We start from the raw sequence: 72,089 nt of genomic DNA on the forward strand, positions 1-72,089 counted from the left end.
TTCAAAACTGTAAGAACTATGATCAATACAAAGGCACTTGAGGACTCCTGAGGACCCATAGCATCCATCACAGAGGAGGTGCAGAATAAGATGTTTATTTTTGTCTTCAGCCATTAGAGGAATTAGTTTTATTTACTCTGCATATTTGCTACAAGAAATTTGGTTTTTTCGTTGATTTCCCCAATGGTATGTGGAATGGGAATCAGAGAAAATAGATTTATGTTCATTTTTTAAAAATAGGTTGGGGAATGCTGCAGATATAAAATGTTGATGCACTTTGGGATGAGGTCGCTATGTTATTAGTTTTACCTTCTTGTTTTACTTTGTTAGTAGTGCTTTCCCTTGAAGTGGGAGAAATCTGTGAATGTACGTAATATAAAAATAAAACATCAATAAAACTGAAAGTGACAAAAAAAAAAAAAAGGACAGAGGTGATGCCAAAGATACATTTTGCCCATTTCACATTTTTTGCCTGGGCCACACCTGCTCCATTAATTCCGTAAGAGCATAACTACTGGTTTAGTTACTGGTTTAATTTATGATAGGTCAAAGAAAGCAGACTATTTAATAAAATGGATCAAAGTAATGGTTCAAAGAGTTCTTGAGTTGCTGACCTGATTTTTTAAAACCTTTTTGTGGGGGAAAAAAAAGATATTGATGTAGTTTGGAAAAAAGGGGGGGGGGGCAGGCTGTAATTTATTGCTAGGGAAGCTAAGGTGAAGGACATGAGACTTTAGTTCATCTTTCCTTCTGATTTCACACTGTGATTTCACAGTTCTTGTGATTTACATAGAACTGAGAATGATGGTAGGAAAAAGGACCAGGATGATGAAAACAAGTTTCCTTACCACAGTTCCACCTAGCTCCTTTTATATTTGGGGAAGTAGAGTCTTGGGAATATTTACTTCATCTGGGGAGGTCTGATCAGAACTGAAATGAAAACTGAACTGAGAGGAAACAGCGTAAGGGAAAAGAGTTCAAAAAGCCAGTGTAATCTTGTAACTGTAAAAGCCTGGGCATTTGCTGCTTTCTATGAGCATCTTGGGTAAAGGGAAGAACTTAATAGCTGTTGGGTGGAAAACTTGACTGAGAACTTTAGCTGTCACCATCAGAAAAGATGTTTACTAATCATAACAAGTGAAACAAGACAGAATTGGAGGTTGACCAAGCAATACCCTGGAAGACCTATATCCCAAGAGACCAAAAAAAAGAGGGAAAGAACCCATATATACAAAAATATTATAGCAGTTCTTTCTCTGTGGTGGCAAAGAAATGGGAGATAAAGGGGTGCTCATCAACTGAGGAATAGCTGAACAAATTATGGTATAGGAATGTGATGAAATGCTTTTAATCTCTAAGAAATGAAGAAAGAATCAGTTTCAGAGAAACCTGGGAGAGGTGAGCAGAACCAAGATAATGTATATAACAACAGCAACATTGCAAAGACAAATGACTTTGAGAGACTTGTGAATGCTGATCATTCTGTGACCTGCTGCAATTTCAGAGGACTCCTGATGGAACATGCTGCCCACCTTTTGACAGAGAGGTGATGTACACAGGGTACAGTTTGAGAAATACATGTTTTTTGGACTTGGCCAGTATAGGAATTTGTTTTGCTTTACTATGCATATTTGGTACAAGGGTTCTTTTTTCTTTCTGGGGAGAAGAAGGGAGGGAGAAAAGGTAGATTTTCATTAACTAAAAAAATTTAAAAAAGAGGCAGGGGGAAGCCCTAAAGATAGAAAAGCCACTCCAGCTGAGGACTATAGTGTGTGGGGCATGGCAGGGGGTGGGGAAGTTCCCTGTTGCCTTTATAATCAAATATAAATTCTGTTTGGCATTTAAAGTTCTTCACAAACTAGTTCCTTCTTACTTTTCTAGTCTAATTACATATTACTGCCCTCCATGTATTTTCTGTTCCAGCCATATTGGCCTGCTCATTGTTCTTCACACAGGACTCTCCATCTCCCATCTCCATGTCTTTATATTGGCCATCTCTTGTCCCTGGAACATACTTCCTTCTTACCTCTGCCTCTTGGAATCTCTGGTGCTCAGGTGCCATCTTCTCCAAGAAACATTTGTTGATTTCCTCCCTAGTCACTAGTGCCCTTCCTCCCAAAACTACTTTGTGTTCAATTGTATATACAGCAAAATATGTAGCTGGTCTAAAGAGGCTGCAGAGTACTCTTTGCTACTAAGGAGCTCTTGAGCTTCTGGGATGAAATTAAGCCTTATTCAGGGGTGGGGAACACATGTGGCCTTCTAGGTCCTTGATTGAGGCCTTTTGACTGAGTCCAAGTTTTGCAGAATAAATCTTTTTATCAAGGGGATTTGTTCTGTGAAGTTTGAATTCAGTCAAAGGGCTGTACTTGAGGGCCTAGAGGGCTACATGTGGCCTCTAGGCCACAGGTTCCCCACCCCTGTCCTAAGAGAACCTGGCTTCTAGAGATTGGAGTCAAGCTCTTTATCAGTCAACAGGCATTTAGCACTACCATGTGCCAGACATATTCTAAAATAGGACACAAAGAAAGGCAAAAAATATAATCTTTACTCTTAAGTTCACATCATGGGGAAGATAATATTCAAATAACTATTTATATACAAGATATATATGATGAAAATGGAAGGTCTTCTGCAGAGGAAAGAGACTAAGGGAGATGAAATAGGGAGAGGAATAGAAAAGGCCTCTTGCAGAAGGCAGCATCTGAGCTGAGTCTTAAAGGAAGCCAGGGGGCAGCTATGTGGAGGATGGCTTACAGTGGGGAGAGACTGGAAGCAAGGAGACTAAAGAGCAGGCTGTTATTGTAGTCCAGGGGTGAGGTGTTGAAGATGGCTCCATGCCTGAGTGGAGAGGAGACTGGGAAATGTGGTGAAGATAGAAACAAGATTTGAAAATAGATTGGATTTGTGGGATGAGCATTACTGAAAGTGAGAATGAGACCAAGGTTGTGAGCTTAGTTGATTAGGATAGTCATGCCCTCCAAGGTAATAGGAAAATTGGGGAGAAGGCAGTGGAAGGTATGGATGTGTTGAATTTCAGATGATCGTGGAACATTGAATTCAGTATATTCAAAAAAGTAGTTCATGTGAAACTGTATGTATCAGTAAGGCAAGATTTGTGACCTTGAGAAGGACTATGAACATGCCTATATGATTCAGAATTGCGAAGTATGAAAAACTCTCTAGGTTGAAGTCAGAGGAAGTATAACATTTATTTAGACACCAGAATATCAAATCCAAAGACCAATAACACCAATTCATTATAGCAGTAATTATATTCCAAAACAAGTAATCCCACCTCAATGTAGCAACAAGGAAATTATAATACAATATTATAGCAAGGAACCAAGTCCTTCCCCACTGCTAGGGCCTTCACTCACAATCACTCACAAATCCTGTCTGCTTACCTGTGTCCCCTCCCAAAGTTCTGAAAGCCCCTGCAGTTGTCAGAGCCCTTGCAGTCTCCTAGATTCTCTGGATTCTCAGTTCTCCAATCTCTCAATGCTGTAGATTCTCAGCTCTTTGATCTCTGCAACTCTCTGGTCTCCACTCTCCACTCTGCAGTCTCTCTCTCAACGCTGGCTCTCTCAACATCTGCTCTCCAACACCCTCTTAATGTCTGCTGCTTCAATGTCTTCGTGGTGTCTGCTTCTGAATTCTGCCTCTTTCACACTCTGGGCTCCCCTTATATACAGTTCTAGAAAGCATCTGATTGCCTAGAACTCAGGTGTCTGATTGGCTGAATTCATGCACATCTGATTGGCTAAAACTCAGTGCACATACAATTGGCTCTGGTCTTAGCACCTCTCCTTAGGGCCCTGAGGGCTTCACACCTCTAATGACCTTGTTAGCAAAAGGGTGTGGGCCTGGGGCCTCATACCTAGTAAGTAAAAGCTGTAAGTAAAGGCCCTATTGAATGGTCTGGGAAGATCTTTAATCACATTAACACCACAGTTCAGGAGAAAGATTTGGGGGGAGAAAAGATGTGTGTGTGTGTGGGGGGGGGGTGTTTGCACACGCGTGCGTGCACGCACTCGTGTTCATGCTTCATCTGCATGGAGATTATAATCGAACCCATGGAAGCTGATGCGATCACGCAGTGAGATAGTATAGAGTGAAGAGGACCCAGGAGAAAACCTTAGAGAGCACCCAGTCAATGCATGTGACATGACTAAGGTCCAACAAAGGAGACTGAGTGTCAAGTAGGAGAACTAGAATAGTGTTGAAGAAAAAAATATCAATATCATACTCCGGGCACGAGTATCCCAGAAATATTTTTTTTTAATTATCATATACTAAATCTAAGCATTTCTAGTTTTTAGTGATAGGAATGTCAAGACAAGAATGTCAACTTCCAAGGTGGGGTAGAGCCAAGATGGCGGCTGGAAAGCTGGGACTTGCTTAAGCTCTCCCCCAGTCACTCCAAACACCTGTAAAAAATGGCTCTGAACAAATTCTAGAGCTGTGGAACCCATGAAATAGAAGAGGGAAGCAGGTCTCCAGGCCTGGATGGCCGCTGGGAAGGGTCTATCGCACAGTGCTGGGAGTGGAGCGGAGCACAGCCCAGCGTGGGCTGCACCAGGACAGACTAGAGCGGGAGCCAGGCAGAACAGGCAGTAGGGCCCTGAATCATTGAGCTATGGCAGTTACCAGACCTCAACCTGCAAACGCCAAAGACCATGGAGCCGGTTAGTGGGTAAACTGCTAGATGGGGTTAGAGAGTGGTCTGGCCCCAGCCCTGGGGGGTGGCAGAGGTGGTGTGGTGGTGGAGCTCCAACATCAGCTGTTTCCAGAGTCCCTGGCCCACACAGTAGGAGGAATCAAGCGGCAGACCAGAGCAGGAGTGCAAGGCTTGCTTTGCCCTGCTTGGATCTGGGTCGCAGTCCTGGTTGGTGGTTCTTGGGGGAGGAGGAGCACTGCTGTGGCAGAGCTTGCCATGACAGTGGAGTAGAAGTAGTTCTGAAAACAATAGCACAGCCTCTAAAGCTTGGGACAGAGTACTCTTTACAAGCTGTCATACCCTGATAAAAAGCTCAGAGGTCAAGTAGTTGGCTAGGAACATGTCCAGGCAGCGAAAAAGGATGCAGACTCAGACTCGGACTGTAGAATCTTTTTTTGGTGACAAAGAAGATCAAAACATACAGCCAGAAGAAGTCAACAAAGTCAAAGAGCCTACATCAAAAGGTTCCAAGAAAAATATGAATTGGTCTCAGGCCATGGAAGAGCTCAAAAAGGATTTGGAAAAGCAAGTAAGAGAAGTAGAGGAAAAATTGGGAAGAGAAATGAGAGTGACGCAAGAAAACCATGAAAAACAAGTCAATGACTTGCTAAAGGAGACCCAAAAAACCAATGAAGAAACTAATGCCTTAAAAATAGACGAACCCAAATGGCAAAAGAGCACCAAAAAGCCAATGAGGAGAAGAATGCATTAAAAGCCGGAATTACCCAAATGGAAAAGGAGGTCCAAAAGACCATAAAAATTAGACTGGAGCAAGTGGAAGCTAGTGACTTTATGAGAAATCAAGATATTATAAAACAGAACCAAAGGAATGAAAAAATGGAAGACAATGTGAAATATCTCATTGGAAAAACCACTGACCTGGAGAATAGATCCAGGAGAAATCATTTAAAAATTACTGGACTACCTGAAAGCCACGATCAAAAAAAGAGCCTAGACATCATCTTTCAAGAAATTATCATGGAAAACTTCCCTGATATTCGAGAGCGAAAGGGTAAAATAGAAATTGAAAGAATCCACTGATAATCTCCTGAAAAAGATCCCAAAAAGAAAACTCCTAGGAATATTGTTGCTAAATTCCAGAGTTCCCAGCTCAAGGAGAAAATACTGCAAGCAGCCAGAAAGAAACAATTTGAGTATTGTGGAAACACAATCAGGATAACACAAGATCTAGCAGCTTCTACATTAAGGGATGGAAGGGCTTGGAATATGATATTCCAGAGGTCAGAGGAGCTAGCATTAAAACCAAGAATCACCCAGCAAAACAGAGTATAATGTTCCAAGGCAAAATATGGACTTTCAATAAAATAGAGGCCTTTCATCAAGCTTTCTCAGTGAAAGGACCAGAGCTGAATAGAAAATTTGACTTTCAAACACAAGAATCAAAACAAGCATGAAAAAGTAAACAAGAAAGAGAATTCATAAGGGACTTACTAAAGTTGAACTGTTTTGTTTACATTCCTACATGGAAAGATGATGTGTGTAATTCATGAGACCATTCTCAGTATTAGGGTGGTTGAAGGGAATATACACATATATAGACAGAGGGGACAGGGTGAGTTCAATATGAAGGGATGATATCTAAAAGAATAAAATAAAATTAAGGAATGTGAAAGGAATATGTTGAGAGAGGGAGAAAAGGAGAGATAGAATGGCGTAAATTATCTCATAAAAGTGGCAAGAAAAAGCAGTTCTATTGGAAGGGAAGAGGGGGCAGGTGAGGGAATGAGTGAGTCTTGCTCTCATCAGATTTGACTTGAGGAGGGAATAATATGCATACTCAATTGGGTATCTTACCCCACATGAAAGTAGGGGGAAGGGGATAAGAAAGGGAGAATGATAGAAGGGAAGGCAGATGGGGGAAGAGGTAATCAAAAGCAAACACTTTTGAAAAGGGACAGGGTCAAGGGAAAAAATTGAATAAAGGGGGACAGGATAGGATGGAGGGAAATATAATTAGTCTTTCACATGAGTATTGTGGAAGTGTTTTATATAATGATACATGTGTGGCCTATGTTGAATTGCTTGCCTTCTTAGGGAGGATGGGTGGGAAGGGGAGAGGGAAGAGAATTTGGAACTCAAAGTTTTAAAAGCAGATGCTCAAAAAAAAAAAGTTGGTTTTGCATGCAGCTGAGAAATAAGATATATAGGGAATGGGGCACAGAAATCTATCCCACCCTACAAGAAAGTAAGGGAAAGGGGGATGGGGGAGCGGGAGTAGGGTGACAGAAGACAGGGCTGACTGGGAAATGGGGCAATCAGAATATTTGCCATCTTGGAGTGGGGGGGAGGATAGAAATGGGGAGAAAATTTGTAACCCAAAATCTTGTGGAAATCGATGTTGAAAACTAAATACTAAATAATAAAATAATTAAGATAAAAAATAAAAATAAAAATAAAATAAAAAAATAAAAAATAAATAAAAAATAATGTCAACTTCCTCCAAATTTCCAGAAACCTCTTTTAACAAGACAATTTGAAATAACATTATAGAAATTTTGAACAAGTTTAAAGATCACAAGCTGATAAAGCACAGTTTTGGGCTAATGTCTACTCCATCTAATAGGATATTAGTCACTTATTCTTCTTAAAATTACTTCCTCCCTAGAGGATTTCCCTCTAGTGTTCTCCTGGAGTAATCAAAAGGTTGTTCTTGTTGTTCAGTCGTGTCCTATTCTTTGTGACCCTGAGGACCATAGGACTCCAGTACTGTCCATGAGGTTTTCTTGGCAAAGATAATGGAGTGGTCTTCTATTTCCTTCTCCCGTAGATTAAGGCAAACAGGTTAAGTGACTTCCCCAGGGTCATACAGCTAGGAAGTGTCTGAAGTTGGATTTGAACTTGTTTCTTCCTGATTCTAGGCCCAGTGCTGCATCCACCAAGCCATCTAGCTGTCAAAAAGACCTCCTCGTATCAGAGAAGGTATAGCTGTTAAGCCTTTCATAAATAATGCCATCAGTTTAGGGAGGGCAATGATCTTAATTAGATAAAAAGTATTTCTTCTTCTAAATGTGATTACCACCTTTAATACATTTTCCTAGAGTCTTGGCTTTTGTTCTGCATGGTTTATACACCTCCTACTAGGGAAAGTCTGGAAAGGACTTTAGACTAAAGAAATATTTATTTCTCAGTATTTTCCATTTTAAAAAGTTTTTAACGTGCTTGTACAACATCATGAAAATCTAGAGAGCATAGAGTATTTACGACTAAGTTAATAAATAGTGTCAATAGCTGCAGAGGGGTCAAGATAGAGGTGGATTAAGAAAAAGCCATTAGGTTTGGCAGTTAAGAGATCATTGGTAGCTTTGGAGAGAGCCTTTTCAATCAGTTGGTAAATGTATAGTAAGTGCCTAATATGTTGTGCCAGGCGCTGTGCTAAGCACTGTTAGGTAATACAAAGAAAGGCAAATGACATTCCCAGCTCTCAAGGAACTTGCACTCTAATGGAGGGAACATGCAAACAGTTATATACAAAATAGCTGTATACAGGATAAATTGAAAAATAATCCATAGAAGGAAAGCACTGGAATAAAGAAAGTGCTCCTGTGGAAAGGGGTATTTTAGCTGGAATTTAAAAAGAAGCCAGGGAATCCAGGAGGCAGAAGTGAGGAGGTAGAAAATTTCTAGGCATAGGGTACAGCCAGTGAAAATAAAGAGTTGGAGATGCAATGTCTTGTAGGACAAACAGCAAGGAAGCTAGAGTCAGTAGATTGTAGAGTATGTGAAAAGGAAAGTAAGGTATAAGAAGACTGGAAAAGTAAGAATGGGCAGATTATGAAAGACTTTAAAAGTCAAACAGGATGTTATAGCTGACCCTAGAGACAATAGAGAACCATTGCACACTGTCTCTCTCTCTCTCTCTCTTTCTCTCTCCTCCCCCTCTCCCTCTTTCCCTCTCTCCTTCTCTCTTCCTGTCCCCCCTTTCTCTCCCCCTCTCCCTCTCTCTCCCCTTTCACCAAACCTTAAACCCAGTTCACTCTGAAGCTCATAGATTGGACCACTATAGGTCCCTACCCAAGCTCTGCTTAATGGCTATACTTAGGGCCCTCCTGGCTTACAGTGAATGTCAATGGTAACTGTTTCTCTTTGGAACAGCAACCCAGAGGGTCTTCCCCTCCCAGCTTGATTTTTTTTTCTTTTTTCTAATTAAAGGGGCCATCCCTTGACTCACTGCTTTAAAGAGGCCTGTTTACTGAATAGGCATTACTTCACTCTAAGTGAGTACATAAAATGAATACATGAAAAAGCCTTAGACCATTTGGACCAGGGTCTCCCATTGCATCCTAGGCCATCTCCAGTCATCCTGATGAGTATCTGGTCACTGGACCCAGATGGCTCTGGAGGAGAAAGTGAGGCTGGTGATGTCATGGTCCTTTTTGCAAACGAAGGACAAACAATCCTGCATCAGAAGATCATTTCCATAACCTAGTGGAGGATGGACTACAGCAGGAGCTAGAGGGGACAATCTGCTGTAGAAGATGGGGATTGAGATCAAGGGTGTGTGTAGAGGGATTTTTCTTCACAAAGATAAGGGTCATTTCTTTATAAGACAGGTAAAGGAGGAAAAGTGGGGGAAAAGATGTCTGAGTGACATGAGAATCTGAAATAGATTTTTAAGGATTCTATTCTAAACTTTCTTTGAGAACAGGGACTGCTTCTGTGTTTTTGCTTTGTGTAGTACCATTTCCTGCTACCATGCCTTCCCGCATAGTAGGCCCTTAATAAAAAGGTTGCATTGGGTGAGTCTTTCTCCCAGTTGTTTTTGCTCTTGCCTTGAGGTCTGGCCCCAGTTGGAGTTTAATAGACTTAGATATCTTTCTCTTACTTGACTACCAAATCTAGGAGGCCTAGATGAGTTCACCTTCATAAAGAATCTAACAAAGGACTTTTAAATTCCTATGCTTGAATGAGAGGCTCTTAATTCTTTAGAGAACCTCTCAGGAAACTGTCAAGTATATGGTAAAGAACACCTAGTGCTTAAAAATAGAAATTCTGGCCCCAGGGAAAGCAACACAAAAGTCTCTATGGAAAAATAAGAGGAAGTACTTAATACAATTTGCTGTAAATTCAGAGTGAATTATTGTACAGTCTCGCAGATAAATGTTAATGCCTGTGCCCCATCCCACTCCAATTTTTATATATTTAACCCAAGGAGATCAAAGACAGAAAGTCAGTTACATATACACCAAAATATTTATAGCTGCACTTTTTAACAGTAAAGAAGTGGAAACAAAGCAGATGCTTATTGGTTGGGAATTGGCTAAGTAACCTGTAATACAGTATTATTGCGGTAATAGTATTTAACACATACAGCACTTTAAGGTATGCAAAGTATTTACCTATAAAACCTCATTTGATAAGAATTGAATATGAAGAATGCAGATAAGTATAGGAAGATTTCTATGATTTGATGGGAAGTAAGCAAATCTTGACAAACAGTCATCCCCCTATATACCTTAGCTATTTTAACCTTGTTATGTAGGGTTGCATGTGTTAAATTTTTTTTTTTTAGTCTCTAAATTTCAGTATCACAAAGCATATGATTACCTTACCTAGTTAACTTAAGGTATTCCATTACTAATAGTAGGGCAACTAGTTGGCAGAGTGGATAGAATTACCAGACCTGGAGTCGAGAAGACCTGAGTTCATATCCAGCCTCAGACACGTTCAGATTGTGTGGGCCAGTCACTTAACCCTGTTTGCTTCAGTCTCTTCGTCTTTAAAATGAACTGAAGAAGGAAATGGCAAATCACTCCAATATCTTTGCCAAGAAAACCCCAGATGGGGTCACTAAGAGTCAGAAACTGCTGAACAACAGAACAACTACTCTACACCCTGCATCACAAGTTCGTAATCTTTGTGTTCTTAATTTCAGTCATGAGAATGAACCCCAAAATTTGAAATCGTTTTAGAAGGATATTTATTAGGCCATTTGGCAGAGGAGATCCAGGCTGCCTTTCCTCCAGGCTCTGGAAGGTTTACATTATATAGGATTTAGACCCATACATACAGAGAGAGCAGCTTGAAAGTAAGGATGATTGAAATGGATATCAGTATATCTAAACACTTATTAAAATTTGGGTGACAATCAAAACCCAAGGGGAACCCAAAATACAAGCTTGGATGGACCTAAAACAAAACCTTAATAAGTGGACCCAAAACGTAAATGTTTTAGGTGAACCCAGGACCTGGGGGGAAACTCAGAATTCTTTGTAGCCATCTCTGGCGTTCCTGGAGAGTTACTGGACACTTTCCTTATTAACTTTTGGCAGTCTGATAAAGCCTATGGACTCTTTCACAGAATGTTTTTAAGGGTATAAAAGAAAATGCACAAGATTACAAAAATTGCATAAGATTACAGTTCTATTAAAATACAATAAACAAAGTATGTTTTAAAATAAAAAGTTTGCCATTTCCAGGTTAAGAACCTCTACCAATGCTTTATGAGTTGCTGTGGCCAAAAACACAAACAAAAAAAATCATTCCTACTAGCCAGCCATCTGGAAATCAGTATCTGTTTAGCTAAAGGTGACTGACCTTCAGACAACAGACAGTACAGTTTGGATTCTATAGTTGAAGCCTTGCCAGCTTAGCAGGACCTGTCAGCTCATTTTCCCCTAGCAAAGCCTTTGATTACCAAAGGTCAACTCTGTTTTGACCCCAATGAAATATCAAGGTAGGATTTTAGTTGAACATTAACCATCAAGCTTTGTTGATTGTCCATGCAAGTCATGTTCAAAGTACAGATTTTATAGCTATGTTCAAAGTACAGATTTTATAACTAACATTTGAGAATAGGAGTAGGATTCAGGATTCCCATACTAGTTCTACTGCCAAGTGCTCATGAGATTTCTTTTCTGGGCCACAATTTTATTTGCAATAAGGCAGTTTTCCCAGGTGGTCTCTAAGGTTCTTTGCAGGTTTAAAGCCCTACAACCAAAGAAAACCTGAAGCTTTCTTCGAGAAGGGAAATTTTAGTTTTCAAATGCCCATGTTTAAAAACCATCTTGGTTTAAATAGTTTCCTAATTCCTTTTTCAATGGCCAGTCTAGCCACCAACTCAGGTTTTTCTGTTCTGTTAGAATGTGAGATCCTTGAAAGTAGAGACTATTTCTTTTTCTGAACTTGTATATTCAGCACCTAGCATAGCTCCCGGCACATAGTAGTATGGTGCTTAATAAATCCTTGCTAATTAATTCATAGGCCAAAGTTTAGATTTCACCTTCTCAGAATTTGAAAAATCCATTTGTGTGGGCTCTATACAAGTAAACTGATACAATCTGGATAATTTAAAAGTGAATGAACTCCCCATGCCCACTTGGATCCTTTTAATAACTTCAGGTGGTGACCTTACTGGGTGTTCCTTAGAAGTGCTTGTGGAGATCTGTTTTGGCCCTACAGAGCCAAACCAAATTCTAATATGGAGCAAAAATGAGATGCTGATCTATAGTATACTCAACCACCACATTTTCACCAGCCTCACTTTCTCCTCCAGAGCCATCTGGGTCCAGTGGCCTGATATTCACCAGGACGACTGGAGATGGCACAAGATGCATTGAGAGACCCTGGACCTTTTAGGCTAAGTGAAGTAATGCCCTCCCTCACTCAAATCAAAGTCAACTACAAGTAATGTCATCATTTCCCTGATGTCATGGTCCTCTTCGAAAACAAGGAGGATCAAAACCTGTGAGTAGCCTCTTCCTCTCCCTCCTCTGCGCAAAGGTACATTTCAATGGCTGAAAGTTGCCTCCTTAACTTTGGGTTTACTGGCTAGATTTTTTTCTCAAAAACCAAACCTTAAATCCAATTCACTCTGGAGCTCATGGATTGGACAGTAGGTCCCTGCCCTTCTAGCAGAGTGAATGTAAAGACTAAATAGTAACTGTTTCTCTTTTGGCCAGGAACCCTGAGGGTCTTCCTATCCCAGTTTGTTTTGAGTTTTGATTAATGGGGCCATCCCTTGATTGCCAACTGTACCAGCTAGGGCAAAGAAACTACTATATATAGAACAGAGACAATCCAAAAGATTATATAAAGCTTTTGAAATTGATTCATTCCTGATAAAGTAGATTCTTCCTGACCTGCTAATTTAGTTTCTCATTCATGGTAGTGCCCAGATTGAAGGGGAAAGCAGATAACATATGATAACATAATTTTTAAGTATGATGCTGCTGATGAGGTTCACTGGGCAAAGCACTTCACCTTTTGGTGCTCTGAGAGCACCTTGGTAGGACAAGGTGCAAAGGTGAGGACGACCATCAGTTTCTTCATCCAGCAGTTCCCTTACACCAACAAAATCAAAAGTCCAGGAGGCCCAGTCCTATCTCCATCCCCCATACAGATATAATACTAAATGTTTACGAAATACTGTGTTCACAACAATGAGGGAGGCAATTCAAATATTATCCGCATTTTCGAGGTAAATAAACTGAGACTCAAGGACACTTTATTGCCTAGCACAGCACGTGGCACATAGGAGGTGCTTAGTGTTGGTTGATTGATTCGTTCATTGGAGGCTGACTACTCAAGATAGCACCACAGGCAAATGGCAATCAGTTATGTTAAACGACTCATGTGAATGCTGGGATAGTTGTGGCAAGTCAGGCACACTAATAAACTGTTGGAGGAACCATGAATTTGGTCTGACCATTCTGGAAAGCGTTCCGTAATTATGCTAAGAATGTGACTAAAACGTCTGATATCCTTTGACCTAGACATGCCCATGCTAGGCAGACATCCCAAGGATAGAAAGGAAAATCCTGTGTACACAAATATACTTAGAGGAGCTCTTTTTGTGGTAGCAAAGAAATGAAATAGATGTTCACTGAAGAGTGTGTTAACACAATTGTTTGTGAATGGAATGTTTCTAAGAAATGATGAATACAAGGAGGGATTGGAAGATTTAAATAAATTGATGCAAAATATATTAAGTAGAGCCAAGAAAACAATATTCCCAGTTGACTACGATAATGGAAATGAAAAGACCAAAAATGAAAAATGAATGTTGTAAAATTACAATAACCATGCATGGCCCAGATAAGAAAATAGGAGAATCCCTTCATTACAGATGTTGGGGACTATGAAAATAGGAAACAAAATACTGGCAAACTTGATTACTCTATCGGTTAGTTTTGCTCAACTGCTTTTTTCCCCCCTATTTTTTCTTCTTTAAGATTCTTCCTTTCCCAACTTGCTAATTTAGTTTGTGGTTCATGGTAGTGTCTCCTGACAGATGAAGAGAGGGGGATAGACTGGCAGGTTAAGGTGGAAGGGGGAAAAAGAAACAGTTCAAGTGAAAAGAACCCAGGAGTTGTAGTGAGCTGTAAATTCAATTATTCAACTGATACTGCAGCCAAAAATGACATATACACCAAAGCTCTGTGATTTACACCGTCACATGTCATTAATAATAGCTAACATCTGCATAGTGCCTACTATGTGCCAGGCGCTGTGAAGCATTTTACAAATATTATCTTGTCCTCACAACAACACAAGCTAGGTGCTATTATCATCATCAATTTTATATGAAGAAGCTGAAGCAAACGGAGGTTAAGTGGCTTGCCCAGGGTCACAATTAGTTAAGTGTCTGCTACAGGATTTTAACTCAGATCACCTAGTCATCCCTCCAGTTCTCCATAAATATTCTTCATGAGTTATGTCCAAAAAATTTCATTGCGTGGTGGCTTCATAAGCCTCTGCAAATATAAGCTCATCCTGATAGCCAGGATACTTCATCATCCCTACCCACAAAATTTACTATAGCCTTTGAAAAGCCATCGTGTTTTAAGATATCCTGATCGTAGCACATAGGATGGACATTGATAAGCCAAGGCATTACTGCTCAAACCTTGCGCCCCAAACCCTTAGTTGCCTCCACCATCCACCTTCCCTGCTTCTTTTCATATTACTGAATGTTGCTGCATGACCTATCCTCGTACAAAAGTTTGCTTTTACATCATCTTAATTTCTGAATACATTTCTCCCTACCCAGTGAGGAAATAAATTGTAACAAAAAAGAGGAAATAAAAGTATCACCAAACTTAGCATGTCAATGAAATCTGACAGTTTATGCAATGTTCCACAACCATAGTAATCTCCCACACCTCTGCAAAGGTAGGAAATACTTATTTTCTCTTCATTTTTCTAGTGCCACCTTGGTCATAATTTTAAGGCATTATGTTTTTTCACTGCATTTGTTTTCACTGTTGTGCTTACTTCATTCTGAGTCTATTTAAGCCCATGTCATGATCTGCTCTGTAAGAGCACTAAATCTGGAGTCAGACAAGCTGGGTTTAAACCCTAGCTCTTCCACTTATTAGATTGAACCTTTCTGCCTTGCGTGAGTGATCACTCCTGAGGTTGCTATCTTCCTTTTTACATGTTCACAAACCATAGCTTAAATAAAAGGACTATGCTGTATTAGGCAAGAGAAAAAGGAAACCAAGTACTGGACAGTGGCACCCATAGGATCACAGATTTAGAGATGAAAGTTACCTTGGAGGTCAACCCTCTTCATTTAATAAATGAAGAAACTGAGGCCCAGAAGGTTAAGCAACTGGCTCAGGATTAAAAGTGGTAGAATCAAGTATTGAACCTGGGTCTTCGAAGCCCAAGTTCAGCACTCTTCCCATCCTGCCATTTGGTTTCTTCAGGTGTGCTTCTGCACACTGGGAATTGGGAAGAGGTCATAGTTTTGGAAGGAACAATCATTTCTATCATTGACTTGATTTTCAGGTGTTACTGGGGTACTGACTACAATTAAACATTAAAAGTCACTGAGAAGTATTGAACATTGATAGGGCCATGGAGATTCCAGAGGCACTCCACTAGAGACTTCCCCTAGGTTGAGATCCATTCATTAATGAGTACTCTGTAGATCTGATCATTCAACCAATTCTGAGTGAATCTCGTGCTTTAACTATCCCTCTTCTCAATATTTTCCACAGAAGTATCTTGAGATGTTTTTCTGAGATCTACTTATGTTGTCAATATCAGTCCCCTCTTTTACCAAGTTGCCTATCTGGCCAAGCTCTAGTGTGCAGGACTTTTATACAGCCCACAAGAATTACATGACAAGCCCTACCTCCCCATGCCAATGTCTGTAAGGAAATTTTTGTAGGTAGGGATGGTGCAGTTCTACCCAAATCCATAAAGAGGCAGCACTAGCTCATGTCAATTTTGCAATAGCGAACCTATAGGTATAGGCAAATACCCAAAAGGGAGAGAACATTTGTCCCTAAACAGAGAGACCTCCCTGCTTTTATTGCTGCTTTCCCTTATTTCTGGGATAAGGAAGCCCCCACTGTCTGTTGAAATTCCTCCCAACCTTTTAAGTTCCAGCCCAAATACTTCCTCCTCTATTACAGATCTCCCCACTCCAATAACCCTCAGAGTATATCCTTTTCAACTGCTTATCATTATGATTCCAGAGACCACACCCCTTTCCCCAAATCAGTGGTGTTGGAACTGAAGACTAGGAAGGACTGGGACTTAAGTGTTCCCCTAATCCAGCCCTGATATTTTGCAGATAAGGAAACTGAGGCCCATTATAAGTGACTTACCCAAGTTACAAATGCCTGTTAACCTATGAGTATTATTTTGATCTATTATTTACATAGGCATCTCAGATGATTAGAATATAGTGCAAAGTACAGGACGAAGTCGAATACTTGTACTTCAATGGAAAGGGAGAATATGGCATACCAAATGCATTAGATCAAGAATAAATTTCTAGCTCTTCTTAAAAACCTAAGCCTTCAGACTCTAAAAAGTCATTTAATGAGGTTATAATTGCTAGTATTCACTTAAGACAAGCTAATTAAAACACTACGCAGTTTTCAAAAGGGTAGGATTTACATTTTATTGTCATTTACAGTCAAACGTTATTTGGATACATACTCTTGTTACACTTGATCTTTTTTGGAAATAGAAAAAAATTATAAGCTATATAATTTAGACAGCTGACAGATGTTCATACTGTTCACAGGATCCACAATTACTTCAATTGATTAATGGTTAATTCGAGCTTTTCCTTATTGGCTCCAGAAAATTCACCCACCTGTTGAGTTAAAAATTCCCATTAAAACAAAACTTTTTTTTTTTTTAACCATACTTGTGAATTTAGGAGACTGTCAAGACAGCTTTTGAATTAAAGACTTGGAATGAATTCTTCTAAAATCCTCTGCTGAAGACAGTTGTTGCAAAACATATAATAATTTCAAAAGGTGATACAGCATATAGCACAGGGCTCTGGCTTTGTGTTCTTAGCATTTAAAAGCTCAGAGCGGCTGAATCAGGGAAGCTGGTCAGAAAAGGAGAACTGCTCAAAATAAAACACTGCATAACTTATTTTATGAAAATGAAACTTAAGGAAAAAAAAAACAAAAACTCAAACAGGAATGACAGAAGATTTAAGCTTAAAAGGACACAACTAATTTTAAATAAATTTACTCATGCATAATTTGGCTCCTTTAGTCTAAGCTTTTCAGAAGCCTTTCAAAGCCTTTCATGAGCTATAAACGACAAGCAGCAAACTTCCAGTACCTCTGCATGATACATGTTTACTGCCTATGCTCTGATCTCTATTTGAGTCATCTCATATAGGACTTTGCTAACTCAGCAAAGAACCCCTTATTTTTGGTGTTAATCTACGCCATCTTTTGCTTATTCTTTTCCCCTTCACCCACTAGAAACTGGCAAAATTAGCAAGAGGATCTGATCTTCCTTGAAGATGAGATGACCTACCTTTTTTCCATTTTTGTAGAACTGAAATGTTGGCATGCATTTCACTTCACACTCTGCAGCAACATCCTGCAAACAGAAAGCCTTGAGTAAATTCAAGTCTAGAATCTCACTTAAACCCCATTGGCACTATCTCAGTACACAAAATTTAAATTTCCACTGTTAGGTACAAGTTTGCCACCTTGAATTAGATGGGTATAAAAATGGTATTGCCATCTATAATTCTAGAACTTAACTAACCATCCTTGAATCCAGAAGCACTTCCTATGTGTCACCTTTATATAAAGTATGTACATTAACATAACCTCTATTAAATTTGCCTTGGACTCAAGAGCATTACTGACTAGAAATATCAAATGTTTAGTATTTAGGAAAAAGAATTCTCCTTCCCTTTTAAAAAGTTTCTAATTTACCTTTTCTTGTTTGCTAAAGGAGAGCAATTATGTGACAAGAGTCCATGTAGACTTCGAAAGACCAGTAACCACTGAAGGAAATGCTAAACTTTCCTGGCATTGTTCTTAGCAGATAATATAAAAGATGGATCCATTCCACAATGCTCTAGCCAGAAGATGACAGGGTAAACTACTGATACCCCCTCTTTATTTGGTCCCTAATCAGATATTTCTGAGCAGTGAAAAAGGATGACTATGGCTTTCTTGCTCTAATCCAACATGGGGTCTTTGCCATTACTTCTGAATATTAACTCTTAATCAGGAGCCACCTGGGTATGAATTATAATAACTTTCCAGCATGTATGTTCCCAAAAAAACAAACAAATCCTTTCATTTAGGTGATACCTTAAGACAAGCCAATACCAGGCTTACCTATGATAAGTTAAAGGAAAAAAAGGAGGAAGCAGCTCAAATCTTCGGTTTAGATGGTTACTACATAATTATCAAGTCTGTATATATACCCATACCATGAAAGCAACCCTAACACTTATTTCTTAAACTGGAAACATAATAATCATAGACAAGAGCTGAAAGGTGTCTTAGAGATCATCTCTTCCAAATCCTTTATTTTTCCCCATTAGATATGAGCTTTTTGAGGGCAGGGACTGTTTTTGCCTTTCTTTGTGTCTCCAATGTCTGGCACATAGTAGGCCTTAATAAATGCTGGTGTTGATTGACTACAGGTGAAGAAACCAATGACACTGACACATGTTAAAAAGTGGCAGCTAGAATTTGAATCCAGGTTCTCTGACTCAAAACCCAGCATCCTCTTGCCAACAGGACATGCAACAACCCTTCCGCCACTATCCTCCATCTCTTCTACTCTCCTTATGTATAATAATAATCTTTTCTAGGCTACACTGCTTCTCCCTGCCATTTTCCCTCACCCCACTACAAATACACGTACTTTTGCTCATTTTAAAGCAATACCACTTTCTACATGGGAACTTCCCATTATTTCATAGAGCAAGTTATGAAAAGAACATAACTTATGCAATCTCTCCCACTAACTTGCTTTCCTTGCTCTATGCAGGATATTAAATGGACTTTTTAATAGGCAACGCATGCAGTATCAACCTTACTCAATAAAATGAGATGTTTTGGAATAGCTTCTCAAGACAAACTACAAAAGGATTAAAGACTACTAATTTGCCCATGGGAGAGAGAGCTTTACAAAAAAAAATTCTCAATGTTATCCTACCTATAAATTTGTATTTCCCACCCATGTCTACCAATACGTTCCCCTCCGCTACCCCTTCCAGCTTTCTTCTATCACTTTAGACAAGGGAGAGGAAAAATAACCAAAGTACCACACAAAGCCCGGTAAATTCCCTTTGAACTAGTTGATAGGTATTCCCAGAAATAACGTTAGAGCTTACTTAAAACCTAGACATGGACTTGTCAATGATGAGATTCAAGCTATCAAAGAAGCAAAAGACTTTAAAAGAAGAAATTGTCCCTCTAACTACATCTTGCTGTATGCTTTTACTGATTCAGGTTGCTAGGGCCCGCTCCGCACCACCCATGCTGGGTTCTGCTCTGTTCCCAGCTCCGTGCGGGATAGACCTCACCCAGAGACCATCCAGGCTGTCCTGGGCTGGAGCCCTGCTTCCCTCTGCTATTTTCTGGGTTCTGCAGTTCTGGAATTGGTTCAGAGCCATTTTTTATAGGTTTTTGGAGGGGCTCGGCGGGGAGCTCATGCTAGTCCCTGCTTTCCAGTTGCCATCTTGGCTCCGCCCCACCCTGCCCCCGTATGCAGCCTTACAATTCTAAGTCCCTGCTTCTTGCTACAGAGAAGTAGTGAGTGGTAGAGCAGAAAATCTCCCAGAAAACCCTGATGACCTAGCATACTATATAGAAAGAAGGTACTTAATAAATATTTGCTAAACTGAATCATGGAGGATTAAAGGACCCATGTCACAATGGCTTTTACTCCAAGCTGCCTAGGCACAAGTGGTTGAAGTACAATGGAGAATGGAGTACATAGGGGCTGAGATGGTTGATGAAATAATTGGGAGAACATACTAAAAGGTAGTCATCGTGAAGACTGTAGTCAACAAGGATGAGCAGGGTGGTGACAAAGACTGAGCAAGTATACTGGAGGTGGACAGACGATTGCAAAGAGTATATGGGGGCACTTATTAATATTATGGTATGAACTTCAAAGGAAAAAAGGTTCCTATATGATGGTGAGGAACAAGGAGTATACAGATTTGTCTTCTTTACCCCATGAATCATGGCACTGAGATAAACAACAGCCAACACTTCAGAGGAAGAAAAGGGGCATGGAATCTTTTTAAGAGAAAACCAGGTTTCATTTTGCACCAAGTTAGAAAGGAATGTTAAGACAAAAATGAAGATATTCTGAATATGGCAAATTCCAAAGGACAGAGTTGAAGGCATGAGCTCAGGAGAATAGAGATTGGAAACAGAGCAGGGATGAAAACTGAACAAAGAAAAAAGAATGATGGACTGTTTTTAGTATCTCTAATTTCTAATCAAGTTTTGTCTTCCAGAGGAACATATGGTATGCTTCACTTGGAATTATTAAAATTGGGTTTACTCTCCAGACCTGTTATTTACAGAAGGACAGGGATGTGACTGCTAAACTTGTACGACATTGAGCTAGATGGTCTCCGAGATGATCTTTCTAGTTTATTCTGGTCAGCATTTTGGCAGATAGTAAGCCCAAAAAAGTACCCTGGTCATTTATAACTAGATTAGAGACAACTTGGGATAAAATTCCCATGTTCTCTTCACAGCTTTACATTTTATAGTTTTATTAGGCGTCTAGGTAGTTGAGTAGATAAGAATACTAGACCTGATATCAGGACAAAGCTCAAATTTTATCACAGCCATTTACTAGCTGTGTATGTGATTGAGCAAATTACTTAATCTTTCTAAGCTTCCCGTAAAATAGGACAATAAGAACACCTACATCACAGTTATGGGGGTGGGGGGAGTGGAAGGCATGGGTCAACTGAGATTATGTGCTATGAAAATCTTAAAATGGTGTATAAATATTAGCTTATCATTTTATTCTAGTTTTCAGTAAGGTGCTTCTTGTAAAGTCTAAATCTTCTATGAACTAAGAAATTTAAAAAAAAAAAAAGCTACACCTACATCTTGGCCAAGAGAATGTGAGGATGAAGAGGAAGCAGCTGTGATTTAACAGAAAAAGCATCAGGAGTCAAAAAAGCCTTTGGAGTCAACAACATGATCTCTTTCTCAGCTCGCTACTCAGCCTAGTCTGCATCCCATGCATGAGCAACTGCTTGTTTCAGCATTCTGGCAGTTCTCTGATATGTTGTGGAATCAAAGGAATGACAAATAGAATGTTAACTTAAAACAGAGGAGACATTGTTATAAAGGCTTACAAATCACTTTTATGATTCTTAAGACACCTTAATAGCTAGCTATTCACTTGGTGTGCATTTCAAGATGAGAACCTTAAAACCTGCACTGACTTCCTCTTACACTTGATGTTCTTTATAGGCCACTTCTTTATTACTGTGGCCTGGGGACCCTCCCACTAAAAATAAGCATCTTCTAAATTTCTAGCATATGAAACTAGAACAGTTGCTTTGCCAAATGTCACTTCTTGCCCCAAAAGGCCTTGAGATTTAATCAGAACAAGTTTAGCATAACCTAGCCAGAAGTGACTTGAGATCCACAGTGACAGTTCAACTCTTGTGAATAGCTATACTTATTCTTTCTTCCCTTCCCAATTCTCCCTTTTCCCTGCAATGAATTTTTCCCATGTAATACAACTAAATAAAACAACTTACACTGGCATCATCTGAATATTACACCTATAACAAGAGGTAGAAGGATATGTGAAGATTTGTTTTTCCAAAGGACTTGGCTGCACACGTAAAATTTAAAGATAATTCAGTCTTTTGTGATGGAGTATTCCTAGGGTACCTGGCATAATACCATTCATGATATTTCTTGTCAAGCTGAATAATTTTGCAATGACCAGGTCAAAGAGCAAGATAGTATCAAGATTACATTTATCTTCTTTTTAAATTTTATCTTATTAACAGTGGTACATTTGAACTAAAAAAAAAAACATTAGGGGAGGCATCTGATGACAGACAATTATCTGAAAAATATCCGTGTTTTCAGTAGACTACAAGCTCCACATGTCAACAGTAATGCATCAGGTCAGATTAACATGAGCCAATCAACAAGCATTCATTTATTAATGCCAGGCATTATACAAGGCAACGGTAATAGAAAGACAAAAAAGACACTGAGTATAACCAGAAAGAATCCAGGACGACCAGAATAGTTGGAGAGCCTCAAGCTCACTGAGGAGAGGGTGAAGGAACTATGACTGTCTTAAACTAGAAGGACTCAAGGGAATATATGATAGCAATCTCTGAATTATTTACAGTGCTGTCATTTGTTCTGATTGATTTAGAGGGCAGAACTAGAAACAATGGGATGAAACTGAGAAAAAATTCTTTATCCTTAGAATTGTTACAGACTAGAATGGATTACCTTGGAAGGCAGTGGGTTTTCCCTCTTATTAAAGGTCTTCCACAATAAGTTTCATAACTACCTGTCAGGTACAGATTGTACTTGACAGCTACTGAAGTTTAAATTCTGTGATTAGCAGAGATAATTAATATACTTTCTTTCTGGTTTCTCAGTGTCTTTCCTAATGTAGAATGTAAGCTCCTTGAGGATAAAGGGCTATTTCATTTTTGTCTCCTATTAACCAGGTCCATAGCTGGTGTGTACTCAGTCACCATACCCTATCCTTTAGCTACTTACCTGACAGTCATCTACATCCACTTCTACGAAGACCACATCTGGGTACTTTTCACCAAGTGACTGTTAAATGAAAATAGTAAGAATGAAAATAGTAAGAATAGTAAGAACAGCAAGCTAACTGAAGGTAATAGTTAAGAAACAACTAAAATCTCAATAAAGTAGAGAACAAGTTAAGCATTCTCCAGTAACCCCATTAAGATTCATGCTAGGTCCAAGTAATTAAAAATTTCCTTCAAATCAGTTTCTAACCAGAGGGGCAAAATGGTGGCTGGATTCTAAATTATGGTCTAAGTTTCAAGCTTTAAAAGCAAGTTAATTTAGGAAAATATTAACTTCTAAAAGCAATCACAAATAAGGTACATCCTAATTCTCAGATTTAATTTCAGACTATATAAATTTTGTTAGACCAAAAGCTGTTTTTTAGGCCTTTAGAAGAGCCTGTAGCCAGAGGCAATTATATTTTGATATTTATCACTTAGGCATCAAAATCTTTTCTTCTCAACTTGTCTTTCCTAGCTACATTATACTGATCTGTGTCAGCCATTTTATTTCAAAGGTCCCATTAAGAAATTTCAGGAAACAAGATTTATTCAATTAATATGGGGTACATACAGTGGCAGGTCAAACACTAACATGGACAGTTAATATTTCTCTTTTAAATAGAAGTGCTTAATACTCACATGAAAGAAAGGCTTGATCATCTTGCATGGTCCGCACCATGTGGCCGAGAAGTCAACTACTACCAATTTTCCTCCAGCATTTCTCAATTCTGAGTCAAAGTTTTCCTTTGGAAGGAGGAAAAAAAAAACCTCACCATTCTGTGTAAAGAAGCAGTTTCCTTACATATTCTATTTAGGAAGAATGAAAATCTAGATAAAGATCAACTTAAACACTAGTCTTAAGCACAACTCACATAAATCTACAAGTTGGAGCTTAGCAGGGACTATCACTACCACTAGTAGTTGTGCAAACAGAATTTGGGGTGGGGGTCTGGGCTGTGATTTCATGGGTATACACAACTCTCCACAAATACAGAAATTTCTTCATTAACCTTGCTCATAAAATATCATTTCTACTTGTGTTCAGCTTCAGTAGGCCCTCTTCTCCCCCAATTCTCCAAAGGAGAAATAAATATTAGAACTTCTGCAATGGGCCCCCTTTATGCTCTCTGTAGATAAACTCTTCCCAGTTCATATTTTGTACTTCACCTGGAATTCATCGAGATCACCAGCTTTAAAAGTGAATGCCCAGACCAATCATTTTATCTGTCTTAGCCAACAACAGTACTTCTAAAAACAATTCATGTGTTACACTGTACTCCAAATGTTTAGTTTATCTAGTTGTGTTTCTTCGTTTTACCCAAGTGTTTTACACATAGTAGAGGCTTAATAAATTTACTGAACATCAGTTGAAGTTGCTTCAGGCTTCTGAAGTCATCTGCGATTACTGACTAGTATCATTACAGTATCCCTTACTACATAGTATAAACAAACCTTCCAAAGGGAAAAAAATAAAATTCACCTAATGAGTTTTCCAGAACTGTTATTACACCACCCACAACTTACATTTAAACTGCAGATGTTTTAAAAGGCAACATTTAACAGTTTATACTAGAATAAATGCTGCAAATGAGACCCACTATTTCTCTTAACTTCTGACCCAATTCTAATTCTCTTTTAGACTAAAATTTTAATGAGAGAGATGCAGTCTTACTTTTAAAGTTTATCTCAAGTTTCAGCCTTGACTAAACTGCATATTGGTACAATACTGTTTCTGTATACTATTGTTTTGTTTTTTACACATTATACTGACCTCTCTTAAGGAAGTATTTCCTTGGATGTTTTTTAACAGGGCATGAAGCTAAAGGCAACACTTTACCAAGAAGTCTCCCAACAACTAATCCTGTTAATTATTTACTGATGGCCACTGACACTATAGCCATGGAAAGAAAATAACAAAACTGAACATGACCTTCTTGGTCCTCAGTTTCTTCATTTGTAAGATAAGGAGAATTGAACTGGAGGGCCTCTGGGATCCTGTCTAGCTCTAGATTTATGATCCATAATACTGACTCTGACTCTATAATCTAGTAAGATTTGTGTAAAGTTGGTTGTATATTGTCTCCTATTAGATTACAAGCTTCCTGAAGAAGGGCAGGTTGTTTTTGCCTTTCTCTTTTTTCTCACTAACACTTAGCCCAGTGCCTGGCATATGTAGTAGATGCTTAATAAATATTGTTGACTAAACGTTTTAAAAAAAGTCTTTGAATGCAATTACCAGGGAAATAAAACACTTATTGTAGGAAAATCAATACCTAATTACCTAGCATGAGTCCCCATGCAATAAGATTACCTCTCTCAATTTTGAGCATCTACAGGGACACTTAAAAAAAACCCACTACATTGCATAGCTAAGGTTTGAGAAAGTAAAAGAAAGAATAGTTGATTATCCTTGCACATATGAAGACAATGAAATACTGTCCCATGCTGCAATACTATGAACCTTCTTCATGTCTCTCTAGGATATAGTGGACTATTCTGCCCTTGCATTAAAAAGACCCTGAAATTGCCATGTTCTTTGGGTTCTTTTATCTGCTTTTTAGTTTTTCCGGGTCCTCCCCTTGCTGTCAGGTGTCACTTAATTGTGCCTTTGTCATGTCTCTTTTCTATAATTTTACTATTGACTTGGAAACTATAATCAAATTTATTGACTGCACAGAAGCCTTTTTTGTTGATTTCTGGCTTCTCCACTGGTTCAATTCCTCATAAATTAAGCACCTACTTATTAATGTACAAGGCATTGAGGATACAAAGACAAAAACCTCAAGAAACTTATTTTTTACTGGTGGATACAGTATATTCTGAATGAAGTTCCCTAAGTGAAGGGTTAATAAATATATCTAGTGTTGCCCTGGGTAATCCCCAAATTTAGGTATCCTGACCACTATAGTGATATGGTATGCTATATTATGCTATGTCTCCAGCAGAGTTCTCACAGTACCCAAGTATCCTGATTTCCAACATTTACCTCCACCTCATAACTGAGTAAGAGGTAATACAACACATCTAGAGCTAGAAGAACCTTAGAGACTGTATGTCCAACCCCCCCTATTTTAGAGGTGAGGAAACTGAGGCCCAAGTAGGTTAAAGTAACTTGGCCAAGGTCACACAGGCAGTAAAGTAAACAAAGGCAGGATCTGATCCTAAGTCCTGACTCTAGAGTAGGGTTTCTTGAACCAGGGTCTCTGAATTTTAAATATGTTTATGTATGTATATGAGAGAGAGAGAGAGTGTGTGTGTGTGTACACAAAAATTATATTTCAATATAATTGGTTTTCTCTGTAATCCTATTTTATTCATTAAAAAACATTCTGAGGAGTCCACTGGCTTCAGACTGCCAAATGACCCAAAAAAGTTTAAGAACCTCAGAGCCAATATCTTTCTTCTGTCCTACAGAGGTAAATAATCCATTCAAATTTTATATCTAACTGGTGGGAAATCTTGATTTACATAAATTGAACCAACACCTGCCTCTCTACAACTTCCCACCACTGTTCCTCATTCTATTCTCTGGAGCCAAGAAGTGGAAGTCTAATCCTAATACAGCAGAATTTGAATCTGCATCATTATCCTGGTCACCTTCCTTTGTTAAAGTTCAAGCCTGTCTATATATTCGTAAAATGTTACACCCAGAACTAAGCACTCTACTATACAAGGAGTGACCTAGACAGAATGCAACAATGTTTATTAGGCACCCACTGTTTACAGAGAATTGTACTCTATGAAGTGGAGAAGTCAGAAAGTTTAAATATGACACAGTCCCCCCCACATAGACCCACACAGCTCACTCAGCATGATACTCAATATCATCCAAGCACACAAGGTTACAAAACTAAACTGTTACATGTGGTCTGAGCAGAAACCTCTTTACAGCATCTGCTGTGGAGGTGATCATGGAAGACTTCTGGGAAGGGGTGATGTTTGAGTTTGGCTTTAAAGGGCAGAAAGGCCTTCAGAGGGCAAAAAGAAGTAGGAAGAAAATTCCAAGGATATAAAATACAAGGGGAAATGCACAGTCCATGTTCAAGCAGAAGAATAGTTCAAATTTCCTTAAGTGTTGAGTAATTTGAGAAGGCAACTAGGTGGGACAGTGGATAGTGCACCAGGCCTGATGTCAGGAAAACTCATCTTCCTGAGTTCAAATCTGGCCTCGGATACTTACTAGCTGTCCCTGGGCAAGCCACTTGACCCTGTTTGCTTCAGTTTCCTCATCTATAAAATGAGTTGGAGAAGGAAATGGCAAAGCATTCCAGGACCTTGTGCAAGGAAAACCCCAAATAGCATCACAAAGAGTAAGACTCAAATGAAGAACAATATGAGATAAATGGAAAAGAGAAGACTGAAAGCCTTGAATACCAAAGAATTTGAATTTCTAAGCATTTTGAGCAAGAGGTCCTAGACCAAAACTACACATAGGAAAGATTATTCCAGCAAGGAGTTATCTCCTCCCTCATTTTGAATCTCTAACACAACTTAAAGGCACATTAGCTTTTTTGGCTTCTATGTGCTGATTCATACTGAACTTTTAATCCATAATTTAACAAAAATAATTCAGGTGGTCTTTTTATTTTTTTTTATTTCTATTTTTAGTTTGCAGAGGTGGTCTTTTAAAATAATTTATAGGTACAGAGATTTTCTCCCTGTCTTGTACTTGGACTTTTTAAACCTAAGTGTAGGACTTTATATTTATGCCCAATGAACTCTGTCTTATTATATTGGCTCACCATCCTGTCAGATCTTTTTGAATCACTATTCTATTACCTAACTTGTTAGCTATTCTTCCAAATTAACTAGTAATCTGAAAATTTGGTTGCATGATATTTCTGACACCATCCAAATAACCTCTAAAACATTCAACAACATGAAGTACTAAGGATTGATTTCTAAGAAACTCTACAAGAGACTTTTACAGCTTGGGTAAAATATTCGGTGAAAATATATATTTATGTCGACATAGAAATAGATATTTGGGGGGAGGGGGGTGGTCCTGGTAACTCAACTAGATGAATACACCTATCATTCTAGCCAACATTTCAGAACTCAGTCAACGCCTTGCTGAAATCTAGAAATGTTACTCATGTCTAAAGCTACCTACCATTTATAATCCTGTCAAGAAGGTAATGAGGCTTATAAAAATTAAAAGGAATTTTCTTAAGACTTTAAACTTTTTACATATGCAAAGGCATTTGCTATTCACAAATAGGTGAAGTGGAGGTAAAGCCTTACTTTATAAATCAGGAAGCAGAGGCTCAGTGGTGAAATGACATCACACAACTCATAAGGGGCAAGGCCTGGACTCAAAACCAGTACTCTTTCCAATACATCAGGCTTCCTTCTCAGGCCATACCATCTCAGAATGGTTAAGCTCCCCTAAATAAGTATTTGTCTACTTTAGCACCTTCTCTGCCTATCTCCCTAATCACACTGATACACCAGTCTTTTGGGCTCTCATTACCTTTAGAATAAACTGTTATAATTACCTCCTAATTGGGCCTCCATGCTCTTTAACCATTCAATTCATCTTTCACACTGCTGTTAAAAAACCTAATTTTTCTAATAACTAAATCAGTCTTGCAAAAAAAAAAAAAGTAGATCCCTATTTATCCATGAAAGTGATGAGACAGGTGGTACAGCAGAATAGAATCATATTTAGTCAGAGGAGAGTGGGTTCAAATCTTGCCTCTGCCACAATCAATTACCTAGACCCTCAGTTACTTCATCTATAAAATGAGGGTATTTGGACTAGGTCCCTCTCAATTTTAAATCTATGATCCAGTTCCAGTCATCATTATAGTATGTAGGTAACCCTGGGTTCTGGAAAGTTATGCCAGCATAACACAAGTTCTGGAAGAGTCTACCAAGTTAGAAAGTCTTTCCATCAACTGTTTACCAAAAAACATCATAGTTTGGGTACAGAAATTCACCACGAGTGAACTGGTCACTCTGATGACTTTTTTTTTTGTCCACAGCTATCCATATAACATATAAGATAATAAGACAAGCTGCAGTGCTGTGATTCCCATGGTAACTGTGGCAGTAATGGTCAAAGGGGCAGAGCATAAGACTCATCTGGTTTTTAGGTTGACAAACATTAGTTACACTCCAGAAGTGTTCTTTGTCCAGTAAATGAAGTGATATGCAATTGAAGGGAATTAATTACATTCATATTAACATTCTGGCTATAAGTGAAACCAAAAGCTTTTTTTTTTTAAAGTTGTAGCTAAATGGAAAAACAACTTTCAGGTCGTCCTTGAAGAGGCAAAGAAATCTACTGGCAGAGATTGATACGTGTGCCTAAACAAGAACATTCAGTGGACATTCTATTTTCTGCCCTTCAATGCTTATGGATACAAAGAAGTAAACATTTCACCATGAAGATAAGTGGTACTTATGCATCAAAATCTGCTGCGGTTTATGAACAACTTGACAAGATCTTCATATACCTTGATACTTAGTGCCTTCAATGTAAGTTTGGCTTAGGAGAGATGATCAAAAAATTTCATTGGAAAATATGGTTCTTGATCATCAAATCTATAAGACCTATGGGCTTATACAAGTCTCAGGTCTGTATGTCATGAACAGGAGACAGAAAATGGTAGGTGTGGGAAACACAACATCCCTGCTCTCCACCCCCAAATGAAACTGAATACATTAACAGTAATCAGGTGGTTACTAACACGGAAATCATTTCAGAATCAGTTATCTGCATGTGTATCAGCAGGTTAGAGCCAAGACCAAAATCAATACCAAATAAGAAAGATGAAGAGAAGACCACAGGTCCAACCCAACCTCCTCAAAGAAGCTGTCAATGCTAAAACATGGGAATGGGACAAAAGGTCATTGAATTTCACCATTTCTTATTGGAGTGTAAATGATGTGAAACTATTACTACAATGATGCAGCAGAAACATTCCCAGAAACTCCCTCACCACCAAAACATTGTCTCCTTATAGATGGGAAAAAAAAAAAACACTGGATTTGTAGAAAGAGCCATGTTTATGTCCAGATTCTGCTATTTAGCATCCGTGTGACTGCAAACAGGGCCTCCTCTGGACCTCAGTTTTGTCTAACGAAGTATAGGCACACCTCATTTTTATTAAGCTTAGCTTTACTGCACTTGGTAGATGTGGTTTTGTTTTTTTTTTCTTCCCCCACAAATTGGAAGGTTTATGGCAACTATGACTTGAGCAAATCTAATGGTGCCATTTTTCCAACAGCTTGTGCTTGTATCAACATCACTGTCTTATATTTTGGTAATTCTCACAATCTTTCAAACTTTTTCATTACTGTTATATCTGTTATGGTGATCTGTGACTATAACCATTTTAATTGTCAAATTGCCACAAACCACTACCATATAAAGATAGTGAACTTAATTGATAAATCTCATGTGTGTTCTAATTGCTCCATGGACAAACCAACAGGTTATTCCTGTCTCTTTCCTTCTCCTTGGGTCGCCCTATTCCCTGAGACACAACAATATTGAAATTAGGCCAGTCAACAACCCTACAAAGGTTTTTAAGTGTTTGAGTGAAAGGAAGAGTCACTCAATGGGGCAAAACGTCATTGTTTTAAGAAACTGCCACAGCTAACACAACCTTCAGCAACCACCACCCTGATCCGAAATCAACATCAAGGCAAGACCCTCCACTAGCAAAAAAATTACAACTCCCAAAAGGCTCAAATGATGGTTAACATTTTTTAGCAATAAGTTTTGGGTTTTTTTAATTAAGGTAGTTATATTCTTTTTTTAGGCATAATGCTATTGCACACTTAATAGGCTACAGTATAGTGTAAACATAACTTTTATATGAAGCAGGAAACAATTAGTGTGACTTGCAATAAATTGCAATATTGGCTTTACCGCAGTGGTCTAGAACTGAACCTGCAATAATCTCTAGAGATGTGCCTATAGTTGGAATAGATCATCTTGAAAATCCATGAAGATCTAGCTCTAAAGCCTATGATAAGTAATGGGTAACATCTATTTAGATTATAATCCAATTTGCAAAGCACCACTGAGGAAGGGGATTTGCCTGACAAAACAGCTTACAGAGGATTTGAGGAGGAAGTAAACCTGCAGACACCCAGCTAATCCAGAACTTCCAGATATCATTTCCAGCTTAAACTCAAAGGGCAACATCAATGGGTATTTAAGATGAAACTGGAAAAAGTAACAATACATGACCAAATATAAAATATTCCCCAGGTAAGTTACTAGAAATAATTTTTTTTTTGAGAGGGGAAGGCAGGGCAATTGGGGTTAAGTCACTTGCCCAAGGTCACACAGCTAAATAAGTGTGTCAAGTGTCTGAGGCCACATTTGAACTCAGGTCCTCCTGACTCCAGGGCAGATACTCTACTCATTGAGCCACCTAGCTGAAACAACATAATTTTAATGGCATTTACAAACTGATTTTTAAGATCTTGAAGAGAGAAAGATTTCCAAAGAATAGATCATTGACAGTACCAGTAAAGATCATTGCTAGTATCAGTAAAGGTGACCAAGAAGGTAGAAGCAACATATATTGCTTCTTTTCTTCTCTCAATGAAATTTATGAGACTAGTTTAAGCATTTATTTTGGGTACCCTTCATGAAAATGAGAAACAAAGAAGGGCTTTCAGTTCCAAGAGGCATATATCATTTATTTTAAAAGTATAACTTTAACTCTATTTAATAAAGTGCATCCTTAAAGAAAAGTTATTTAAATAAAGTTGTCTCTAAAGGACATGTTCATTTCATACAAGATTCCATGATGAATCTAACCAGAGACAACTTGGTTCATTCATATACTGAGCATCAACATAAAACATAGCATCATACTAGGAGATGGATGATCAAAAGTTCACCATTGCCATGATTTCCTAAACAAAATCCTACAGGATTCTCTATAAACAACGACCTAGTCCAAATACTTTTGTTTGTGGATGATGTATGATAGCATAAAGCCCCAATCAGAGATAACTAGGTGGCCCAGTAGATAGAGTACTGGGACTAGAGTCAAATCCGGCCTCAGATACATATTAGCTGTGTGACAAATCACTTAATCTGTCTGCCTCAATTTCCTCGACTCTAAAATGGAGATCGTAACCGCACCTACATCAGTACTGTTTGAAGGATCAAATGTGATATTATTCATGAAGAGTTTAGCACAGTGCCTGATATGTTTATTATGGTTGCTCAGTAGTTTTCAGTTGTGCCCAGCCAAGTCTTTCTGACCCCATCTGAGGTTTTCTTGACAAAGATACCAGAATGGTCAAAGGATATCAACAAGCAGTTTTCAGATGAAGAAATCAAAGCTATCTATAGTCATATGAAAAAATGCTCTAAATCACTATTGATTAAAGAAATGCAAATTAAAACAACTGAGATACTACCTCACATCAATCAGATTGGCTAATATGACAAAAGGAAAATAATAAATGTTAATAAATGTTGGAGGGGATGTGAGAGAATTGGAAACCTATTCCACTGTTGGTGGACTTGTGAACTGATCCAACTATTCTGGAGAGCAATTTGGAACTATGCCTAAAGGGCTATAAAACTGCATGCCTTTTGATTAAGCAATACCACTAAGTCTGTACCCCGAAGAGATTTTTTAAAAAGGAGAAAAAAGGACCTATTACACAAAAATACTTAAAGCAGCTCTTTTTGTAGTGGCAAAGAATTGGAAATTGAGGGACTGCCCATCAAGTGGGGAATGGCCAAACAAGTTGTGGTATGATAGTAATGGAATACTATAGCGCTATTCAGAAAAACCTAGATAGACTTATACGAACTGATGCAAAGTGAATAGAACAGCAATACTGTACAATGATCAGCTGTGAATGACTCAGTAGCTATTCTCAGGAAATACAATCATCCAAGACAATTTCAAAGGACAAGTAATGAAAAATGGTATCCACCTCCTGAGAAAGAACTGATGGGGGTCTGAATGCAAATAGAAGCATACTGTTGTTCTCACTTTATTTTTTTTCCCATAGGGTCTGTGTGTTCTTTGACAACATGACTAATTTGGTAATGTTTTGCATGATTGAACATGTATAACCTATATAACATTGCTTTTCTCAGGCGGAGGGAGGAGGGGGAGGTGAGGGAGAAAATCTGGAACTCAATTTAAAAAAAATGTTAAAAAATTTGTCTTTACATATAATTGGGGGAAAAATAAAATATTTAATTTTTTTAAAAAGATACTGGAGTAGTTTACTATCTCCTTCTCCAGCTCATTTTACAGATGAGAGAACTGAGGCAAACAGGATTAAGTGATTTGCTATGGGTCACATAGCTAGTAAGTGTCTGAGATCAAATTTGAACTCCCAAAGATGAATGAGTATTCCTGAGTCCAGGCCCAGCACTCTATCCACTGCACCATCTAGCTGCCCCAACTGGTATACAGTAGGTGCTTAATGAATGTCCTCTCCCTTCCAAAATACTACCAGGACTCCTTGGTGAAATTCCTTATTATGAATAAGATCTGACTATCCATTAGCACAGGGAAAAAAGAACCAAAGTGGATGAAGAATGAATGTTGCTTAGATTGCAGTAGGTAGCTCAGTCAGCTTGCTGTATGTGTGTATCTGTCTTGTCTGTCCATACTTGGCCAAGTTCTAAAGCCCATGAACTGGACCTAGAATTATGTAAGAAGAAAACAGGCTGGATCACACCTGGACACCTTTCAAAGGTCCCAACTGGCTTTTTAAAAAACATTATTCTGTTGGTATATGTGGCTATGACTAAGGGAAAAACACGATCTCGTAAGAATAAAAATTACAGGTGATCCAAGAGCAACAGAAATGTGAGGTAGGTGCAGTTAGACCACAGGACATTATAACTGATGTCATGCCATGAAGTGACAAACAACAGAGCATCATGACCAGGTATGGCTGTTGTGTGCTGGAACCAGCTCATACAGGCTCAAGAGAGCTGATTAAAAAAAAATCTCAGTGTATTTTCACCTAGGAAATCAATAAATGTTACAATGGAGGGACTGGTTTGAAGGAGATGTTAATAATGCAGATTACAGTTTAAAATTGTCTTTACCTGTAATTGGAGAAAAATAAAATATTAATTTTTTTAGAAGTAATGCAGATTAAACTTAAAAGTGTGTTGTGGTTAAACATCCACCAATATACGGTTGGATATGAGCCAAAAATGTAGCTTGTGCTCTAGCAATAGCCAGATATAAAGATTTCCAGAGTACTGCACAAAATATTAAAGAGGTAGGACTCCAGCACATTAACAGAATCTTTTAAAGAGGGCTGAAGGAGGGAGGCCTAGGTGGCGCACTGGCCCTGGAGTCAAGAGAACCTGAGTTCAAATCCGACCTCAGACATTTGGCGCAGTTACTAGCTGTGTGACCTTGGGCAAGTCAGTTAACCCCAATTTCTCACAGGATTAGGTTACCTTTTACAAAGGTGGAAGACGTTTCCATACAAAAGTTGACTTCAGAGCTCTCCTCTGCCTATAGGACACAACAGAAACTCTTGGCATTTATTCAATCAAAGCTCTCTAATTTTGTTCTATTTCTAGCCTTATTTTACTGTATTCTCCTTCAATCACTGTCTTTAAGAGACACTATTACTAGCTATTCTCTATTCACTTCTATTTTCTCCTCCAACCTCCAGGCCTGCAATGCAGTCCCACCTTGTCTGCTTGTTTTAATACTCTGGTGCTCCAAGGCCCACCTCTGAAGCTACCACTTCTATAAAACCTTCTCTGACCCCCTCCTTCCTTTGCTGAAAGTGATCTCTCCTTCAGATCTTTACATAGCATTTTTCCTGTGTTCTATTTCACGCTTGTCACCCAGTATCGTGCTTATCATATTTTATTTCCCTATTCAACTGTAAGCCTTTTGGGCAAAAGCATTATATTGTTTTCCCACTTGGTTCATAAGAAACCCTTAAACAAATACTTGTTGAACTGAGCTGAATTCTCTCCTGTCTTTCATCAGTGACTACCCCAGATAATGCCCTGGGCTCCATTTTGGCGATGTCTGACCCAGTGTCATTAAAGATCTTTTCATATTGTCTGCCTGCATAGTCTCCCAAAATGTCCAAAAACATTTTTAACACGTCTATGGAAATGAACAGAATTAAGAAAGGAAACAAATGTCACACTGTGATAAGTGTCAGGAAACGAATATTGCCAACAGATGGCAAGAGAATCACTATCCTGAGTATCCTAAAACCCTACAGGGTATAGCAAGAAATGAGGGAGACAGAGGAAGGCGCAAACCAGTCAGGTGTTAATCCCAACCGAGTCATCGGCTTCCCTCCTTTCTGCAGACTAGCTTCAGAGAGCAGGAGAAAGCCTGATGTCCTGATTACTCCGGGTGCCTGCAAGGCCCTGGTGGCAACATCAGGGGTAGCTGGTCTTACTGGTGACCGCTCCCACGCCCTTAGCACCACTGGGTCCTTACTTGGGGTCACCCGCCCGGTCGCCCAAACCAGGGGAAGAAGGGAAGTTCTTAATCGCAGACCCCGGGCCGGGGAGAACCACACCTGCGCAACAGAGCAGGAACGGAGGGGGTGAGTAGGGGTGGACAAAGTGCCCCAAAGGCAGGAACAGAGGCCTCCTGAGCCAGGACCCGCCCTCGGTGGCGCCAGGGCCCGCCCAGACGTTCCCTCGCGGCTGCAGACCGCCTGGGCCACAGGGAAATGACCACCACCCAAGCAGGCTCAGAATACAGGAGGCGAGAGGGGTAGGGGGTGGGAAGACTAAAGCAAATCAATAAACACTAAGTGCCAGGCTCTGGGCTAAGCTTTGGCCACGATGCACCCCTAACCTAGGAGACTGCCCCTCTCCGGCCCGCCAGGTGGTGGGGGAGCCGGATCCAGAGTACACACGGCTCTAGGCGGGGGTAGGGATGTGGGGGGGAGGGATCTCCTCCGCTCCCGCGTTCGCAGCTCGGGGCCCACGCTTGTTGGGCAGGGGCACCCCGATTTCTTACCTTGCTGTCGATCTGTCTCACCATCTTTTCCGACGGCTCGGGAGGAGCGAGCTGCTTGGGAGGTGCGGGCGGCTTGGGAGGCTCAGGCGGCTCGGGAGGTTCGGGAGGCGAAGGCGGCTCGGGAAGCTCAGGAGGGGCGGGCGGCTCGGGAGGAGAAGGCGGCTCGGGAAGCTCAGGAGGGGCGGGCGGCTCGGGAGGAGCTAGCTGCTTGGGAGGTTCGGGAGGAGAAGGCGGCTCGGGAGGAGCTAGCTGCTTGGGAGGTTCGGGAGGAGAAGGCGGCTCGGGAAGCTCAGGAGGGGCGGGCGGCTCGGGAGGAGAAGGCGGCTCGGGAAGCTCAGGAGGGGCGGGCGGCTCGGGAGGAGCTAGCTGCTTGGGAGGTTCGGGAGGAGAAGGCGGCTCGGGAAGCTCAGGAGGGGCGGGCGGCTCGGGAGGAGCTAGCTGCTTGGGAGGTTCGGGAGGCGAAGGCGGTTCGGGAAGCTCAGGAGGGGCGGGCGGCTCGGGAGGAGCGGGAGGCGAGGGCGGCTCGGGAGGAGCGGGAGGCGAGGGCGGCTCAGGAGGAGCGGACGGCTCGGGAAGCGTGAGCGACTCGAGAAGAGCGGACGGCCTCGGAGGCTTGGGAGAAGGGAGACGCTTGCGAGGAGCGGAAGGCGAGGGCGACGTCCAAGGCGGAGGCCGAGGCGGCGGAGGGGCGCTGGTCTGGGCAGGCGGGCGGGGAGATGGGGCCTTGGCTTTCAAGAGTCCGCGTAACTTAGGTGTGGGTGATTTGAACTTGCTAGGTCCGGGTGACTTGGAAGCCGAAACCTTTACCGTAGGTGCTTCTTTCTGCGGGAGATGCAAGAAAGTAGTGGAGGCTCCGCCTCATGGGCTTTTTATAACGTGGGCGGAGAAGAGGCAAGGCTGTGGCAGCCCGGGGAGGAAGATGGGGGAAGGAAGATGGGGGAAGGAGAGCGTGCGCGCCTCGCCTCTCCTCTTCCTGGAACGCCCTCCCCTCCTTCGCTACCCTGGGCTCGCGCCACGTCTCTTGCGTTACGTCTTTCGGGGCTGGCACCGCAGAGCCCCGCCCCCTAGCCAAGGAAACGGTCCTGGGCCCAGGCCAGGCCTAGGCCGCGGAGGCGCTTCGTTTTCTCCTGCTTGGTATTCTTGTCTACCCATCCCCGGCTGCTCCCTTTCCGGGTTTATGATTCCCTAATCGTCCCATAGCCTCGAGGATCAGTTGGGGAGGAGTGGGAAAAGTTGACCGATCTTTGCAAAACGAACCGATCGAGCCGTCAGAAATTTAATTATACTATATGTAGAAGCCGTTTCATGGAAAACGCCCTCGGTTCCAGCCAGCCCACGTGTCCCCTCAGCCAGCCCTGGAGGGGAGAGGGAAGGAGAAAAGGAGGAGGAGGAGGAGGAGGGCGGCAGGGGCCGCGAGAAAGCCTCGATGTCCTAGCATTGTGAGCGAGGTCACAGGGTAGAGTTGGAAGAGTCCCCTCCCCTGGCCTGGCTGCCGACCCCAAAAGAGCGCACATACGCAGGGGCACCCCCAGGACCAGGCTCGTCACGGAGTACTGGTACCATCTAATGCTCTAGATCGCTGCCTGCGAGGGCGTGGAAAGGGAAGAGGGCCTCGTGGACGGACCCATCCCTGCCATGGGGCCACCTTGGGAAAACGCAGGAGAGGGAGGAGACAGCCAAGCATTTCTTGTAAAAGCGGCGGGGGATGGGCACCTTTGCCCCAGACTGGAGCCTGGGTCTCCGCCCCTGCGGGGGTGGGGTGGGAGGGAGTCACTCTCACTTCATTGTCTTAGCAGTCTGCGGTCACTAGGGCCCCGGAAAGCGGGCACAAAATGCTGTGTAACGATGATCAGGAAGTATCGGGGTGGGCCCCACCCCCTACGCCCCCTGCCGCTCCCTCCCGGAACTTGCCTTCTTATTTTGCTCCTTTTCCTTCCCTCCTTTTCTCCTTCTCATATTCCTTTAAATCACTGCTGGTGACAGAGCGGATTAGCCCTAGTGGTTGTGCGGAGGAGCAGCAAAGATCAAGGAAGGCTAAGGGCCCGCTCCCGAGGCTTAGATGGGAACTCCGAGGCGGCCATGCTCCGAACTGAGATCCCCGAGAGCTCCTTTTCTAAGAATTTTCCGAAGGTGCCAATTCCATTGTTTGTTCTGCCGGCCTCCTCCTAGCGTTTCTATGATGGTGCCAGGCTTTGGTTTGTGTAGCTAGCTCTGCTGGCCGCTTGAGCAGGTCAGTCAGCGTGCCCCTGCAAACTACAAGCGGTGTTAAATAGTGAAATGGTAAAATCACCGAGGCATCCCTCAGGGCCCCGAGTGAGGTCGATCCACCTGAGCTGCCCACAGTAACGCGATTCAGGAAGGCATGGTGTGTGCAGGGAAGGGCGGGGTCTACGACCGAGTGCTGCTCAGGAATATTAGAAGAAATCGTATTTATCTAAAAATAAAATAGCTAGAAAGGGTAAAAGAGTCAAAAAGCTAAAATCCAAGTCTTAAACTGATGTGAGAGGATTGTAAATAGGAGTGTTTTCGGAACAAAGCATAGCATTCCTCCAGGCAGTGTCACAGCTCTCCTCATGTCATCTATGAGTCCTTATTGAGGCAAAATAAAAGTCCAGATTATTTAGTAAGATTTTCAGGGCCGCCCGTATCTTAGTCTGAACCTCACTAGCTTTATCTCTCACTACCCCTCTACCACACACATACTTGTTTTGAAGAAACTACATTATTCCTCAATCCCAGAACTGTGTTTTCCTGGCTCCTTCTAAACAAAATGGATTTGCCTGGAATTCCTCTCCATCTGGACTCTGTCATCCTGTTATACCAGAAGCGAGTGAGACACGCCACCCAGTAGAAGTTTTGAATGGAGAAGTTTATTAGCCGGCGGTCATCCGGGGAAAATTCCCAAAGCAAATGACCACGTTTAAACCGAGAGGGTAGTTTATATAGACCATACAGGATTCAGTGCTTAATTATCTCTTAAAGTTTACATATGTTACTTTGCAGACTCAGCAAGCCTGTGTTATTTCACTTTTTATGACCATGATCAAAGGAAACTCCTTAATAGATTGTAAATACAACATATCAGATAGTTGACAAAGTGTCAATTGGAATTACAACCCAGGATCTCTGTGTCCAGTTTGCCATACATCCCACAACATGACTCATGAGATAAGAGCTAGGAACAGTCACATAATTCAAAAGAATATCTGGGGCTGAGGCTTTCATCCTTCAAGGCCATAGGCAGACTGAGGGATGCTCCAGCTGGCTTTGTTGAGAGGAGAGATTGTCTCTCAGTCCACTCAGTTAATTAGCTTACATTCCTTGGAAATGTCTTAGGGGCCCAGAACACTCGCCACAGGCAGGACCTCAGTCTGTTTTTGTCTTATGCAGACTGGGGTTTGCAGTTAGGGGCTGGGGGCAGGGTTTTTCTAGCAATAGCTGGCTACTCAGGTATCACAATCCTAGCCATAATCCAAATGTCATCTCCTCTAGGAAGCCTTCCTTCTTTCTCTGTTCCCCAAGCTAGAAGTGACCTTTCCCCTAAGCAGGGTTCCCATAACACTGTTGTTAACTCTTCCCTAGGAATTAATAAAACACTGACTTATATTTGTGTGTGTGTGTGTATGTGTATGTATTTAAGTTATATTATTCAGGATAAGGACTAAATCTTTTTTGTTTGTCTAACACAGCAGAGATGTCAAGCATGCGGCCCCCAAGTGGGGCCTGAACCAGACTAAAATGTAATGGGGGAATATTTAACAAAATAAAAATGCAATTAAAATATAGATAATGTTACATTTTAAAACCATCAATATGTGACCCACATGGATCCTTATGTGTGATTTAATGGACTCCGTTGCAACTTAATTTTTATATTGCTGTTGCAGAGCACCATGCCATGAATAGAAGCCTTGTTTAAAGGGAAAAGTGGTGGATTTAAAATTAAAAGACCTGAACTTGAGTTCTAGTTCTGCTAACAGCTCCTCAGTAGCTGTGTGTCCTTGGTGAAATGATGTCTTCTCTTTGGACCTCATTTTCTTCATTTGTAAAATGAAGTTGGACCAGATGATCTCTGAGTTTCCTTCCAGCTATTCTGTGGTCCTGAGACTCAGTAGAGTAAGCCCTCAATATTTGCTAATAACAGTAGTAATAACAGTTCGCATTTATAGTGAGTTTTAAGATTTGCAAAGCATTTTACGAACGTGATCCTCACAACAAGGTAGATGCTGTGATGATGTTCATTTTACAGATGAGACAATTGAGTCCTAGAAAGGTTAAATAACTTTGTTAGAGTCACAAGAAAACTTAGTCACACAGGTAGTAAATAAATATTTGAGATGAGGATGCAAGCCCAGGTCTGGAGATTTAGGTGTTATTCCCAGTGTAACCGTTAACTACTAAGAAGTCAAAGGGGACCATCACCAGTAGTCGTGACTTATGCCTTCCCACTAGATTCCGATGACTCTGGAGGAGAGAGTGATGCTGATGACTTTGCACAGCTCTGCTCACTTAAATCCAATTGGTGAGGAAGTTAAGACATCACCCTCATGATGTCTTTGTCTTCTTCTAGAAGACAAGAAATCAGAGTCAGATGTGCCAAAATAAAATAGAAAGGCTGATTTTGGTCAAATACATTGTATTTCTCAACAATTTCATTGTATCTTTCAGAAAACTGAAGCTCATTGAAGTAGAGTTTCTAACATAGTGCTTGTGAACAAAATGAAGTGGTGAAGGCTAAGTGCAGTTAGGGGATGGAGAAATGGTTGAATGATGGACCAGTGAGTAGTTGTTAATTATTCAGTGTCAACCTTAAAGGAAGTCTTAAGTGAAGCGCTTCAGGGATCTGTATTTGGCCCTATTTTGTTCAGCATTTTTACCAATTGCTTGGATGAAGGTAGAGAAGCCAAAAAGAGCCAAGAAGTTATAGTTCACAAGTTGAATGACAAAATTGTAAAAAGATCTTAGGAGGCAGCTAGGTGGCGGAGTGAGTAGAGTACCAGTCCTGGAGTCAGGGGAACGTGAGTTCAAATTTGACCTCAGACACTTGACACACTTACTAACTGTGTGACCTTGGGCAAGTCACTTAACCCCAACTTGCCCTGCCTTCCCCCCCTCCAAAAAAAAGAGATTTTGGCAGGGTAGGATCGTGGTCTAATATAACAAGATGAAATTTAATTATGGAGTTAATATTATTATTACCTGAAAGTTTGTCATTGGATTGGGAATTAGGCATATTCTACTTGGCCCCAGAGGACAGAACAAGGGGTAATGGGCACAGGCTACATACAGACAGGCAGATTTTGACTTGATAAAAGAGTTTTTTAAAAATCGCATCTTTACAAGTAGTGAACTGCTCATCACTGCATATCTTGAAATGGAAGGTGTATGGCCACTTGTCAGGGATGTTGCTGAGAGAATTTTTTTTCAGATGCAGGTTGGACTAGATGACCTCTAAGGTCTCTCCCAATTGGATTCTATGAAGTGACTTGCCAAAAGTCATGTAATTGTAAGTATAAGCAAAATGGATTTTTGTTAGTATTTTTGGAGTTTGGTTTTCCAGGATCCATGACCATAACAATCTCTTGATCGCAGGTATTTTGCCTTGCCAATGTAGGCTTTTGCACCTGATGGCACTGAGCCAAACAGGTGTGAGTCAAATAGGCCTATATTTCTCTGGCTCTGAGAAAGTGTGTATATTCTGAGAGATTATCATCTTGCTTGGGGGCTCACTCGTGGGAAGGACCTTTTGATTTCCTTGACCAGACTCTGAGGTAGCTGTTTGTTAAGTAGCCCTCCCCCACGCTTTGTGAACCTAGATGTTGGTGTTCTACCTGTCTGGCGATGTGTTACTCTCAGACAGTAGGAGCCCTGTCTATTGGATCTCTGTGCTCATTTCTTTCTGCTTTTATTTTCTCCATGGTCAGGGTGCTGATCTTTCCCCTGAACTAGTGAATGACATATGTTTAATTAAAGTAGGATTGTTAACCCCTTTGAAGCTGTCTTTCCTTTATAAAAGCAGATCAAAGAACCTGTGTTAGCAGGCCATCCTGGGTGTGCTAGGGTGCTTGCTAATACAGTAGTCAATGACAGAACTGAACTAGAATCTATATTTCCTGACTCCAGAGGTCTTTCCACTGAATCATATTACACGTACAGAAATACTGATATACATGTGTCAAGTATATACGTTTCAATGATGGTACACAATAGACTTTTATACCATGGAAAAGAAAGATTATAAGGATAGATGTGCTTTCCCTTTCCCTAAGAGCAGACCTGTACAACTTGGCAGTAGGTAGGGGCCAAAATTAAAATAGGCTGAACTTCTTTGGGCGGCAGATAGGGGAGACTAGAGACAAACTGACGATGGTTGGTTGCCGTGGTGCCTGAAATCCTTTGATGGACTGCAAGCAGCCCTTAAACCATATGTTGTACAGGCCTGCCTAAGAGACTACCCACTATTTGGTCATCTAAGGAGTGTAACCTGTGTATCTAAAGCAATGGGCAAATTGATAGATTTTGATGGTTTAATCTTACTTGCATTGCTATGACATCTTTCCTTGCTTAAAATTTCCAAAGGCATTCAGATCAAGGCTACTAGCTTTGGAGTACAAAGCTAGAGAAATGAAAGCATTTTGGATGCCTCTTTAAAAATAGTTATTTGGAGGCTGACATGCTTTAAAAGTAGCTAACTACCCATCAGCAAGCTCCCTGAATGAATCCAGGAACTAGAAAACAGGCTTTCTAAATGATACAGATACATATTGCAGTGCCATTCCCTGGGTGTCCAAACAATTCTAAAACAATTGTAACAGAGCCATTGGCCCATGGGGGCTGGGAGACCCCCTTCCAATAAAGAGTCCAACTCTTGGCTAACATGGACCCTATGCGGCCCTAAAGAGAAGAGTCTGCTTCTCATATTTTCTGGCTCATTGTGGCCTCACTCCAGGATAGAACTCTGGTGACATTTTTTTCTTAATCTATTTAGGCTTGACTCATGTTTAGGTCTCTCAAAAAGGGATTAGCAGGGTCACCAGATCCCTTCTCTAAAGATGCTCAGTTTACACAGTAGATCATATATAAAATAGTTATTTATTTCTACCACAAAAGAAATGCTTAAATCACAAAAGGGTTATAAGCATGCATTGACAAAAATTTAAAGCATGAAAAGAATATTGAAAAAATGCTATCCATGCAACTCAAAGTCCATATCTTCTGGCCATCTTGGAATTCATGGTTCATTTTCCCAGGTGGTCATCTCCTCTGGGAAGTATTACAGTAGCTATTGGGGAACACCTCTCTCAGGGCAACTGCTACCAACTGAAGAAACCTAGAAACTCCCAAGATAACCACCAGACTTAAAAAGTCTATTCCTTATAACCACTCTCTGATAACCTTTGCTCAGGAAAAATAATACAAAGCAGAAGAGATTGCTAGAATTTTGTTATCTCAAGCTCACTCAGAGAAGCAGGCTATCCAAGCCTTATGTAAACAGTCAGAGCTGGTGAAGGGTGGGGTGGGAGTGACAGTGTGGAGAAAAGCTCCTCCCCCTTCCCAGAAAGCACAAGGCATAACTGCTTTAAGCCATACTTAGAAGAAAGGAAGTTAGAATGGGCAGAATTTTCTTTCCATTTAAAGTCTACTGAGTGGACAACTCTAACTCGGTTCCAATCTTCTTTTGGATGTAGTTCTTTGGGGTAGTGTAAAGGGGCAGCACATGAGAACATGAGAATGGCCAGGGTGTGAGCCGACCTCCGCATACGCCTCCCTTTTCCTTAAAGAGGTCTTTGTTTGCTATGATAAAATTTTTCTTGCCCCTTTACTGGTCTTCACATAAATTGCTGAATCACTCCTTTCCAAGAAATGCCTGGTAAATTATTAGCATTTCTGAAGAAGTCAAGTAAATGGAAAACATGAGGCCCACAAACCTGGTCAAACAGTCTACAATCCAAATTCTTTAGTCCTAGTAGATAATTAGGCAGAAGCATCATGGTGTAGTGGATAGAAAGCTGAGTCTGAAGCCGCTCAGTAAACAAGAATTTATTAAGAGCTTACTGTGTCCCAGACGCTGTGCTGAGTACGGGAGTTACAAAGAAAGCGAGACAACAGTGACAGCGATGATGATAACCTGTCCCTGTCCTCAGAATGCTTCCAGTCTAACGGGAAGGATAACATGCAAACTGTGTACAAGTATTTACAAGATAAACTGCAGATCATCCTAAGGGGAAAGCTCTAGCATTAAGGGGAACTGGGAAGGACTTCTTGTAGAAGGTTCAGATTCTACCTCTGACACACATTAACTGTGTGACCCTGGGCAAGTCACAACCTCTCTGTGCTCTGGGCAACTCTCTAAAACCATAGCTTGCAGAGAAGGTGATGACTTATATTAGCAGAAGGAGTTTCCTCACGTGAGAGTTCCCTAAACCAATGAAATCACAAATCCGGTCAGTTATTATCTCCTAGAAGAGAATTCATCATCACCAATTCCTGTTCAGGCTAGCATTGGTTGTTCCATGCATGTTTTTATTTCCAATACTTTGAGGATTCTTTATTTCATTGGCACGCTGATTGCAACTCTTTTTACGTCTTGGTAGAGAATTTCAGCAGACAAAAAATTCTCTATTTTGTTGCCAACTTGTTGAGTCTCAGAAGTTTAGCTAGGCTAGTCCTCAAATGATCTATATCCAGTCAATCACTAGGCTTCTCCTCAAAGCCTTTCCAGCTTTGATAGGACTTGTCAGATTTTTGAGCTCTATCCTAGTAGGGTCATCTCCACATTACAATGAGATCTCTCAGAATAGAACTTCCAAACCCACTAATAATGAAACTACATACTATTTTTTTCTGGAGATGTCTAACCCAAAGAATTAGTAGATGCTATTAACCAAATCTACTCTTCTGGGTTAAGAAGGGAAACTGCTGAATGGGAGAAAACTTTGCACCAAATAATGAATTCCTTGACTGTGGCATCACATGAAACCTAGAAAAACTTTTTGAAAGAACCTTCATTCCTCTGTAACCTTCTTTTGTTTCCCTCAGTGTCAGTGGTGGAGTGGTGGAAAATGGGAAAAAGGATACTAAGGATCACACATAGACTACCTATAAGCCATAACTTAAATGTTGGTCCTCTAACAATCTTTCAGTAAAGAAGTGTTACCCTACTGTAGGAAGTGAAAAAATCAATAATGATGTTCTTGCAACTAAGAAAATGAAAGCAGAAGACAAATGGAAGTTGTAGTCTAATGAAAGCTTGGCTCACAGGCTCCTTTGAGAGTCAGAAAATGAATGCACACTGATGTGAAAGTCAAATGAGAATCAACTATCTCTAAGCAATCATTTTAGCTACTAGTTAGAGCAGAGGTCAAAACTGACGTGAAATTAGGATAATGATGAGAACACACTAAGTAAAATCATACAGCTGCATCCTGTCACTTTCCAACAAGTTGTTAGTGCCAAAACATGGAAAAATAGAAAAAAGATAAAGATATTGACTTTGATCGTCATGATTTCCCGCAAAAGTTTAATTGATGTAAAGTAGCTGCTGTCACAAGGCCAACAAGAAAAGCCCAGAAACTCAATTAGCCAGCAAACACTTAATCTTGCCAAGCAAAGAGAGCAGGCAAGGGCAATACTGTTTTAAAATACAAACTTACACATACAGCACTATGGAAAAACGTAGCCGGAGATTACAAGCAGTATCACTTAAACACAGGAAAAACCAGTACTAAAGAAAGCTTGACATGAGAGTCAACTAAATCCCATTGTCCCAAGACATAGATGAAGCTGGCAAGAGGATGATAAATAGAAGCAAAATAGAATTAGCTTGTCAAATTTTTTAGTGACCTATTTTTATTATCAATGAAAGTGGAACCACTGTCATATTTGGATACTAACATCCAAGTCCCCAATATTCTATTTATAGAAGTAGAAATGATGCTTAAGAAGTCAAAAAGAGGGACTGTACCAGACTAAGTACAAACTAGAAAAATCTATCCTAGAGGCGATACAATCTAAAAGCACTGAAGGATAACTTCACAGTATACCTCAGAGACAGAAAGCTATCAAAAAAGGAAAAATATCATAGAAAATATTACTACCTTAAAAAGTGACTGAAAGGATATCAATAAACTACTGTACTAATATATATGCCTACATTCTCATCTGAAATCTTTTTATGAATGATGTATAGATGTATTGAAAGTATCATACATGAATATATAAGAAGAGAAAAGACATTTTCATATAGAGAATGAAAGTATCTACCTGTGAATTTCCCTTGATAAATGACTCACTTGGAAGGTAGTGGCTTCTTCCTTCAATGGAGGTTTTTAAACAAAATCTATAGGACCACTTGTCAGGAATATTGTGAACAGCAGTATTTTTCGGTTGTGGGTCAGACTAAACAACTACCAGGGGCCTTTCCAATTTGGAAATTCTGTGAATCTATGGAATGACTGAGAGACAGAGAATATAACATGCTCATTGCAGTTACTGTTTTTGGTGATTATTCTTTAAAGAGTGTTTTACTTGGCAAAGCAAAACACAGGGTTAAAAGCTTTCTTCAGCAGTCTCTCATACATTGATGATATTGTGACAGACTCAGAAAAGCATATGGTCTTCTCAGTGAGATCTATGATTACTGAAGGGAAATTAGCTTAGCAAAGGAAAAAATTAATCTGTGAAAAATGCTCATTGTTCAAACGTTTAGTCAGAATACCAGTCCATTTGATTAGTAAATCAGTACATATATCTTGGATAAGAAATTACATATTGACAATTAATTGGGCCTAGAACTAAATAGAAGGAGGCAGGTAGGATTTTATTTGGAAAATTGTGTAGTGCTCTTAACCATACTAAGCCTCTCCCTAGCATAAAAGCTTATCTCTTTAGCACAAATGTTCTCATAGGAATCCCACATAATTGCCAATCTTGGAGTATCACAGACTGAAAAATCGAAGTTATGGGTGACCCAAAGGTCATTGGAGTGACACAAAGTGGACACAAGTAGGTAGCAGTAAATTTGCAATGACGACATTGCAAGAAGTGGCATAACAGATATCACTTAAAAGGAGATGCATGATTATAAAAGGTGGACCAATCATATGGTGAGAGAAGGATAGCTTGAATGCTATCTTAGGATCCAGGGAAGGTTAAAAAAAAGCCTAGAGGAAGGTTGGGTAGATCCTATGTGGAGAATCTATGGGAAAGAATGAACACCAATCACAGTATAAGGAGGTTCGTAGGAATTGTGATCTCTTCTGATGGGAGAAATATCACATTGATGAAATCAGATTCACTGAAGAAAACATATTTGTGACTCTTAAATAAGTATAGTATTAAATTGGTGCTTTTATAATAATTTACATGGTACTTTTAATTCATCTATATGATTATAGAATCATCTCTTTAGAGCTGAAAGGGATTTTAGAGGCCATCTAGTACCCCCCTCCTCAATATTACAGGTTGGAGAAACTGAGACCCAGAGAAGTTAAGTGACTTGTCCACCAAGGTCACACAGGTTGTGTCAGAGCTGGGATTTGAACCTTGATCTTCTCACTTTAGAACCAATGTTCTTTCCTGATTTCACAACCCTGTAAGTTTGAAAGGAAAATGGCTTTATGCCCATTGACCAATTGAAGTACTGATAAGTAAGTAATTTGACTAAGGACACACAATTAATGGCAGAGTCAGGACCAGAACACAAATATCCTGACCACTAGCTTAGAGCTCTTTCTACCATGCTTGAAATGTAATTCAAATGACATTCGGTTTCGTGATGGATACTGAAAACAGGCATAACGGAAGTATAATGCAAGGAATATTGCATGGTGAACAAGGAGGCAAGAAACCTAGAGGATTGTAGATTTAAAGCTGAAAAGGGCCTTTGAGGCCACATACTCCAACCCTTTCATTTTAAAGATGAGAAAACTGAGACCAAGAGAGGTCACACAAGTTTGAGAGCCAGAATTTGAACCCAAGTCCCCTGATTCCAAATCCAGCACCATTTTTAGTACTCCATGCTGCCTCTGAGCTGTGTGACCTTGTGAGTTAATCTCTTTAGGTCTTTGTTCCCTGTGTAAAATGCTTACCATGATACTTCACCTACTTGAAGGGAGAGGTCATAAGGTCTCTTGAGTTCCCTTCAGAGATTTCACACCTATAATCATGGGTCTCTCATTTATGCAGGTTGCAATGCAATACATAGGTAATATTTTGGGAAAACCCATGTTTTCAGAGTCTTTTGATATCAGAACTTCCCCGATATTATTAAAACCTTCTTTCCAAACTAGTTCCTCAAATCAGTCGTGTTCTCCTGTTCTCATCTCTTTGGTTGTAAGTAGATGAGGATAGGGGTGGGAGAGAGCGTTATTTATTGTCGGGCTCCATCTCACATCCCAATTACCCCCACTCTCAGTCACAGACTATATCTTTGATGATTGTGTTGTAACCACAACTAAGATTTGTGGTATTTTCCAGTATTTGGTATGCTTTTTTTATTATTATATTCGTCAAAGGAGAGAAAAAGATAGAGTAGCGGAAGTAGCACTAAGAAGCAGTAGTAGTACTAAGTAGCATAAAAAGTGCTCTTCCCCCAGGTCAACTTCTTAAGGCAAATTAAACTATGAAAAAAGAGAGCAGGAGACAAGAAACCCCAGAACACTGATCACAGGGAGGCAGAGGTGAACAGATAAATGTTTAACAAGTAGTTTGTGGTGTAGGGGGTAGTGGTAGGGTAGAGGATATATCTATGACACACTTCTAAATTTAATCTATACAGTATTATTAATATTTTCTTTATCACTTTCTTGAGTGTAGACAGTCAACAAAACAATAATCAAGCTCCAATTTGTTACGTTTGCCAAATTCCAAGATATAAATACTCACACTGAAAACTTAACAACCAGCTGCCTAAAGCCGTTAAGATCTCCATACAATACACCCCTGTGAGATGTGATAGGAGCTTCACACCACCCTTGTGATATAGAAACTAGGTGTGAGTGGAAGACAAAGCGAACCATCTCATATCTTCCTATTTTAACTTGTTAACTAGATGCTAAGCTCATTTGTTTCTATACAGCCAGAACTGAAATTGCTATTTGTGCCCTGGGACAAAGCTCAATATCCTCATTACAGTTTTGCAGAATAGCCTCACAGAATCATGTACTGTTATAATTAAGTTATTTCACCTTACTGCAGTATGATAGCCAGATAAATTAATATAATCATGGACTGCACTCAAAAGAACCTTCTTAAGGTTCTGGAAACTTAACATTAAAAACAAAATAGAAATTGTGAGCTTAGCATAGACACCCCCCATTTTCCTAACTGATCATATTCTAAAAATTCATTTGCAAGTCTATCTTTTGGAAATTGGACATATTTCCTCTTGTGAAATATTATAAATGGTGGCCAGGGAGGGGGCAGCTAGGTGGCGCAGTGAGTAGAGCACTGGCCCTGGAGTCAGGAGGACCTGAGTTCAAATCCAGCCACAGACACTTGACACACTTACTAGCTGTAGCGACCTTGGGCAAGTCACTTAACCCCAATTGCCCTGCCTTCCCCCCTCAAAAAAAAAGTATAAAAAATAAATAAATGGTGGTCAGATTCCCAGGCTAATCCTGAGGAAAGCCTGTTTGATCCAAAATCTTGAGAAAACGCAATTCAAGTCAATTCAGCATATCGATTAAGCGCATAACTATACGCATGGCACTGAACTAAAATTTGGAAATACAAAGCTAAAAAGAAAACAGTCTTTGCACTCAAAGAGTATGCATTCTTTTTCTTTTTTTTTTTCCAATTTTTAACATTTCTATTTAAAATTTCGAGTTCCAAAATCTATTCCTCCTTTCCTTCTCTCTCCTTTTCCTGAGATGGTAAGCAATCGGATATAGCAATCAGGTTATACATGTGAAGTTATATAAAAAAATTTCCATATTAGTCATTTTCCACAAGAAGGCTTGAATAAAAGGAAAAAAAAGAAAGTGAAAAATAGCAGGCTTCAGTCTCTATTCAATCAATATTCGTTCTTTCTCTGGAGGAGGATAGCATGTTTCATCATGAGTTCTTTGGGACTGTCTTGGATTATTATATTATTGAGAATAGCTATGTAATTCACAGTTCTTCATCAAACAATATTGCTGTTACTATATGCAACATTCTCCTGGTTCTGTTTAGTTTACTATGCATCAGTTCATGTAAGTCTTTCCAGGTTTTTCTGAAATCATCCTGCTTGTCATTTCTTATAGCACAATAATATTCCATTACAACCATATACCACAGCTTATTTAGCCATTGCCCAATTGATGGGCGTTCCTTTGATTTGCAATTCTTAGCCACCACAAGAAAAGAGCTACTATAAATATTTTTGTACAAATTGGTCTTTTTCCCTTTTTTTGGATGTCTTTGGGGTATAGGCCTAGCAGTGGTATTGCTCGATCAAAAGGTATGCACATTTTTATAGCCCTTTTGGCATAGTTCCAGATTGCTCTCCAGAATGATTGGATCAGTTCATAACTCCACCAACAATGCATTAGTGTCCCAGTTTTCCCACATCCCCTCCAACATCCAACATTTTCCAATTTTGTCATATTAGCCAATCTGATAGGTGTGAGGTGGTAGCTCAGAGTTGTTTTAGTTTGTATTTCTCTGATCAACAGTGATTTAGAGCATTTTGTATATAACTGTAGACATCTTTGATTTCTTTGTCTAAAAACTACCTTTGGCCATTTATCAATGGGGAAATGACTTGTATTTTTATAAATTTGACTCAGTTCTCTGTATATTTGAGAAATGAGGCCTTTCTCAGAGACACTTGTTACAAAAAAATTTTCCCCGGTTTTCTGCTTTTCTTATAATTTTGGTTGTACTGGTTTTGTTTGTGCAAAAACTTTTTAATTTTATATAATCAAAATTATATATTTTATATTTTGTAATGCTCTCTATATTGTCTTTGGTCCTAAATTCTTCCCTTATCCATAAATCTGACAGATCAACTATTCCATGCTCTCTTAATTTGCTTATGGTATTACCCTTTGTGTGTAAATCATATACCCATTTTGACCTTATCTTGGTGTAAGGTATGCGATGTTATACTATACCTAGTTTCTATCATACTGTTTTCCAGTTTTCCCAGCAGTTTTTGTCAAATAATGAGTTTTTGTTCCAAAAGCTTGGATCTTTGTGTTTATCGTATACTAGATTACTATGGTCATTTACTATAATGTAATTTATACCTAATCTATTCCACTGATCCACCACTCTATTTCTTAGCCAGTGCCAGATTGTTTTGATAATTGCTGCTTTATAATATAGCTTGAGATCTGGTATGGCTAGACTACCTTCTTTTGTATTCTTTTTTCATTGATTCACTTGGTATTTTTGACCTTTGTTCTTCCAGATGAATTTTGTTATTATTTTTTCTAGTGCTATAAAATAATTTTTTGATAGTTTGATTGGTACAGCACTGAATAGATAGATTAGCTTAAGTAAAATTGTCATTTTTATTATATTGGCTTGGCCTATCCACAAACAATTAATATTTTTCCAGTTGTTTAGATCTGACTTTATTTGTATGAAAAGTGTTTTATGGTCGTATTCATATAGTTCCTGGGTTTGTCTTGGCAGGTAGACTTCCAAGTATTTCATATTGTTTACAGTTATTTCAAATGGAATTTCTCTTTGTATCTCTTGCTGCTGGACTTTGTTGGTAATATATAGAAATGCTGATGATTTATGTGAATTTATTTTGTGTCCTGCAGCTTTGCCAAAGTTGTTAATAATTTCAAGTAGTTTTTTAGTTCATTCTTTAGGATTTTCTAAGTATAGTATCATGTCATCTGAAAAGAGTGATAATTTTGTACTCTCCTTGCCTATTCTAATTCCTTTAATTTCTTTTTCTTCCCTTATTGCTATAGCTAACATTTTTAGTACAATGTTAAATAATAGAAGTGATAATGGGCATCTTTGTTTCACCCCTGATTGTATTGGGAAGGCTTCTAGCTTATCCCCATTACAGGCTTGCTAATGGTTTTAGATAAATATTACATTTTAAGGTAAGCTCTATTTATTCCTAGAGCATACATTCTAAAGGAAAGAAATAACAACTGACACTTATATAGTGTTTTAGCATTTACAGAGTACTTTATGTGTATCAGCTCATTTGATATTTACAACAGAGACAAGTATTGTTACTAACACATTTTGCAGAATAGGAAACTGAGGTTAAGTGACTTGCTCTTGATTAAAGGCTATTGAGGATTAGTGACAGGGCTCAAACCCAGGGCTTAGCAGCTCCAGATCTAGAATTTTAAAAACCACACCATGCTCACTCCCTTTGTATTATATATGCATAGAACCTAAAAGCTATGTGCAACAATGTTTCCATGGGGAAATGCTTTCAGAACTTCAAATGCCAAACTTAATCTCCTTGTTACAGAAATCCTTCTGTTCCTGGTTTCTCCATTTGTCTGGCAGTGGGAAAGAGGCCTGCTCCAGAGTGTATTTCAGAGTCTTTCTCATCCCTAGCGTATTAATGCAGAAATTTAAAAAAAAAATTTGTACCCAGAAGCATAAAGTATATGCCCATGCTCTGTTTCCTGATCTTGTTGATGGCCTGGTCTTGTCAAAACAAAATTTTGTGGGAATTGTTTTCCCTTTATTTGTGGGAATAAATGTTTTTATTTTATTTATTTATTTGTTTGTTTGTTTGTTTGTTTGGGTTTTTTTTTGCCAAGCCACAAGGATCCATTCTGTGGGCTGAGGTGGGGCAAGATGACATGTGTTGGAGTATTTAGCTACAGGGCAGATGGAAGGCAGTCATCTTGAGAAGGCAGCTGCAGGAAGAATGACAAGGTCCAGAGCTCCTTAAGGTGTATTGGCAGGTCAGATAGCAATGCCTGGGTGTCAGTCGGTATGATAGCAGGTCAGATAACAAGGCCTTCCGTTATAGAAGGGTAAGTAGTAATGCCTGGAGAATATTAGTGTACAGTGGCAGGGAGATGGTAAGGTCCCATGTTCCTCCATCTTATTGGAAGGATTATAGTTGGTGACTGTAACAACAGTGTTGCTAGCAGCTGCTGTGGGGATGTGAAACCAATAACACAGCACACAGGAGGGCTGCTAATACAAGTTCTTTGATCTACTTTTCTAAGGAAAGCAACTTTAAGGGGTTTACAATCTCACTTTAATCAAACATACATATTATATCACTCACTTAGTTCAGGGGGAAAAGTCAGCACCCTGAACTTCAGAAAAAACAAACAGAAATTACAAGCAGAAATTATATAAACAGAGCAAATAACATAAATCAACAGACAGGCTTCTATCTGACTCTAGCGTTACATACATAGTTACCAGAGAGAGAAGCACCAACATCTGGGTTTTTTAAGGTGGGGGGAGGAGAGGGGCTCCTTAACAGCTACCCAGAGTCTCCACACCAACACTCTTCCAATGAGTGAGCCCCAAACAAAATGCTAACCTCAGAGTATATATATACTTTTTCAGGGTCAGAGCACTTCACACCTCTTGAGGGCTTCACACCTCTCATGACCTAATTAGCAAAAGGGTGTGGGCATTTCTACAAACAAAGGCAAGACTCAATCAAAGGCATTCCATCTTAATGCTGAGAAGCACTCCAAAACAAAAGACAACAAAAAATAGCACTTTGCTTGCCCTTACAGTGACTTCCTGCTTATCCAAGCAGTCTGATAGATATGAGGTAGAACCTCAGAGTTATTCTAATTGTCATTTTTTATTAGCTTCATAGTATTTTGATACCTGATCTATGTAAAGTATCTTCGACCTTTGATCAAAGCTGGAGTATTTCTCTCTCCACCACTCAGGTGGTTAGAAACTTAACCTGAATCTCCTCTGCTTTCAGTGTCAATAATCTGACTAACCAGTACCTGCAAACATTTAATGCTATAAGTGGAATTGCATCTTCAAGGTACAAATATCAAATATCAGCAAGAAGAAACTACATTTCTGTGCATCAGGTACCTTCCATTCCAGCAGTCTCTCCTGCCATATTCTAGTCAGGGTTCATAGACTTCCTGTCTAGGGAGGTATACTCCTTCTGCAAATAACTGCACTCATCTAGAGGGGGTCCTTTCCCAGCTTTATTGCTTGATTGATGGCCTGCACTAGGGTCTAGGACCATGCTTCTGTTGATAGCAGGTTTCTGGCCAGAGAGGACATTTCACTCACCTTCCATCCCTTCATAGTTTCAGCAGTAAATCCTTCCTCCTCTGAGAGACCTCATCCTTGCCAGAAGTAGAGTTTAGTTTCCAGTCTTCAACTACCCCCTTTTATGGCTATCTCTTTAGCAACCTAGGAAGGCCCTAATTTTATACTGTTAACACAAGGCAGTGGCTATGTCAAGATATAGGGATGCTGGGATCCTGAAACAGTGACACACCAGGTCCTGCCCAAATGAATTCCACCCAAGATTCACCATTTTGGGTAGACCGAGCTTGAGCTTGAGCCTGAGCCTAAGTGCCCGTAATGCCAGAGGGCCAGATTGAATCTGAGCACTTTCCTGGAGGCAAGGTGGCTCTATATACAGAAAGACTGTGAGAGGGATCTAGGGTTGGCTAAGTAGTCTGAAGTGATGGGAGGAGGGGTTTAGGGAGGGTCTTGAGGAGGAGTCTAAGGAGGATCTTAATGGGACTGGGGTGACTAGAGGTCAGACTCCAGGAACCAAGAGAATGGGTTTAAGGGCGGGGAGTAGCTGAAGGCTACCTAGAGATTATGGACCTAGTGATAATGGAAGGCTTATGGCCTCAAGCCAAGGCTGGATCAAGTGGGAAGATTCAAGGAGAGTTCAAGGGGGTTCCCAGAGCCTATACCCCCTTAGCTATATTGTCCTTTCTGCGTACCTCATACATACATACATACATACAAGCACATGTGAGCACGCTCGCGCACGCGCACACACACACACACACACAAAGAAGTCACAGCAATATGTGACTTCTTTTCGGTGATGTCCTTGTCATAGTCCAGAGGCTATCCTCAACTCAGTCATCCTTGGAGAGAGTACAGATGCATAACTGAGTACTTTCTAATAACTGGGCGACTGTGGTGGTCACTCACTCTCAAACACATTCCCACGTGGTAATAAGGGCAATGTCTAGCTTTTAGATGAATATTCTGTGAGCTAATTTCACTAACTAAACTTACCTTCTGCTTTGATGCTTACAAAAGTGCTATCTGGACTTGGCCATTGTTAGCGTAGAAACAGAGCCCCACCCCTCCAGCCCCCAAAATCATCTTGGATGAACCTTCATATTCTCCAATATAAGTGTAGTGTTAGAGCATTCCCAACATGAGGACCAATGTACAATTTGGTTGGGGTTACCTCTCACAAAATCTCTCTGCCTTATGCCTGTAACACCTGGGAAAAGCCTGGAAATGGCAGTTCCTAGGCTCACTTTGAAACTCTCCTTGGTACAAAGGGCCTCAGATCCCTTACAGGTTCTCAGACTTTGAAAACATTCAATATTGAACAGGTTTTATTTGATACAACAAAAAAGGCCCAAAACAAAACAGATAGGTGGCAGAAAAATTGTTAATATAATGACAGAAAACTATAAATACCAAATGTAATATTAACCTGACACTCCCATAAGTAATCCTACTAATGTCAGAATTTCAGTAATGTCCTTGTCAAGATATTTACTCTCCATTAGGTTGAGCTGAATCACACCCTAAGTCTCCCACCCTGCGATTTTACCTTATAAAGTAACCTAGCTTGATCTCAGCTCAGTCCTGGTCCTGTTCATTGAGTTTTATGGTGAGTTAGATCATGAAGGGTAAATTAACCAGAATGAGGGAGTTTTTCTCACTCAGACTGTGGAGGGCAGCTAGGATCTCATGACCAGGCCTCACTACCTAATGTGGCTCTCTCCTCCCTTTCTCCTAAAAGCATAAAAGTATAAGAATCTTTTCCTGAAAGTCTCCTGGTGGTACATCCCCCAGGGTGGCAGGCTTGGTACCCTGTTATTTTGATTACAGATGATTTATCACTCCACTCATAAGTTTGATTTATTTCAGGACTTGACATAGGTAAGCAACAGTTAAGAAACTCCCATTAAGGATGTGCACCATTGCCTCTTTCTCATCAAATTCCTGTCCTCCTTTCTTGTTTTTTTTTTCTTCAAGGCTCCATCTTTCTAGAAAGTATTTGGATTCAGTGCTTTTTTTTTTTTTTTGGTAGTAGCCTTCAGTGCAGGCCTCTTTCCAGGCCCTTGTGCAGCTAGCCATTCTCATCCCTCTTTCTTCTGGCTGCTATCTGTACCTCAGTCATTTGCAGTCTCCAGGTCAAAATTATATCTTCCCTGTCTAGGTCTTCTTTTGGTGGTCTGTCTGGTCCTTTCCTCTGCATACATATCTTGGGAGTTCTGCTTAAATGAGGATATAAAGGCTTAACCAACTCTTCTCGGGCATACACATATACTAACTAAAAATAATGATGGTATTAGTAAAGTATGAGTATTGTAACATACACAGGTATTACTTAATATGAGCTCTGTTATCCTAATCCTGTTCCTCTTTAAACAGTATCAGTTTTATTTCGAAACTCTCAATCCGAGCAGGAACATTAATTATAAAGGCAGCTTTATTTGACAACTTAAAGCAGTTTGGTTTGACAAGTCAGCCTGAATGAATTGTTTCTGTGTATGGAGGACAATTTATCTGGAAACCTAAGGTCAAAATGCTTCATGTGGCTTATAAGAGAAACTGGGTGGGGTTGTGTTTTTCCTTAGAAGTCTTAGCATGGTTTTGAAAAGATTACTAGTATGGGAGCTGGGCTTGTTCCCCCCCCCCCCCATACCACCAATTCCTCATAACTAAAATCCTTCATTTTTCTCCTGGCCCCAATCTTGACACTCTGGACTTTCTCCTCCAAGTCACTTTAACCTTCTCACCCTCACCCGGAAATTGCACTCTGCCCTAGACCTTCTCACACCGAAAGTACACTTTGCTTCTACCTCTGATGGGTGGGCTCCTCTCAGAACCTCCATTTTAAGGAAAGTGCCCAGGCTGGCCTCTCCCTCTTGTATTCCAGGATCCACTCTAGACTTTCTATAGGGGTGTCTTTTGTCACTACCCTTCCCCCTCTAGATTTTCATCTTTCTTTTCCATGTTGTCTTTCTCCATTAGAATGTAAATTCCTTAAGGGCACAGATTGTCTCTCTTTTTTTTTAACTTGTCTTTGTATGGCAGTAATTAGCATAGTGCCTAGTACTGGGTAAGTGCTGAATAAATGCTTATTGACTTGCTAATTGGACAGTGGATTGAGTACCTGCTGGGGAGTCTTGAGGACCAGGTATCAAAGGAGATCTCGGATGCTTACTAGCTGTGTGACCCCCTGGGCAAATGGCTTAACCCTGTCTGCCTCAGTTTCCTCATTTGTAAAATGAGCTGAAGAAGGAAATGGCAAATCACTCCAGTACCTTTGCCAAGAAAACCCCAAATGGAGTTAGGAATAGTCAGACAAGTCTAATGACTAAAACAACAGTCTAATGTGAGCTTTGTCTAACTCTACAAACCATTTTTACTTCAGTCATCTCAAAGCCACAGATTCCTCTCTGACCTCAACTAACTGAAGATCATTGCAACTTCTTTTTCAGACTTCTTCCATATTTCAACTTCATGATGGCTGATGCCTGGTCTTGGAAGGAATATTATGGGGAAAAGTGCTGCATCTAAAAGTCAAGGTAACTTTTTCCCAGGCCCTCTCTGCAAGCATCTTTTTTTGGAAGGAGGGAGGGCAATTGGGGTTAACTGACTTGCCCAAGGTCATATAGCTAGTTAAAGTGTGTCAGGTGTCTGAGGTCGAATTTGAACTCAGGTCCTCCTGATTCCGGGGCCAATGCGCTACTCACTTTGCCACGTAGCTGCCGATCTGAATGCATTTTAAACCAACAATTCTAACTTGTGGACCCCACCCCCTTGGGGAGCCAAGGAGCTGTTGCAAGCGTTCAAGAAATCCACAGGTATACCTCAGGGATATTGTTAGTTTGATTCCAGACCACTGCAATAAAGCAAGTCACATGGATTTTTTAGTTTCCCAGTGCATAGAAAAGTTATGTTTATGCTACGCTGTACTCTATTAAGTGTACAATACTATTTTCTAAAAAAAAGTACATACCTTCATTAAAACTGCTTTATTACTAAAAATGTTAACCCTCATCTGAGCCTTTAGCGAGCTGTAATCTTTTTGTTGGTGGAGGGTTTGGCCTCAGTGTGATGGCTGCTGACCTTTGGGATGAGCATGGCAATTTCTTAAACTAAGACAACAATGAATCGATTGACTCTTCCTTTCATTTGAACACTTAGATGCCCTAGTAGGATCATTAATTGACCTAATTTCAATACTGTTGTGTCTCAGGGAATGAGAAGGCCCAAGGAGAGGGAGAGAGACCTGAGTGGCAGGTTGGTGGAGCAATCAGAACACACACAACATTTACTGATTAACTTTGTTGTCTTATACAGGCGTGGTTTGGGGGTGCCCCAAAAGAATTACTATAGTAGCATCAAAGATCACTGATTACAGATTACCATAACAGATATAATAATCAAAATATTGCAAGAATTTCCAAAATGTGACAGCCAGACACCTTGTAAACACATACTGTTGGAAAACGAGGCTGTTCGACTCACTTGAGGCAGGGTTGCCGCAAACTTTCAATTTAAAAAAAAACCCAATATCTGAGAAATGCAATGAAACAAGTTATGTCTGTGTATGCTTACCAAGAAATGCCATTTTTACCTTTATTTAGCTCCAATAAAATATGTAGTACATACACTATCATAAATAACCAAATGTGCTTTCCATAGACTGAATAACCTCCTATAAACATAAAATATTACTTTTTTTTAATGTACTCATTCCTTTTCATATGGACTCCTTTAGTGGACGATTGCAATTTATATCTGCTTTTTAATTATGTGGAATATTTTTTGCCATTATGTACAAATTCTTCCATATAGCAAACATGACACATATATATGTGCAGAAATATCATACCCAGTTGATAAACAAAGTTGACTAAGAAGTGCAATTTATATCTGCTTTTTAACAATGTGGAATTTTTTTGCCATTATGTACAAATTCTTCCACATAGCAAACATGACACATATATATGTGCAGAAATATCATACACAGTTGATAAACAAAGTTGACTAAGAAGTGCCGGAAGCTGGAAGCTGCCTGGTCTCCTTTCCCAGGCCAATGAATGCCTTGGGGCTGACCAGGCATTGTCACTTTCAGCCTCTGAAATTTTGTAAATCTCCCAAACTGCCCCCTCCCAAGATTCCTAAGCTTTTTTTTCCCCCAGACTTTTGCTTACCTTGTGATGGGAGGGATGCCTAACCCCTCCCACTGGCAGCCTAGTTGTTTTTCCTCTCTGCCCTAGTACCTTATATAAATGCTGTTCCCAGCCCTTTTCTGTGGTGCCCAACTCACTTGCCCTGATTAAAGATCTCAATTTTATTGTATTGATTGATTTCATTTAAATTCAGTTTGACCCAGTGCAGGTAGAAGACACATTTACCAGAACCTCCATCTTCCTGTCCTTTGTTGATTAATTTGATGGATAGTAGGTAAGCAACAAGAATCCCTCCCCCCACCCATGACTTATTTTTTTTAAGTTGTTTTTTTTTTTTACATTAGCATCTCACAATAGGCCCTGAATGGGAGCCAGGGTAAAATACTGGAAGGTGTGACGAGACTCAGGAGATCTGGGTTCAAACCCCAGCTCTGCCATCCTCTTCTGTAACTTTAGGCAAACTCCTTAACTCCTCCAAGCCTCATTTTTTTCACTTGTACAATGAGAGGAGTTGGACTAAATGACCATGGTCCAACTTGGATGAATAAGTTTTCTTCTAACTCTAAACCTATGGTCCTATGAAAATAAGGTTAAAGTAGTATCTTACCATACCAACCCCCCAAAAGAAAGAAAATATACCTTTGAAAATATACCTGCAAAATCAGAGGTGTATGGGACAGAATTTTCAAATAATAGGAGAGACATCTTTAGGAAAAACAAAGTAAATTTATTTTATAAACCTTGCAAGATTTGGGCACACCTCCATAATGGAGGAGGCGAGGTAAAAGGGAACCTGCCTTAATTTATACTTGTAATGAAAAGATTCCCGCCCACCTCTATCCCTTCTCACCATTGGCTGGGAGGTGGGCTTACAGTCTAGGCACGAAAACTAGACAGAGGACCAAGGGTGATCTGGTCCGTTCAGGTTCTCCCTGTCGGAACTCAGCTGCTGGGGTGGTGTCTGAAAGTCAAGAAGAATTGGGGGGGGGGTGGGAAACCTTCTTGGAGCAGAGAACAAATAGCTCACAGGAAGTGCATTATCTTCCTATTTTGTGCTAACATCTGAGAGAGGGGGAAGGGCCTTCTAGAATCACCACAAGGCCAAATCTCAAACTTCTCTCTCCTACTCCCTTAGACATTCCCTATTTCAGAAATATGAGAAGACTGTAACCCCTGTATTTTACCCTATGAAGTCTTCACAATTATCCATCCCATTCAAAGGTATTAATGCAGATATATGTAAATGCTGTTGTAATTTTAAAATATGTAAATTAATTTTAAATGTTATTGAATTCATAATAGATTTCCTCACTGAATAATTTCTCAATCAATAGTTACTAGTTTCATAACTTGTGATGTAGGGAGCCATGAAATATTTTACATTAAAAAGGGTTCTTTATACTCGGGTCAAAGGTCCTGAGTTGCCTGAGGAATGAACCACAGTTAATTACCAATCAATTAACCAAGCAATTTATTAACATTTACTGAGGGTTTAAGCATGTTCCCAGCACTGTACTAGGAGCTGGAAATACAGAGTGAAACAGGATCTGTCCTCTAGGAGCTTACATTCTGTTGGGGAAACAATATGCATGTATATAACACATGTATGCATATATTGGGCATATTGGCAGCTTGGTGGCACCAACAATAGGCCTCAGCCCAAGCCCCAGCTTGGTCATTGTTTGGGCCCTGATGGTTCAGAGTGAATGTAAACAGCAATTATTTTTGTTTTGGCCAGAAACCCTGAGGGTCTTCCCCTCCCAAATTGATTTTTTTTCTTTGACTCTACATAAAAGAGACCATTCTTTGCCTCGTTTCTTACCTAGCCTTAATCACTGAATGGACATTGCCTCAGACAAACTGAGACCTTAGCTTAAAGGCCATGGTCTCCCATTGTGTCTGGGGCCATCTCCAGTCATCCTACTCTATATCCTGCCACTGGACCCAGATGGCCCTGGAGGAGAAAGTGAGGCTGGTGACTTTGCACAGCTCTTCCTCTCTTAAGTCCAATTCACTTGCATGTCATGGCATCACCTCCAGGATGTCATGGTCCTCTTCAAGAACAAACAATAATGTGTTGGGCATTACAGTGGATAGAGTGCTGGGCTTGAAGTCAGGAAGAACTGAGTTCAAATCCAGCCTCAGATACTTACTAGTTGTATGACCCCGGGAAAGGCATTTAATGTCTTTGCCTCAGTTTGCTCATCTGTAAAATGGCAATAATTCTAGCACCTACTTCCAAAGGTTGTTGTGTGATACCTGAGTAGCCAGCTATTGCTAGAAAAACTCTGCCCCCAGCCCCTAACTACAAGCCCCAGTTTTGCATACTAAAGAGTGGACTCAGACCTTTTGAATTCTAGCAAATGTCCCTGGGCTCCATGACTTTTCATAAGAATGTAAGCTAATTACCAGGAAAAGCCTGATGCAAAACGGTCTTCCTTTATCTAATTGAATGGGTTCAGAGATGTCTCTATCCTGTGTCAACAGACTGAGCTGGAGCATCCCTTGGTCTGTCTGTGGCCATAAAGGATGAAAGCCTCGGCCTTAGATATTATCTTGAATTATATGACCTCTGCCTTATCTTGAGCTTTTCCTGTGGGAGTTATGGCAAGTTGGAGACAGGGATCCTGGGTTGTACTTTCGGTTTACAGCTATCTACAATCTATTGAGGAGGTTCTTTTGATCATGGTCATAAAAGGTACAGGCATGCTGAGTCTGTAAAATAATGTTTCAAGAGATAATTAACCACTGTACCCTGTATTCTCTATATAAACTACACTTTCACTTCAATACAAGGTCATTTTGATTTGGGATGAATTCCCCGAATGGCCGCCAGCTAATAAATTCTCCATTTAAAACTTATACTGTGTGGAGTGTCTCACTCACTTCTGGTACAACAGTTGTGAGGATCAAATGAGACAATTGTGAAGTGCTTGACTACACGCTATATTAGCTATCATATATTTTTATATAATATGTTATTATACATATGCATATATATGTATATATGAGAAACATCTTATGTACATATGTACATAAAATGGATACTGAGATTTTTGAGGGGAGGGGAGGGCGGGCACTAGCAGTTAGGAGAATTAGGAAAGATCCCATGTAGAAGGTGGCATTTGGCCTGAGTCTTGAAGGAGACTAGGCCAGGGGCAGGGAACCTGCGTTCTCGAGACTACATGTGGCCTTCTAGGGCCTTGGGTGTGGCCTTTTGACTAAGTCCAAGTTTTACAGAACAAATCCTTTTATTAAGGGGAGTTGTTCTGTGAAGTTTGGATTCATTCAAAAGGCCAAACTTGAGGACCTAGCAGCCTCGGGGCCACAGGTTTCCTACTCCTAGACTAGACATTCCAAGAGGTAAATGTGAGGAGAGTGTATTTTGGGCATGTGGGCCAACCAAAGGAAAGGCATGGGTTTGGAGAAATAGATTACCATGTATGAGGAATCATGTAGTTAATGCAGTGATCGCTTCAGTGTGTCACCTTTGAAAACTGCAGTCATTGGTCATTTGAACAGTCTAGTAGGTGCAGGAACTGTGCAATTCTGTGCTAGAGGTCATATAACAAAAGACCTCAAACCCGGTACTTAATGCTTTGGGCAACCCAAGCCAGTGCACAATGAAATAAGCATGTTTTGCTCTGGAGGGCTAGTTACCTGTCACCCTACTCTTTGCAGAAGCTTAAAGGTATATGAATCTCTGTGGCAGCCACACCTTAGAGCGCAACATTATACATAAGTAAAAGTTATCTTGGTTCATAATTTAAATTCAAATGTAATGATTATTTTATATCTTTGTTGTATTAAAACAAATGCTTCAAGGCACTAAAAATACAACCGAAAGTTGAAAGAAATGAGTGCTACAGCTTTTAGTACATGGTAGCCCAGTTAACATTTTTAAGTGTGATAAAATTTGCATCTGCTGGATGGGACATCTGGTGGATGGGAAATCTGCTGACTGTGAGTCATATTGTTCACTGCAGAAATTACCTGTCTGAGTGATTAAGCGAACTTCTTCCATCTGTGAACTGAAAGGCAACAGTAAAGACTCATTTTTCTGTAGAAATATGTCCCATTGAAGAAAGGGAACTTTGACTGCATTTTGGAGAGTGGGAGGAAGGGGAATTTGTCTGAGTTAGTAGGAAAGGAGTCTGATCTGATTCCAGATTTGAGTTGTCTGCATGCAGTGAAGGACAGGGAGGGGCAGATTAGGGGAGAAAGGCTGCAGAATGTGATTGGATCGTACAGGAAAAAAAAAAAAAAAAGAAAGGAATCTGTTCCTAATTCTGAGACTGATGGATGGATAGCTCTGAGAATAGGTGTGGTGTGGCAATATGACATTAAGGCATCACGGTGGGACTTGTTTGCTCTAGACCCGTGCTTGTGGCCCAAACTGGGTACAGTCCCCCAGTCGTTTGGCCTCTGCTGAGCCTTGTTCAGCCCCCTTGATACCCCATTAGTTCATGTTTTGTTTTCCCCCAAAAGTGACTGGCATGTCTTGGGGAGGAGGAAGGAGGGAGGGAAGGGAGTCAGAGAAAATGTAAAGCTCAAAAGCTTGTGGAACTGAATGTTGAAAACAAAAAAATTAATTAATTAATATAAAAAGTTATTGGCAGGGGGAGGTAAAGAGCATATGTTGTACTGTACAGTTTAGGTATGGGGCAGGTCTTTATTCCCTACCTGCAAAAGGAATGTTAATTGCAGAACACTCACAAGCATGCATTTTGAAAGAAACAAACAAACAAAAGGAAGTAAGTACTAAAAACTGTTTATACTCTGCCACAGGGTTGATATTTAAAACCATCTAAGCATGAAGCAGTTTGCAGGACTGCTGAAAAAGTATACCACATTTATATCACTTAAGCTCTTCATTGTCTCTGAAAATCCCTGTCTTCTGGCAAAATGGTCCAGGTTCAGGGCCCTTCTGCTTGCTGGACCAGTTATCTTCCCTAATAGCACTGGCGTAGTTGCCAAGTACTCCTCCCTTTGCTGCCATTGAGTTCTGACCAAAAGGACCCGGGACTCCTGGCCCTGTCCAACTCACAAGGTCTCCTTTGAGGCTGGGCACCTTCATTTTGGGATAGATATTTGTTCACCTAAGATCAGGAAAGAATACAAAAGAGACAGGCAAAAAGTGCTTTGTCTGCCATGGGTCTGTAGTTGAGAAGCAGTTGGATAGGGCAACCCCCAACCTTGCCAAGAAGCAGCTGGAAATAGTATTGACAAGATCCAAGGAAGAGAAGAAGGTGGGGTTACACCCCTTTTAAATATCCTTTGAGTCATTAGCTCTTCTCAGTCAGTGGCCAATAAGGAGTCTGCCTCCTGGGTCTCAAAGAGCCAAGCCCCTCAGTGCCAAGTCAGACAATGATCTACTGGAAGCAGAATGAATGTCTAAACCCTGTTATGGCAAATGAGACAGGTCAATTTATCGGGTTCTGGACTAGATATTCAGCTATTACAATGATTATTAAAAGACACATATAATGAAGTCATGAAATGAGTAGAAAATGGAAATTGCTCTGGAATTTCATGCTAGTCCTGAGATTCCATATTTAGTAGGGAAGTTAATATCTAGAAATGATTTATCGGTTTATGATACTATTTGTGTATAGTATGTCTGTAGTGTCTTTGTGTACTTTATGGGTAATGGTTAGTTTTACTTTTTTGAGGTGATAAGAAAAGCTAAATGAATGTGATAGTTTTTTTCTTTTTCTTTGGTCCTTTGCCTTCCTTTGGAAGAAGAAAGAGGAGATTCCTAGGCACCTAAGTGATTGAAAGTAAATCATATGAGTGAGTACCAGCATCCTAAATGTTAGCTATTGTTACTGAAGGGGTGGAATCAACAAGGATTAATGTGGATGGAAAGAAAGTATAGAACTGAAAAAGGGATGCTAGTGATGCTATAGGATAGGACCAGCCTAGACAAGACTGTGAATTAGGGAACATTCCAATATCTCACCTTCCGAGAGCCTCTTGTCTCCTGCTCACATTAGACTGCAGGTACATTGAGATCAGGGACTGTTGGCTTGGTTTTTTGCCCTTTTTGGTATCCCCAGTGCTTAGCACAGTGCCTAGCACATAGTAGGCACATGCTAGTTGACTGACTGACCTTATCATCAGCTAGTTGCCATCTACTTTAAAGTATAAACAGGTAACTAATACTTAAGTCCAAGGTTATTTGCATTTTAATAAAGATATTTGAAAGAACCTTTAGGGACCATTAGGGATAACAACACTTTATTGTTACTGCTTTATTAACTGTGAAATTCTATGTGAATGAGAGCTAAGCTTACAAGACAAGAAGAATTGCTGAGATCACAGATTTGTTGACATGTTGAATATTATTATAAAGCAAATACTGTCATGGGAGAGTGAAGAAAGGAATGAGTTTGTTGGCTGCTGTTTCATTCCTACTGGGCGTTCACCAAAAAGCCCAGCATAGCAGTTCACACCTGCCCAGTAGAGGCCCTAACCTTTAATAGCTAGAGGTAGTTTAGTATTGAACCAAATGGATCTGTACCCTGCCTGCTCACATATGCCCTGTGTTGATAATCTGGTAGCAGTGAAAATATAAGCATTCTTTTCTTCTGCCTCCTTTCTCCCTCCTATCCAGACAGATCAAAGCACAAGAATAAATAATCATACAGGTCAGTTAGTCAACAAGGATTTTTAAGTGCTTTCAACATGCCAGGCACTGTGCTGAGACTGTAGGGATATACAAAAAGGCAAAAAATAATTCTTGCCCTCAAGTAGCTCACATTGTAATGAGGAAGACAAAATGCAAATAACTAGCTAAGTAACTACAAGACAGATTTATTGTTGTTCAGCCCTTTTCAGTCATATCCCACTATTTGTAGGGGAATCTGGGTGGTGCAGTGGATAGAGCTCAAAGCCTAGAGACAGGAAGACCTGAGTTCAAATGTGGCCTCAGACACTTATTAGCTGTGTGACCCTGGGCAAGTCACTTAACCATGTTTGCCTCTGTTTCTTCATCTGTAAAATGAGCTGGAGAAAGAAATGGCAAACCACTCCAGTATTTTTGCCAAGAAAACCCAAATGGGGCTATAAAGAGTCTGCTATGACTGAAACAACTGAACAACAACAAAAAGACTCTTTGTGACCCTTTTAGGAGTTTTCAGCCGCCCACCCATAAGATAGATAATGTTCTACTTTTATGAGACTCCCATACAAAAATCCTAGATAATCAGATTAATGTACCAAATGAACCACTCATGAGTTAATATAGGCTTTATGTTTCTATATTATAAAAGAGCTCTTCTCTTCCAAAAAGATTTTTCACAAAAAAGCCAGCACCTTTGGCTAAAATAATTTTAATTGTCACACAGCTCTTCAAGACCCAGTCAAGAATACCTGTTTTTATTTGGTGGGGATGTATATTTCTTCTAGTAGAAGCTAACAATCAAGCTCCTCTCTTGTCAGTGTTAAATATTTCCCTGTGATGATGATGATGATGATAGCTGACATTTATCTAGCACTTTAAGATTTGTAAAGCTTCATTATATAGCTCTGTGAAAATTGGTACTACAAGTATTTTCAGCCTCATCTTAGGGACGAAAAACCTGAGGCTATGAAGTAGGTAGGGGAGATCTCAACCTAATCAGTTTCTATTGCTTTGGTAGAAGCATGAGCCTGTCCATTTGTTTAATGTACACATTCGTATAGGACCAGGAGGGAGTCACTTAAGCTCTTCTAACTTAATTTCTTTCATCTATTGAATGGATGTATTCTTGAAATACTTTCTTTATAGGTTTGTTGTGGGGGGAATGATTTCTAAGCCATGATGGACTATGTAAATAAGCTATTATTAACATTAATAGTTGAATAGTTTCCTGAAATATTCACCCATGATTGTAGGAGAAGTATCAGGACAGAGGTTAATTTGATAAAGTTTTATATGAACCAAAGAATTTTAGACCTGAAAGGGACTATGGAGGTCATCTAGTTCAGAGATTTCCAACCTTTTTGAGGACAAGATCACCTTTTGCATGTAAAAAAAAAACAAATAAACTTGACAGTCACCTTCATAATAGTACTTTTAATATTAGTACTTGTTGGTGTGTGGTGTAGTATAGAGCATGGAGGGCTGCGCTTGAAATTAGGAAGAACTATGTTCAGGGCCTAGGCTCTGGCACAGACTGATTGTGTGACCCTGGGCAATCACTGAACCTTTCAGTGGTCCAGACAATTGGGCTAAGATTTTTTTTGGCTGGGGGAGGGTTTGGAAGGGGAAGGAAGGGCAGTTGGGATTAAGTGACTTGCCCAAGGTCACACAGCCAGTAAGTGTCAAGTGTCTGAGGTTGGATTTGAACTCAGATCTTCCCAACTCCAGGGCTGGTGCTCTACTCACTGCACCACCTAGCTGCCTCTGGGCTAAGATTTTAAGCTGCAGAGCAGGTGCCAATCTTCTTTTGCAGAGGAAGTTACCTCACTGAGAGTTTCCTATAGCAATAAAATCATAGGTCATGGGCAGTTGAGAAAATATATGGTGACAAAAATCTACCATGAATTCAATAATACTTTGATATTAATCTATATTTTATATAACTCTACATGGCATCTACGTATATTTGAAACAGTGACATATACTTGTGAGACATAGTTATTCCATTTATCAAATCTATGTTTGATTATTTTTAGATTAGTATATTGATTCATGATCCCCTTATTTTTATAAATTAATCTGTCTGCTTTAGTTTCCTCACCTGCAAAATGGGGATAATAGTAGCACCTACTTCCTAGGATTGTTGTGAGGATAAAGTGAGATACTTGTAAAGCACTTTGCCAACCTTCAAACACTCTTCCCTCTTCTTCTCTGCCTCCTGACTTCCTTCAAGTCCCAGGGCATGGGGTTGATGCCTTGGGAGAGAGCTAAGGAGTTAATGCACTGAAGGTCATAATGTGGAAAAACAACAGGTTTTGGTATTGGGAGACATAGCAAGTACATAAGTTGTCCCACAATAAGATTTGTGGAGAAGGATAGCACAGGATGAGAAAGTTTGGATAGTTGCAAGCAATATTAAGAAATAACAAAGAGAATAGAATAGATCAATGGTTCTCAACTGTTGGCCATGGGCCTCTGGAGCCTGAATTAGAACATGAATTCATGGTCCCCTTATATATTAAAATAAGGGGATCATGAATCAATATCTCTCTTTGATGATATCTTTATGCATCTTCTTTTTCATAATTCTTCTTTGATAATATATAGCTACAGCCTACTTGTCTCTGCCATTTAACTCACCATCACTGGAAGAATATCATTGTTAAATATATGGGTCTTTATTTTAGAGAGAAGTTTAGGCCATTAAATTTCCTGTCAAATTTCCCAAAAGTACTCTAGCCCACTCCTTCTCGATAGTTCTGGGCCCTGTTTGTTATTGATTTTCAGTGTCTGTACCAGCCATATACAGTGATGGACTATGTGGTAATATGTGTGGTTTGTTCATCTGACTATATAGCAGTGACTGCAGAATCCACATTCATCAGTTTTGTTGTTGTTTTCTCTGTGGAAGTTTAGATTGAATTCTTTTGAGTGATTTTTTTTTCTTTTTAGTAGACCTGTGGTTTCATTGCTGTGGGGAGCTCCCTTACCAAAGCATTATCAGTACTTTCTTTACAACCTATAGTCTTCGATGCATGGGGGCACCTAGAAGTTAAGTGACTTCCCCAGGTTTATACCACTAGTATATGTCAGAAGCAGGATTTGACTCTTGAGGTCAACTCTTTGACAAGTAACTCAGAGGTTCATAACCTGGGATCCATGGACAGTCTTCCTCCCTTGCCCCATCCTCTCCAGATAGTCATGGATTGATTTCATCAGGTTCATGAAGTTTTTAAAAAATATTTTGATAATTGTATTACAGTATGATTGGTTTCCTTTGAAATTCTGTTTTATGCATTTAAAAACATTCTTAGAAGGGGTCTATAGCCTTCACTAGATTGCCAAAGAGGCCCATGACTTAAAAAAGGTCAAGTTCCTGACTAGGCCATTCTGTGGTGAGTGACCGTTTCTGGTTATAAGCATATTGTCAACCTTTTCTTTCTTCTTGTTTTAACTCTTTTTTTCCCCAGAGTTTCACATAGGTCTTTAATGATTCTCTCTGCTAGGCTAACATTCTTTCACAAAAGATTAACAGCTCCTAATGAAATAGACATTAGATTTCTATAAATAAGATGCTTATTGTCATTATTATTACTTTACATTTATGTACTACTTTAAGGTTGGCAAGTGCTTTTCTCACAACCCGGTCAAGTAGCTAATTCATTAGGCCACAAATATACTTTCAGGGCCAGTGGAGGAACATGTTTCCCTGCTTGCTTCTTGGGACAAAAATCCTCCCATTATGAGAAGGGAAATCCTTTTTTATTTTTCGCAAGGATTAGAAGGCACCTTCTGTTCTCCTGGAGAATGGCCGCACCCAGGTCAGGTGAGTCTTTAGTATCCATGGTCTCAGCTCCTGGCTCCATATTATGTTTTGCATAGTTACCTTAGAAAGCCATGACTCAGTTAACATTGAATAAAAGTACAATAAATCTGTCCCAACAGGCAGAGCACTTCTAGAAGGGAGAAGCTTGAATACGTCAGGATGACTCATACCTTGCAGTGTATGGGAGATTCAGAGGTTCCCCACCTTTCATTCTTTTAATCTTAAGACGCCTACCTCACCGTTTCTAAGGAAGAGTGGTTAGCTGTCTTGTTTGAGGTCTGAACATGTCATTTCACTATTTTTGTTTAGTATATTTCCTCAGGAGCACCTCAGTCAAGGCTCTCATACTGATACCTGAACAAAGGCAGTGCCTGTGGGAAATAAGCCCACTTATTGTGAAGAATGATAGAAGAGGACAACAGTACCACAAAAGACCTATACAATAATAACAAAAACAACCACCTAAATAGCAAAATTAACCATGACACAAAAGCAAAATGTGGTGGCCTGAGATTAAAGAAATTCCCACAATTTTGCTTTAATCAGCACTGAGAAGTGAACAGATCCCTAGACTTTCTCTTTCAGCCATTTTCATTTTCTAATCTGCTAAAGATCAACAGCTTAGTCTGGGAGCTTTGAAGAGCTGAGAACAATTTTTTTCGGGGGGGAGTGGCCTTTTCTTAAGAAGTGTGAGCTGAGAGCCTGAGAACTCTGACTTTGACCTTAAAGCACTGTTTATTTAGTGGGCATTTAAACAAGAATCTGCAGTTCCATGGAATGGAGAGGCCAGAAGGGTGCCTACCTCCTTCCTACTTTCAAGGTATCTGTAATGTCATCTATATGGATACCCCTTCTATAGGGACAGACTATAATCCATTCTATCATTCTGTGGGATTCTTTGCTGTCTTTTCCCATATAACCTCCATAAACTACTCACCCGCTCTCCTAGGACCTTCCTGTAGGTATTTTAACATTACATAGCTACCAGCATAGTACGTGAACTATCCGTGCCTTCATTCCTACTTTCAGTATGTGTATGATTCATTTCTTTTTCTGGTCATACATTTTGGGGTGATATGTTTTTGGCCACTTTTTCGCATCTAAGTTTGTGTTAGCACTATGTTATAGCCTAATTACACCCTCCATTGGTCTTTCCATTATCTTTTTGCTCACTCAGACTTCTAATTCTTGGACTCTGACCAACTATGTGAACACAGACAAATCACTTAATTTTTCTCATCCTCCATTTCCTCATCTGTAAAATGGGAATATGAATAGCATCTATTTCAGAGTGTTGTGAGGATCAAAAAACATAACCCATGGAAAGTGTTTGCAAACTTTCAACTGCTATAAATGCTAGCTGTAGAGATGGCGATGGCGTTGATGATGATGAGCTGAATCACCCGGCTCTGGACTGGCCTCACCTTCCCCCTGCCATTTGTGGCCCTGGTGATCCAGTGTCTGCTTTTCATCTGCTGGCCACACCGGGTCACTGGGAGCTGTACTCGGGCTGGGCTCAGTCATTTGTCTTTGACTCCTGAGTCCTGTGGACTCCTGTTTACCCCACTGCTCTCCGGCCCCTGGGGTCATTTCCTTCTCCCCTGCCTACTCCTTTCCATCTCTCATTCTGAGAACTGTTCATCAAATCTGTACTCCCTTTGCCTCTATGCTAATCCACTGCCCTGTTGTTTCATTTGTCACTTTTGTGACTCCCCAGGCTGTAACTCCTTTTTCCTGGCCGCTATTCTTCTATATACATTGCCTTCCCCCATTAGAATATAAGTTCTTTGAGGGAAGAGATTGTTTTGATTTTGTATATATGCACACACACATACATACGTACACATATATACAGTGCACATATGTATATGTGTATGTGTGTGTATATGTATATGCGTATTTGTATATATGAATATATCTATATCTACATGTTAACCCTTAGCATACTGCCTGGCTCATAAGTTCCTAATAAATGCCATTCATTCATTCATTCATAATAAAACACGCAGAGGTAAAAGCATAAGACAAGCATAAGACCAAAAGATCTTAAAACAGTAATAAAAATTAAATCAGAAACAACATAATTCTTAAAGATATAGTAAAATGGATAAGCAGGCATACCCAAAATATGGCACAAAGAAATGAAGTCAGAAAAAATGAGAAAAATAAGGGAAGAACTGACTACAGCTAAAGAATTTTGGGACAAGATAATGATGAAACATAAGCTTGGAAATCAGCAGAAAAAATGTGAAAGCACCAGTGAAAGCAATGCACTAATGTATTTGAGGATGGCCCAAGGAACAGTCAAAATTCAACTTACCAAACACATCATCATCAAATATTAACATTACAAAGATATAGATTGGGGGGGAGGGGACTGCCACATTATTCTGTTGACTTACATTGAGCTTGTAGTCCACTAAAATCCCAAGATCCTTTTAAAGACCACTGCTATCCATGCTTCCCCCATCTTTTATTTGTGAAATTGATTTTTTATGCCCAAGTACAAAACTTTGTGTTTATCGCTATTGAACTTCATCTTATTATCTTCTGTCCAGTGTGTTAGCCTATTAAGATCATTTG

The 72,089-nt window shown here is 40.0% G+C and overlaps 1 protein-coding gene across 1 annotated transcript; it reads right to left on the reverse strand.

The window, feature by feature from the left end:
- Positions 1–16,572: 16,572 nt before the first annotated feature.
- LOC118832023 (thioredoxin-like) lies at positions 16,573–36,715 on the reverse strand. The gene is made up of 5 exons (XM_036739507.1): positions 35,723–36,715; positions 23,394–23,498; positions 22,714–22,773; positions 17,483–17,548; positions 16,573–16,796 (listed from the first exon to the last, which is right to left on the reverse strand). The coding sequence occupies exons 1-5, from the start codon at positions 35,744–35,746 to the stop codon at positions 16,734–16,736; spliced, it is 318 nt and encodes a 105-aa protein (XP_036595402.1). The 5' UTR covers positions 35,747–36,715; the 3' UTR covers positions 16,573–16,733.
- Between the last annotated feature and the right edge of the window lie 35,374 nt (positions 36,716–72,089).

The sequence above is a fragment of the Trichosurus vulpecula genome, chromosome 9 (genome assembly GCF_011100635.1).
Source record: "Trichosurus vulpecula isolate mTriVul1 chromosome 9, mTriVul1.pri, whole genome shotgun sequence".
NCBI classification, from domain to species: domain Eukaryota; kingdom Metazoa; phylum Chordata; class Mammalia; order Diprotodontia; family Phalangeridae; genus Trichosurus; species Trichosurus vulpecula.

Coding starts and splice junctions, on each gene's coding strand:
- LOC118832023 (XM_036739507.1), bottom strand. CDS start 35,746: ATGGTGAGACAGATCGACAGCAAG. Junction 22,774..23,393: donor TGATCAAGCCTTTCTTTCAT/GTGAGTATTAAG, acceptor TTCATTTAACAG/TCACTTGGTGAAAAGTACCC. Junction 17,549..22,713: donor TGGATGTAGATGACTGTCAG/GTAAGTAGCTAA, acceptor TTCTGTTTGCAG/GATGTTGCTGCAGAGTGTGA.